Here is a 60,948-nt window from a genome sequence, read left to right as displayed (position 1 = left end):
AATAGAGTTATTTGTAGCTAAAATGTGAGTTATTTATCTAATTATTATTAACTACTGTGCTAATGTTGATGTGTGGATTTAAGAGTTATTTTTGCTAATAAAAATAATTTAATTTATGTTGCTATTTTTTTATTTTATGATAAGGAGCAATTTTGTATATATAATAAAAGTCCTAAGTTGAATGATTTTATTGATGTAAAACAATGTTGAATAACTTTTTTCTAGAAATTCTTATAATTGTGTGAACTTTTGAGATATTAACTTCAGGTTATAATGATCACAATTATTTACCCTTAAATAATTTAAATGAGAAAATAGTGAACATGGTAACAAACTTTTCCTTCTCCTAACTTGTTGAAAGGCTATAAAAAAAAATATTTGTGGTCAATTATCTAAATTGATTCAATTATATGAAATAAAAAATCTCATAATAAGTCAAGAGTATAATTGAAATTTTTTTTTCTTGCAGAGCTTAAACCCCTTACAAAATTAGCCTGAAGTAATGAACCAAACACTTGATAAAAATAATTTCTTTGTTATTAATTTCTGTATTAATAATCCCTGCACTATTGATCTTTATATCAAACATTTCCTTCCGAGTGAATTTAAATTCACTCAAAATGAAATAAAAAAGTAAATAATTATATATAAAGTTAAAATGCTAAAGTAAATTTTATTGGTAAGTTCAGAGGATTTTAATGTATTATCTCTAAATTTTTTTTTCAATTTTTCTATATTTGGCCAAAATGAAGTGGTATGTATGGGTGTTTGTCATGGGTACATGTGATGATGATTCATGATGGTGTTGAATTACATGACACATGGCCATTAAGTGCCTAAGAAAAATATCTCAATGCCACGTCTGCAAATCTGAAGGAAGAGGGAGAGCTCAGCTAAAGATCTCTTCTCTTCTTCTCTCTCTTCACATTCATTTCTTTTCTCTCTCTACTTTTTTCCTCCAACCAAAACAATCTTCTTCAAATTTCATCTTCAAATTTCAGGTATTATATTTTTCTGCTATAACAATGAATTTTTTTCTATATTTTTGAAGCTCCGTTTCTCTATGTGATTTGTAGTTAATATCTCTGATGTTGTTGATTTGTCTAGCTTTTGCATCAGTTCATAATGAAATTGGTTAGGAAGTATGGAGATTCGGTTTTTGTTGATCAAGAGAAAATATATGTTGTTAATAAGTTTATTTACAAATATTTATTGGAACTAAAATAATGTTATTCCAGTAATTTGTAATTTATAAAATTGTTGAGCTTTACCAAATTTTTTTTTTTTTGAATTTTCACTTGATGTCTGATACTCACATTGGAGATGGACTAAATTCATAGGTTCGATTTTTAGGGGAGACTCTGCCAAAGGGATTTTTTCTATTTCTAAGGGTTCGAATGCAAAACTCTTATTAAGGGTGGAGGGATCTCAACCATCCCACACAATTCATGTTGCTAGTTTATAGTTGAATAGATTCCGTCCATTGTATTCCTTATGCTTATTTATGCATATGTTTTTTTTACTTGCTAATGTTTCCCTAGATTGATTTTCATACTGTCCAAGTTTACTTTGAATATAGGCATAATACATTAATATGCCCTTTAACTTGGCTTCGAATCACATTTATGCCCTTCAATTTTGGGTGTGCACAAGTAGATACTTGAACTTGTGTAAAGTTGAACAAATAAACACACATGTCCTATATGTCATCTACATGTCATTTTTTGTCCTACGTATATTTTGCCATTTAGGACTCATGTGTTTATTTATTTAAAAGTTGGATAGTTAAAGTGTCTGTTTATGCATTATAAAAGTTGGAGGTCAAAGTTAAAATTTAAAGCTAAGTTTAGGGTCTAATATATGTGTTATGCCATGAATATAACTCGTTACAGACGGGTGCTTACTTGAAAACTCTTTGTACATTAATTAAAGATATAACCATTAGAGTATTATTAGAGCAAAGGCGGAGTCGAGGATTTTTAGTTTATGGATTTTGAATTGCAATCCATTCTTAGTTTTGGATATATTCTTTTTTATCAGATAAATGATTTTATACCGTAAGTAGAGAACCCACAACAAGATATGTTTCTTTATGACTGAAACCAATCATCTGTAGTAACATCAAACATAAACTACAAACAAAAGGTTTGTAGCTTTACATATCAATTATACATATGAAATACAAGGTTTAAGCTAAAGCCTGTAGCTACAATGGTGGCTCCACATCTGTATTAGGAACCCCTAGTGTTAGATAATCCATAATTATGGAGTATTGAAATGATATGGACCCAAGCAAAACATACTTATGATATTGAGGATTCATACATTCTAACCCAACTAGTTTGAATCTGAGGCGTAGTTGTTGTATAATTCTTTGTTGAGCTTGAAAATCAATTTTCCTTGTAATTCTTGGACAGGTCATATGATTTTTGTTTGTGCCAACTGCCAATTTAATGGGCTGTTAAGTGAATTACCATATTCCCCTATTTCGCCAGTTTCATTTTCATTTCTCTCTGATGTTCTACTTTTCGTTGAGTTTTGGATTTATATTTCGTTGTGTCAGCAAGGATGCCGTCATTGAATGAAAAACTTGATATATGAAACAGTACGTTTTCCCTCTAGATTTCTTATGGAAATCCTCTAATAGTTCTTTCACATACAACTTTTGGTGCTTGATTTGATCAAACTAACTAACCTTCTTTTTTTTATCTCTTGAAAGATGCTTTCCTTTATGCATCTGTCTAACAGTTTTGACTATCATTGTGTTTTTCTGTTTTGCAGGACAAATAGTCATATGTTGTAGTTAGTATCTGCTTACTATTTAATTACGGAATTTACATTTCCGTAACCTGCATATTATTTCAGAGATATCTTGAAGCTCTGAGGTGGTTTTGCTCGTTAGAAGTTCTGGACCATCCTTTGCTAGGATCCTAGATGTTGAAATTACAATCTGTGGATCCTAGATTGGTAGTGGTCATAGTGGTACTTGATGGCCTAATCTGTGAGCATCCTCTCATATCGATAAAATTCTTGGATTGACAGCAGTTATATGGCCGCTACATGCGAGAGGTGGATTGATGGCCTTCAATACTCTTCAATATTTTGGCCTCCCCCTCAAGATGCACAACAACGGAAGGTGCTATTATTTTCTTAAAATTACAAATACCTTATTTATTTTTCATTGCTTAGGTTGGGGTAAGTACATTTTATCATATTTTTGGAGATCAGTTCTTTGATTGTTTCTATTTTTTATTCATGTGGATGGATGTAGCTGCACTATGGGTTTGCCATGCATTATTGATGTCATTACTCTCAACTGTAATGCATGTAGATTCACAATTCTCTAATTTGAACAAACAATTACAAGATTAAATTCATGGGAGGGGAGGAGTGAACTCATACATGAATAATCTTACCAAAAGATATTTAATGTAGAGGTTAAGAGATGAGCCTACACAACTCACCAAGAGTATTCACCTAATAAGATTGTCTATTTAATATTCTCTATTCAATTTTATTTTTACTACTAGGGTTAGCTAAGATAAGAAAAGCCATGAATGCCTTAATTTCATGTACACCATAACTTGATCAAAAGGACCCTAAAACATAATGTTAATCTTTTCTTGTATTGGTTCTTGATTTTGCACTTCCCAAAGTTGCATCACATGGGGTTTGGGGATAAGTGGATTGGTTGGACCGAAAGCTGCATTTATTTGTTAGATTTTCAATCATCATCAATGGGTCAGTAGAAGGCTTCTTCTCGACTTTTGAGGGTTTAAGACAAGGGGTTCCCTATCTCCGTTTCTCTTTATCTACAAGTATAAGCTGTTAGAGAGAGTACACTTTATTAGTTAATTATATTCTTAACACGCCCCCTCATGTGCGGGCATGATTCTCTTTCATGGGACAAGCACATGGTAATTCTTTTTGATATGGGTGGCAGTTAGATTTGATCCTAGGACCTCTGCCTATTCTGATACCATTTCTGATACCATGTGAAATTAGAGGAAGAAAAAATATTGTGAATTAAATTGATTGATCATTCCCTTAAGTTGATGGGATTTAAAGTTGTTAAAGACGATGCAAATATAGAATTGACTCCTCCAGTTTGCGGTGAGTGTTAATTATGGTATATTTAGATAGTATAAATATGAGAATATTTAAATAAGGTATAATTGAATAGCTTAGAAATGAGAATATTCTCTGATCTTGTGAAAACATCCGCCAGTGGATCTTTTAAGTTGACAAAACTTGTGGTGATGTATATTAACTCAATCCTCTCTTGAATTAAGTGACAATCTATCTCAATGTGCTTCGTTCTTTCATGGAATATTGCATTAGAAGCGACATGCAGTGCAACTTGGTTATCGCAAATTAGTCTCATCAGTTCAACTCCTCCCATCTTTAATTCGTGGAGAAATTGTCTCAACCATATAAACTTACACGAATCTAGTGCCATAGCTCGATATTCAGCCTCTGCCTTGATCTAGCTGTGACTACTTGCTTTTTACTTTTCCAAGATATTAGATTGCCTCCAATTTGAGCACTATAACCTGAAGTGGACCACTGGTTAGAAGAACCTGCCGATCTGCATCAAAATATCCAACAATGTTGGTGTGTCTCTTTTCTTCATACAATAAACCTTGTCCTGGAGAGCTTTTGATATATTGCAATACCAGTGACTAACCCAAGGTGATTGCATAAACTAACTACACTAACAACAAATGAGATGTCTGGTCGTATGATCATATGATAGTTGAGTTTGCAACAAGTCTTCGATATCTGCTAGGATCTTCTAGAGGCTCCCCCTATCCTGAAATAAGCTTAGTATTTGGATTCATTGGAAAGTCCACATGTTTGGCATCCAACATTACTACATCTTCCAAAATGTCCAAGGCATATTTCCTTTGAGTAATAACAATACCATGACCAAATTGTGCCACTTCAATGCCTACAAAGTTACTTTTAGCTTGCTTAAATTTTTAGTCTTGAAAGTGATTTGAGAGGTGTTGATTGAGTTTAGTAATACCTTCATGATTATCTATAGTAATAACAATATCATCAACATAAACAACTAAAAAAATATGTATGCCATGAGATGAATGCCTAGAACACAGAGTCATTAGCTTCTATAGGGATCGTTCCTCCAAACTGTTGAACAACAACTCTAAAACGGCCAAACCATGCTCTAGAAGACTGTTGAGACCATAGAGAGATTGACGAAGTTAATAAACTAGTCTAGACTCTCTCTGAGTTGCTCCATATATACCTCTTCAACAAGTTCTCCATGTAGGAATGCATTTTTGATTGGAAGTTGAAAAAGGGGCCAGTGATTCATTACTCTCGTAGAGATTAGAATATAGACAAAAACCATCTTGGCATCTATTGAGAATTATCTCCATAATCGATGCCATAAATTAGAGTATATCCCTTCGCAACAATCTCGTTTCAGACGATCAATAGCTCAATCAAAACCTACCTTAACAGTGAATACCCTATGGCAACCCACTATGGTTTTGCCTTCAGGTAAAGGAACAAACTCTCTAGTACCATTATCATGCAAAACACTAATTTCCTCAATCATAGTTTGATGCCAACCTGGATGAACCAATGCTTCTACCATAATCTTAGGAACTTCTAGTGATGATAAACTAGTAAGAAAGGCATGATATGAAGGAAACATGTGATGATAACTTAAATGAGCATAACGGGAGTTTGATTGGTAGTAATTCTAGTACTTTTGGGAAGAGCAATAGAAAGATTATCTGATAAGTGATCGATTGAAGCAGAAGACATTGTTGGAGCAATCACCAAGATTGCTTTGTGCACCTCTATTAGATTTAGAAACATCAACTAGATTAGCAAGTTTAGAAGGAGGTTGAAGTTGTCGGGAATAAGCATTAAGGGTTGGAGGTGGAGCTGGGGTTGGAATAGTTGGAATGGGAAGGACTGCTATGGCCTTTTGATTTTCCATATTAGGAGAAAAATATGGAGAAGTTTTGGAAAAAGTACCATTTCCAGAAATGAAGTTTGTGTTGGTAGAGAAATCAAAACACCTATAATCTTTTTGTAGATGAGAATACTCGAGAAAGACACATTTAAAAATCTTATGCTGAAGTTTATCTTTTCCATTGGTAAGGCTATGAATAAAACAAGGGCAACCAAACACACGTAAATGAAGGGGAAATAAATTTTTGTCCTGATAGAGGACTGAGTGAGGACTCTGGTTGAAGGCATGCGATTGATTAAATAACAAGCATTAATAGCGACATCACCCCAAAAACGTAAATGGACATGATTATGGATGAGCAATGTTCGAGGTATTTCAATAAGATGTCTATTCTTTCACTCACTACTCCATTTTGGTGAGGAGTACGCGCACATGAAAAGAAGTGCAATACGCGCTGGGATGTCATAAAGAAGAGAGGGAAGTATTCTCGGGCATTATCAGTGATTAACTTCTTAACGGAAATACCAAATTGATTGCGAATTTCAGCATGAAATTTTTGAAAGATAGAGGGTAGCTTAAATCTATTCTTCATTATAAATAACCACTTGCATAGAGTATAGTAATCTATTAAAGTAACAAAATAATAAAAGCTTAAGGAAGAGTTGATACGACTTGAACCCCATATATCCAAATGAATGATATGAAACATAGAGGTGGCATACTATTGATGCACTTTGGGAAAGAGGCATGTGTGTTTACCAAGCCGACACGACTCACATTCAAACAAAGATAAAATAGATATACTGGGACCATCTTTTGCGATTCGAAGAGACTTGGATGACCACTCACCTAGTCTCTAGTATTGATTAGATAATTCCAGCGAGGCAATTCAAGGAATATTGGAGTTGAAGTTTCTCTTTTTTTCGAAAATGACACTTTTTGTTTTGTGGAGTTGAAGAATCAGAAATAAGATACTCAAGTGTTGTCTTAGTAGTGTTTGAAGTAGCGTTGGGACTCTGGATAAATCTGGGAAAAAGTTTTAGGTATGTTGTCAATGGTGTTCAAGATATTGAATGGTTAGGGGAGGTTCTGGGATGTTAAATTGGAGAATTCCCTATTATTTGGGTATGCCTTTTAGCAACGAGATACAAACAAAACAAGTGTGGAAAAAAAATAGAGGAGAGGTGCCACATGAGTCTTGCTACTTGGGACAAGACTATCTAGTAGACCAATTCTCTTTAATAGTGTCCTTAACTCGCTACTCACTGATCTCATATCTCTATTTCCTATATCTATAAGTGGGACAAAAAAAGCTAGATATAACCAGGAGAAACTTTTAACGGGATAAGCACAAAGTTAGGGGGTGTATTAATTTTGTAAAGTGGGATAAGGTAGTTATGGAGAAAAAAAAATTGGCATTAGAAATCTGTGGATGCACAATAATCGTTTTCTTATAAAGTAGCTATGGAGGTACCGAAAGGAAGACAATTGGTTATGAGGGTAATTTCCTACAATTATTGGAATCAAAGTCCTCGGTTCATAGGTTATGTACTCTCCCCTCATGGACAAGGAGTTTGGAAACATATCTGTAGCTTATGGCCCACCTTTGAAGCCAATGCAAATATCAAGTTAGGAAATGACATGAAAATAAGGTCTTGTCTAGATACTTAGATTGGGGCGGGGTGGGTGGATAGGGGAGGCTTTTCTATGGCTAGAAGCGTGAAGCCCCTTACGAAGTTAATTGTTTTATGTGGTTGTTGGTCCATGACACATGTCTCATACCAGGCCAAGGGGAGCCTCTTAGTATTCCTAGAGTAGAAGATATAGGATGTTAGTAGGAAAGTTGAATTATCTCATCGTGACTCGACTTAAAATTACCTTTTGCAGTTAGTGTTGTAAGTCAGTTGTTGGATTTTCTGTCATTGGAATGTATTTATTCACATCTTTGGATATATAAAAGTTGTTTAAGGGAAAAGACTACCTCAGAAAGATTGATGACATGAGAAATTGTTGGATATTCAGATGTAGACAAGGTGGGGTTACTCTGTGATAGACGATCCACTTTGGGATATTGTGTTCTAGTTGGGAAAGATTTGGTGTCTTGAAAAAGTAGGAAACAAAATATGATTCCTAGGTCATGTACAAAAGCAGAATTTCGGGCTATGAGAGTGTGATGAGATCAAAAAATGGAACTCATGTGGGATGAAGCCGTACTACTCATTGCACCTAATCCAATAATTCACGAGAGGACCAAACACATATAGATTGATTATCATTCTGTCAGAGTAGCTACTCTTAGGCGACACTGCCACAAGGTTCTTCTGCGGTCAAATGATCAACATATTCACCAAGTTCCTAGTTGGTGCCAGAACAAGTTATATGTATATGTAACAAGCCTTGTACTTATACTTTGTATGCACCAACTTGAGGGGGAGTGTTATAGCTTGTTTGGCCTAGCTTCTAAAATCAACTTATTTTGGAAAGTGTTGTTCTCAAAAGTGCAATTTTAAAAAGTATTTTTGGCAAGAAGCAGTTTATTTTTGACCAATAAATTTAAAAAGCATTTTTGAGCCACAATTAGTGTTTGGCTGAACTTTTTGAATGTGCTTCTAAAGTGTATTTTTTCTCAGAAGTGCTTTAAAAAAATGCTTTTAGAGAAGATCTTCTTTTTAGCTTTTGAAAGACATGTTCTGCTACTCCTCAAAGACACTTATTTTCTCTCAAAAGTTTTAGCCAAACACCTCACCTTTTATTTAAAAAATAAGTACTTTTTGGAATAAGAAGCACTTTTGGCCTCCCAAATGCTTGGCCAAACAGGCTATTTAGAATATCTGGTGAATATTCTAGAATGTATATAATGTAGTAGGTAGCTTAGTTTACTCCTATTTTAATTAAGTATTGATTTCCTCTTTTTAGGACATGTAAACATAGTAATGTATACCATATATGCTTGAGGGAATAATCAAGACGAGTTCCTCTCATTTCTCTTCTGTTTCACTGAAATAACTACAAGATTTGGAAGTTGAGATGGTTACCTAGTTCTTTGACCAGATTTATTATTTAAAGGAATTGGATGTTCTATGATCTGATTGTCGGGAAAGGAAAGCAAAGTTTTATGTGAACTTGTGCTAAAATTTTCTAGAGCAAGATGTTGAAACCTTGAAAATAATCTGGAGAATCAAAATGCCTCTAAAGTTGATTGCTTTACTTGGAGGTACTTCTTACAAGGCATTTCATACACAAGTTAACCTACTTAAACAAGGGTTTTAACATTTGCACCAGATATTCGAAGTGCAAAAGCCATAAAGAAGCCTTTAAAGGCTTAAACACCTGCTTTTGTGCTCATTTAGCTGTCAATTGTACTGCTCGTTCTGTAGAGCCAATGTGCAATTGATTACACCAAATTACTACATAAATCTGGATGGAGGATAAAGAAGTCAATCTGGTAGACAGTTCCTTTCTGCATCCTTGCACTTTTTTGGGGGAAATGAACTATACATCATTTTTTTGAGAAGGTAACATATTTTATATATTTATCAAAACAGCACTTAGGCTGTGCTTAGTGCTTATCATATTTACAAGTGAAAAAAGAAGAAAAACTGCTCCAGAAATCTAACAAAAACTAGGGTGTCTATGATAGAAGCAACATCTTCTATGTATCTCAGGCTAGACCAAAAAAAAGAAAAGTCTTGAGAAATTCAACTTAATCATTTGAACTGAACTGCTAATGTCTTCAAAACATCTGGAATTTCTCACTGTCCAGATTGTCCACCAAATGCAAGATGGGACAATACTCCATCTATTTCCAATCCTGCATCTGCATCTTCGCAAAATGAATTATACATCTTTTGAAGGAAAATTTGATGTTGTACACGGTGTAAAGCATTAAGTCGACAGCTCCTTTTTTCACAATGTGCATACATTTGGTACTTTGTAGGGCTTCATTGACCCTGTACGTATTTAAAAGTAGGAGCAATCCATTGGAACTTCAGTAGAAAACCATGTCCTTTTGTAAGGTTTTCTGTTTTTTTTTGGTATACTTGTAGTAGGCATGTTTCGGCTCTTCTTTTAATGAAATTTATTACCTTATCCATAAAAAAATCTTTGATATATGTCGATGCTTACTGCTGATTATATGAATGATAAAGTTATTACTATTAGAAAAGCGCTGCAGCTGCTTAAATAATTCCTACTACAGCCTGAGATGTTTGGCAAGTGGAGTATTTGGACTAATAGATCTTAACCTTTTCTGTTCTATGAAGGCCTCCAATCTTATGTTTGTGGTTTTGGGATTTTATTGCACTCTGAATATGTGTCCATTCAAATATATCTCTCTGTCTATTTTCTTGTTCATTTTTTTGAGGGTGCTGCCCTTGCTGCGTAATATCTGCCAGGAATAACATGGAAGAAAAACAAAACATTCTGTAAATATGCACTGCTTGACCAATAAAGGTGAGTCCAAAAGAGGAATGTACACACTCACTGATGCAGATGGAATAAAGGCCATCACCTGAGAAGTCCTTCCTCCTGAAGGGCGTAAAGCCAGGGGATTAAACCACTGTTAAATTTAATGATAAATCCCTCAGAGAATTCTATCTCTCCTTCTTATTGCATTATGACTTTGCCTTTTTTTTGTTTGGATTTGAATAGGTCATAGATTTGGTTATTGCATTATCTTCTTGAACATTTAAATGTCTAAAGAAGGACATTTGTTTTTCCTTTTGTTCTCTATCTTTTGATATCTGTATCTTCAGTCATATCAACCTTCTTCATTCTCTTTGTAGGCTCAAATTACTGCCTATGTTGAGTACTTTGTTCAGTTCACATCAGAACAATTTCCTGAAGATATAGCTGAGGTATGTACTGACATCAGAAACTATCCTCCCAACAACTCTCTCTTTCTTCATAATTTCTCTATCTAGTTGAATCTTTTTTAACATTCTGGAAAAGTAATATAATGTGTATTTTGTCGGCAGCTGATACGGAACCGGTATCCATCCAAGGAAAACCGTCTTTTTGATGATGTTTTAGGTATCATAAGCCTTAATCCAGATGATAACCATGATTTAAGTTCAGCATTAAGATTATTCCTACCATCTATTTGTGAGGTTGATTGATTTTATCTGTCTTTTGATTGATTGCTTTTGATTTCCAGCGACTTTTGTTCTTCACCACCCAGAGCATGGGCATACTGTAATTCTTCCAATTATTTCATGCATCATCGATGGCACACTGGACTATGATAAAAGTTGTCCACCTTTCGCTTCTTTTATATCATTGGTTTGCCCAAGCAGTGAGGTATTCAAAATCTCGAACTATCAATTTGAATAATTGAGCCATGTGAATATAATGATCTTTCTAGCAAACATTCTAGTTCTTGCAAAAGAAAGGCTTTCATACTAATTCTTTGCTCTTAAATGCAGAAGGAATATTCAGAACAGTGGGCTCTTGCATGTGGAGAGATTCTACGAATTTTGACACATTACAACCGTCCGATCTACAAAGTTGTGCAACAGGGTGGCGAAGCAGACAGAAGTAGCCAAGGAATCGATGCTTCAACAAGTAAATCTGCTGATAGTGGACCTAGTATGCCTTCAGTGCATCATGAGAGGAAAACGCTGAGGCCGTTGTCTCCATGGATTACTGATATACTGCTCACTGCACCTCTAGGTATTAGAAGTGATTACTTCCGTTGGTAAGTGTTCAGTGTGTCTACATACGCATTAACTTTTTCATCATATTTCAATTTCATCAAGATGAAGGACTAATCATTACAATAGTTAAAACCATATATAACTTTCCTATTCTAATTTTTTCTAGTGTTGCATGCTTCCTGACACTTGCTCTAGAAGTTTTTTGTGAAGACATTGAGCCGGTACTTAGTTACCCAAGTTATGGATGAGCTAACTAACATTATATAGGATGATGTCTCATGGCCTATACTTTTGCATATGATATTACCCAAATCGCGAAACTAGCAATGTTCTCAATCAAAAGCAAGACTATGGGGAAGCATCTAGAGTAAGAGTTCTAGGATAAGTAGAATTGTAGAAGAAGACTGAATATACACACTGGAAGTTTAGCTAGCATATAGCACCAAGGTTGTGGCCTAATGATCAATGAAGTGGAATTAGAATCATGAGGTCTTGGGTCCAAATCCCAACGGAGAAGAAACTCTAGATGATTTTCTTCCCATTTGTGCAAGTCTTGATGGATGAATCATTCAATATCTGGTGCTGGTGAGAGGTTGCAGCACCCTGTAGAATTAATCGAAATTCGCGCAAGCTGACCCTAACACCACGATTATAATAAATAATTTAGCTAGCATAACAAAAGTGAAGTTGAAGTGAGATTTGATGGGATTATGATGCCTAAATGCAAACAATTCAGAAATATAGGCACAATGTCTAGGAGAATGGCATGTAGGCCAAGATCCATGAAGGAGTTGATGTTCAGATGTAAGAGGGGAGGTAGGAAAAGAAGACACAAGGCTTGGAATGTATTCCTTTTTCTTTGATGTGGGTCCTTTGGAAGGATTGAAATAGGAGAGCTTTTGAAGGGGTGGGGATGAGCTTTGCTCATTTGAGGAGTAGTCTCTGATCCGTAATTTTGTTTTGGTGCACCCATGTAGTTCCTGTTTATATGGAAGATTGGGTGTCTTTTGAAGAGAACCATATTTTGTCGGTTTCTCCTTTTCTTGGTATACCTCTTGTATACAGCCAAGATGATTTTGTTATTTTACTGAAATACTTTACCTGATAAAAAATAATGTCTAGGAGAATGTATGATAAATGAAGATGCCTCATGGAATCACAACAGCATGGTTGAAGTGGAACTACTGCTGGAGCGTTAAGTGATAGAATGACACTCACCAAAGGGGAAGGCAAGGTTTCTAGACCGGTTGTAAGACCACTGATGTTTTATGGGAATGAATATTGCTCCTCCAAAGTCTGGCATTGCCCCAAGATGAGTGCTGCAAAAAAGCAGATGTTAGGAGAGATATGCACTCATATAAGAACAAATAAGACCAGAAAATGACCACATTCAATGCATAATCTAAACAAGACAGTATTTTATACAAAGAAATGACTACATTCAACAGAAAGTGATATTGTAAGATTAGTGATGTTTTATGACGAGTGATAATTTTATGGAAATGAATATTGGCCCTCCAAAGTCCAGCCTAGCCTCAAGACAAGTGCCTCAAAAATGCAGATGTTAGGATAGATGTTCTCTCATATAACTTATAAGATTAGACAAGGTTATTAATGACCCATTCAATGCGTAAGCTAACCCGGACACTACTGTCAGACAAATAGTTGTCTAATTCAACAAAAAGTACAAAATTGTACACATAGATGATTAAAATAAGGGAAGGTTGGTTGAGATGGTTTTTCTCACTCTTTCATGTTCTACTGTCAAACTCCAGATTTACCAGTTCTTAGATGTGTATTTATGAATCTTCTCCTCTCAACATCTTTTCATGAAAGTCAGAATATTTTGTAATTGTGTTTCATGAAAAAAGAATAAAGGGCCAAAATTATGTTTACATTATCGAAAATATAGCACTTTTACCCTCCATTATCTTTTGGCGTAAAAAGTGTCTTCACCTTCTAAAACGAGGGCCAGATTTTCCTCAAATATATCAGTTCTCCAACTGAGCATTTGACATGGATAAAAAACCATTAAATTGTCCCACTTTCCCATTAATCCATTTTATAACCATGACCACATCTAAAATAAAGGGGTGAATTAGAATTATCCCTCATCCACCTGAGAAAAATATCAGAAACCCAATCAAAACTGCCCACCCTTTATGTGACACAACAAACTAAGGCCCTATATTTACCGAAATAGCGAATGTTAAAAAAATTACATAATCTAGCGATAATTTGGGAATTTATAGCAAATAAACCTGTATACACTTATTATCCGTGCTGATACAGTTAGGCAGATATGTTGTCACAGATACACTTATTAAGTGTGCAGATACAATATATTTTAATATTGATACACGCACAGATAGTGTATTCCGCTACAGAGATATTGTTCACATACAGATACACTTATTATGTGCCCGGATACAATATATTTCACTTTTATTATGTGCACAAAAACAATGTATTCTGCTATGTTTTGATACCAAATTGCTGAAACGTTTCATAATTAAGCAAAATCTCTCTATCTTTCGTAACTCTGGCACAAATAACGCCAGTTTATGAAATTTTCTAAAAAAAACCATAGGGGAAACATTCCAAGTTCATTAATAAAAACTCATATGCTTCTTTTTTTTTACACTCCAAATTGAAGTCCATAATCATCATCAAAATTTCATGGCTGAGATAAAGCTCACCATTTAGTAAAATTCGTTTAGCCGGCAGAGAAAGTGACGAGGGAACAGATATTAAGATCACCAAGCGTAGTGGTGGCTGTTGAGGTTTCTTGGCCGTGAAAGGCAGAGAGGAAGGAGTGGTTTTGATGGAGCAAGTTCGTCGACTTTGTCGGGTTCTGCCGCAGGTGGGTATTTTGATGGTGTTTGTTGATTAAGAGACCCACATCAAAAATAGCCTATTTGTGACAAAAATCAATATCACGGTTCTAGAAACCCTCTCCATTGCAACGCAAATGAGCTTAACACCATTAATTGACCAAGACCCACCATAAAAAGAGCCTTATTTTGAAAATCAACAACCCAGTTGCAAAAGATTTCTACTTTGCGATGTAAACAAGCCAAACACCATTAACTGACCACAACCCATTTGAACAATAACTGGCAAGCCACCATTACTGACTCCTCTATTGGAACATGATCTTTGCACTTCCTATTTTGCTGTTGGTTGGTTGAATGAATGGATATATATATATATAGATAGATTTTGCTTCTGAAGAGATGGAAGCCATTTCTAGCTTGGACTCTTTTACAGAGAAGAGCAGTAGGAAAGTAGGAAAAATGGATAAGAAGAAAGAATGAATAAGAAGAGAGAGAAAAAGGAGAAAGAAAATTAAATTTTGAGAAATCTTGCCAAGCTTAATATTTTTGTTGACCTAAAGAGAGAGAAATGAAGTCTGTTTGTTCACCAAAGAGAAAGAATTTGACATAAAGTTCTTTGACTTGAGAAAGGAGAAAAAAAACTAATTTTTAAAGTAGTTTGTTTTCCAAGCTGGAAGTCTGTTAGTGAGGAGGGCAATTGTGAGCCAATAAAACAATGTCAAGGACATTTTTGATTCCAAACGATAACGGAAGCTTAAGGTTCTCTATTTGCAATAGTTTAACAGTAATTTTGGCCCTTTTACAAATAATTATAATGTAATTACCTGATTTCATGTGGCAGCAGCCTCGTTCAAGAGTTAGATCTGGATTTAATCGATCGTGTTGCTAAAGCCTTAAGTAAAATAATTCTACGAAAATCAACATGCTATAGTAATTATATTCAGTTTGGCTCTACATTAGTATAACAGTAACTCAGGTTATATAACACACTCACAGGTTCTGTAGTTAGGCTGCTGTAATATCCTCCTTAATCTTAAACCGCTGGTCCCAAATCTCTTTGCACTGTCCTATCCAAAGCTGGTATTCTTGTTCAGCAGAATTTTCTGTCTTTAGTTCTTGAAAATATTTTCAATTTTCCGATCTACAATTGTAGTTTTAGACCAGTATTTATTTGAAAAACATCCATAATAACTCTTCCTCAAAGAAGGTAGAGCTTCTCTTTCTTCCCTTTAATCAAAGGGACTTTTTCAAGGTTGGTCTATTAATTTGTCTATACTAGTGCATGAGGATCATCTCCAAAGTCCCTCATGACATGCCTTCTGAAGCTTTTTTTTTAATGACTTTCACTAATACTTCCATTTATTTCTGGGGTTGTCATACTGAAATACAAGTGTATTTTATGCTTGTGACCATACTGAAAAAGCTTTCATGGATAGTACATATATATATAGCACAACATACACAACACTCACTTCTTTGGTCCATCTATTTCTTTTATTCTCGTCCCGATGCTAACTTTGTTTAATCTGTTTTTGGTGCTTCTCAAGTAAAAGAACTTTATGTCATTTTATTGACCTGAATTTTTTCTCATTAAATGATGTTCTTACTCTAAGGAGTTGTTTGGTACAAAGATTGATAATGCAGGGTGGCCCAGTAGTTTGAGCTTGGGACTTTCATGTTGGAGGTTTCAAGTTCGAAACCCCTTGCCAGCGAAAGCAAGGGGCTTGCCTTCTGGGTCGAGCCTGGTGCAGATTACCTCCCCTATGTGGTTTGCGAGATATTGCATAGAGCGGGGGTTTTACCCTGTGCGCACCCAAAGGGTAGCAGCTGCGGGTTTCCTTTGTCATCAAAAAGAAAAAAAAGTAATGCAGGGAATAGTAGAGCATGAATTATTTCTTGTCAAGTGTTTGATTCATTGCTTTCACTTGATCTTGTGTTTAATTTAAAACTCTATAAAATATTTCTTTACTATTATATCCTTGTGTTATTATGAGATTGTTTATTTCATGTAATTGAGTCAAGCTAGATAACCGCCGTACAATATATATTTTTTGTATGATTATCTATTTCATTTTACTAGTTTAGGTGATATTGTGTATAATTGTTACTAATTTTTAGGTATGATGTACCACTATGGAGATCCTTGATGACATGATCTATTTCTAATTTTTTGTTGGTCAAATATATCTTAAACTTGACATGACTACTTATATTGTTCAATAGGTAAAGCTTATTAGAAAAAAGTTCAATTGGTTAATCGACGAACTAGATTGAATAAGAAAAGGAGAAAAAAAGAAAAAAAATATTAGTGAAATCATTAAATTACACTAAACGTATTTAGGAATTAAAAATAACATGTATAATTATTTCAACATAAACAAACAAAAAAATCAAATTATAACAAACTTGGGAAAATGAATAAAGGGATACTTTTGTCATTTAGGGGTCTTATTAGTTATCCCTCCATTTTCTAGGGACTAAATAAGACCACATGTGGTGTATGAACAATCCATTTATTAAATAAAATAAAGTGACCAAACAATGTATTAGATGGACTAAATTTTAATTCATGGACTATTCTATTTAATACCGCCTACCAAACGGGTCCTAATTCATAGACAGTTAGAGGTCGTTGTGTAATAGGAAGTTAGAACTACATTATCATGCTATTGATGTAGCAAAGTGATTCATGTATGTAGGTGTGGTGGTGTTATGGGGAAGTATGCTGCTGGAGAACTAAAGCCACCATCAACTGGTATGTGAACTTTCATTGGTTGAATATGTGTCTGTTTTATGGCTCAAGAACTGCACATTCAGTTTTCAAAACTAAATCGCTCCCGTGAAAAATTCTTGCTATTAAGTTTGTTTGAATGTATCTGTTGTATGCTAAAAGTCTTCTCAGACCTTGCTAATAGAACTTGAGGATAGCTTGTTGACATCCTTTTAGTTACCACATCTATTGTCATAGCCTAGTATATACTAGTATTTATTTTTTTGAAAACTGGTAACATGTATTCATCAGCATTAAGGGTATGCTGGCCACCTCCAAAAGTGTGATTACATATATAGCTAATTTCAGAAAGCCTAGGAAATCTACTATGTATTTCCTGTTACAAAGCATGAAACCCCAATACGAAGCATTTGTCACCTTTTTGTCCTGTAAAATAGGTTTCACACGAGACAAAATTGTCATTTAATTAATATTCTAACATATAGGACCTTGAAATTAACTAAAAGCCTTTTAGTTATTGAATTTTTACTTGGTTGAACTATATAGGAACTAATATTTAGGAATTTAAAATCGAGTAAGATTACTTATACGAATCTTTACTTATTTGCCTTGTGTAAAGTAACTATAACTTTTCCTGTGAGTGTTTTTGAATTATGTATAAGGGGTAGGGTTTTTAAGAGTAGCTCACTCCAATTCCCTCAATTGTTTACAATATTGGGTTCAGAGACGACAGATCATCTTCCGACTCATTTGGGGCTTATGCATTAGAATCTTCTGAAAACTTTATTGTTGTTTTGGAGAAGGGGCAAAACTACCCCAAACCTATTATCTTTCTCTTAAAATTACCCTCCTCCCACCTATTGATCCTAAAATGCCCATCATTCTTTTCTAGCTTAAAACTACCCTTATGACGTAATGGTTGACTTGTTTGGACTTCATAAAAATACACATCGCACTTCTCCAAACACGGAACCAAAATAATATATGCTTCCGTTTGACCAAAGAGTTTGAAGTTGAAACTTTAAATTTGAAAATTTGAGTTTTTGTTGTGATTTTTGGAATTTAAAGTTGTGTTTGGACATGCATTTTACTTGGAAAAAGTTTGAAGTTTTTGAGTGGAAGCCCAAAATAGTGATCAGAGTTTGAAGATCAAATTTTAAAATCTACTTCCACAATCTATGGCCAAACGCGAGCTATAGTTTTTCAAATTTATAAGTTCTAATAATATCCAATCATTTTGGGTTCAGTATTTGTTGATACAACACATTTTATAAGAGTTCACAAGTTGTAATAGTCATGTAATGATATTCTGCTTCTATATTAGATCTTGCAAGCATATTTTAGTTATTATTCTAGGAACAGCAAATTGCCTCTAACTAGAAAAAACATTCCAGAAGCAAAGCATCTATTAGAATGTCACCCTACCCAATTTGTATCCTTGAGCTTCATAGATTATTCCTTTTCTTAGAGCCAACTCCGATCGCTCCCCAATTTCTTTGGAGTGTGGAAATTGGAATCATAAGAAGTCTTAATTTTAATTCAAAACTGGTGGCTAGGGGTGGATGGTGTCAAAGAATTGATACAGAAGTGGTGGAATGAGTTTGAGGTGCAAGTCTGCCCTGATTTTCAGTTAGGCAGTAAACTTAAAATGTTAAAGAGCAAAAGTAAAGAATGGAGTGGAACAACTTTTCGGGAACTGCAAAATAAGAAGAACAACCTTCTGAATGAGTTAGCTGAGTTAGATCTGACCCAGGAGAACAAAGAACTTAATGTAGATGAGCGGATGATCGGGGAGGCAACGCTTATGGTCAAACCAGAGGATTTGGGCAAAATGAGGAGGCAAGCTGGAGACAGAAATCTAGAGTTTTATGGCTTCAACAGGGGGATAAAAATGCTAAATTTTTACGAATAATGGCCACTGCTCAGAAGAGGTACAATACCATAGACAAATTGAAAGTCGAGGATGGAGTTGTGGTATAAATGCCTGAGATTGAAAGAACTTTGGTGGATTTATATATGAAACTATACTCAGAAACAGAAACTTGGAGGCCCTCTTTTGAATTCCCAAATTCTCCCAAAGTCAATGATGAAGAAAGTGAATGGCTGCAAGACCTTTATCAGAGGCAAAGGTCCTCAAAATTATTAATATGTGTGCGGTGGACAAGGCAACTGGCTGGGATGGCTTCACAATGGGTTTCCTTAAAGTGTGCTGGGGATTTCTCAAAGAAGATATAATGTCAATTGTTCAAAATTTCCATCAGAATAAGATTTTTGATAAGTTCTTCAATGCTACTTCCATTGCTTTGATTCCTAAGAGGAATGGTGTGGAAGTTAAAAGATTTTAGACCGATAAGTCTTATAGGTGGGGTATACAAGATCTTATCCAAGCTTATTACAGAAATATTGAAATCAGCGATGGGGAAGCTAGTTGATGTGCAACAATGGGAGCCTCGAAGTTTTTTTTTCAATCTCAGAGAGGTCTTAGACAAGGAGATCCAATGTTACCTTTTCTATCTTATTTAGTCATGGAAGGACTTAATCATATGATTAAGGTTTTGGTTCTCAATCTATGGAAATATCCCATCTATTGTATGCCGATGATTCTTTTGTTTTTTGTGAAGCTGAAGTGGACCAGATCAGACATCTCAGAGCCATTCTTACCATCTTTGAAGCTGTGTCTGGGTTACATGTTAACTGGTCCAAGATTTTCCTACAACTTGTTAATGATGTACTAAGTTTGTTGTCTTTGGCAGCCAATATTGGATGTCAGGTGGTTGCTTTGCCGACAATCTATTGGGGGCGCCTTTGGGGGCAATAGTCTCTCTATGGATATCTGGAGTAGAGTAGTAGAAAGATGTTATAGAAAACTATCAAGGTGGAAATCTTAGTACCTATCTTTAGATGGTAGAATGACTCTCATTAATTCTGTATTGGATGCTTTACCTACATATATGATGTCTGTTTTCCCTTTACCAAGGGAGATTGAATAAAATTTGATAGATTGAGAAGAGATTTTCACTGGTAAGGTAATAAGGAGAATAAAAGCATTAATCTAGTCGATTGGGGATTCTCTAAAGCAAGAAACATGACGTTTTGGGTATAAAGAAAATGGGACTTCACAACAGAAGTTTGTTACAAAAATAGCTATGAGGGTTCAATAATAAGGACAGGACATTTCGAAGGTTTCTCATTTCCCAGAATTATCGGATGTTAAATCAATGGACTAATGTTGTGGGTGCGAGGACGTCAATTAATTTAAGTATTTAATTATATTTTTAAGTAGATTTATTTTATTATTTATTTATAATTTTAGTAACTTATATTAGTTTAGAATAAGATTTACGTCTCATACTTACATAAGAATTAGACTTCCTATTGATGTAATAAGACTGCTATGTAAACGGGCTTTTGATGAATAAACATTAAGTCATATTTTGGCAAAAAGCAAGAGATTAGAGTTCTCTCTTCCATTGAACTCTAAGGTTTCAGTCTCCCTTTGCAGAGCCGAAGAGATTGGAGTTCTCTCTTTCAATGAAATCTAAGCTTTGGTGAAAGAATTTTCCAAGTCGTCCAAGGACAATTGTCTAGATTGGGAGTTGGCTCCACAAAATCAGCAACGACATATCAACAAATTCTGCTACTAAAGGCAATACACCACCTATTCAATTAGCCGATAAGAATCATCCAACAAGTGGTAATTCACATTTGATAATACCAAGTTATGTAGAGATGAATTTTCCTACTTTTAACAGTATCAACAACCCATAAACTTGGGCATATCGTTGTGAACAATTTCTTGAGCGTTTTGGATGATTGACCTGGAATTTGAGCTTGAGGACAAGCTCTTTCAACGTGAAGGTAGTTATTTTGTGGATGCGAGGAGGTCAATCAATTTAAGAATTTAATTATAGTTTTAAGTAGAGACATCACATAAGTGGGCAGAGAATCAAGAACAGAGTTTACTAGGATCAATCGTCCTCCAAGTGAAAGATATTGAGCCTTCCATCCAGAGAACTTTTTTCAGTTTTCTCCAAAATACCATCCCATATTTCCAAGGCTTTGTGATTGCTACCCAATGGCATGCCTAGATAGGTGGTAGGAAGCTTCCACACTACACCCTAGTATGCCTGCAATCTCTCTTATATGAGGTACCTCATTCACAGGGAAGAGAGTACTTTCCCCCCAGTTCTCTTTCAAACCTGAGACTGCTTCAAAAAGTACCAATATCACTTTAATGTAGCTTATCTGTTCTTCTACAGGATCACAAAGGATGATGGTATCATCTGCGTAGAGCATATGGCCAATTTCTTTTTCTTCCCCCCCTCTGCCTCCCACTTTGAAGCCTTTGATCCATCTATTTTGTGTAGCAATCCTCATCATAGCATTAAATCCCTCCATTGCTAGAATGAACAGGAAAGGGGAGATAGGGTCACCCTGTCTCAGTCCCCTTTCTGATCCAAAAAAACCCACAGGTTCTCCATTCACAAGCACGGAGAACTTGACATTTTTGATGCATGTCTCAATCCATTTCAGCCGTTTGTCCCCAAAGCCCATCTGGCTAAGGATATCTAAGAGAAAAGACCAATTTACATGGTCAAAAGCCTTTTGGATATCCAATTTGCACATTAAACCAGGGCTTCCTTCCTTTATTCTGGAGTCAATGCATTCACTGACTATGAGTGCAGCATCCAGGATTTGTCTCCCCTATCTCCCATATCCTTTTACAATTTCATGACTTAGTATCACATTGTCATTCAAAGCCCTTCCCGGTAGCTGATTGATTAGGATCCACAAGATTCTCCATGACTAGTTTCAACCTAGCAGGTGATTACTTTAGATATAACTTTGTATATTGTTGAGCAACATGAAATTGGCCTGTATTCACTTATTCTAGCTGGGTTTTCCACCTTAGATATAAGAGTTACAGTAGTACAATTAATAGGTTGGAACATTTTACCAGTGTCAAAGAAGTTTAGGACTGCTTGTGTAATCTCCTTCCCCGCTATTGGCCATGCTCTCATGAAAAACAGAGCATTTAATCTATCTTGTCCTGGAGCTTTAGGTCACTGATACCCTTCAGAGCTGTTTCCGCTTACTTGTTACTGGAGCTGCTTTGCTGAGCTCTACTTAGCATTCCTCCCTTCCTCATTACAGTGTATCAACATTTGACAAATAATTTGCCGCTTTTCCAAGTAATCCTTGATAGAAGTTCGAAGCGTCTTCCCCAATATCTTCTTGAGATGCACAATTATACCCGCAGAAGTAGTCAGGCTTGTGATAGTATTCTGGGCCACTTCATATGAGCAAAGAAGTATCCTGTATTAACATCACCTAGGTTCAACCATTGTACCCTCGACTTTTGTCTCATAGCACTTTCCTCAACCAAATTCTAATCTCCAGTTGTTTCCTCAGTTCCTTTTTTTGCTCCCTATTAGCATGCACCATATTATGGTCTAGCATATCATTCTGTACTTGGTGAAGCTGCTCTCTGATTTGCTGGATTTTGTCCTTCATCCCTCTGAACTCAGAATTGTTAATCTCTTTCAGGATATTTTTCATCTTTTTGAGCTTCCACCAGACTGTCATCATGTCTCCTTTTCTATGTCCTTGCGAAGCTTGTTTAACTATTTGAAGAAACCTAGGATGGTCTCAATACAGTTAATTAATCTGAAAGCTTTATGAGTTCTCTTGCAATGTGTCCAGTGCCAGACTCGAAGGAGAGTGATCAGACATTCCTTGTCTTAATATCTTTACCTCCTTTATTGGCATGTAAAGCATCCAGTCAGCATTTTCTGTAGCCCTATCAATCCTGCTACAACTGTGTCCATTTGTTTAAGTGTATCAGCCACCGACTGTTGTCATCTCATTCATCCCAGCATCCAGCAAAAAATCATTAAAATCCTTGACTTCTGCATCCTGCACTTGACTTCCTTGAGGTCTATCTTCTGTTTTTAGTATTGCATCAATTTTCCCATACATAGCAGTGGCCCCTGTGTATTAGCAACCAAATCCCTCAGGTCCTCTCAGAATTCAGTCGATCATGCATTTTATGTATTCCATAAACTGCAACGAACATAAACTCTATCCCACTACCTTTAACTTTCACTCTAGTTTGTATATAATGGTCAAACTTGTTTCTCACATCACACTCTATAAATTAAGGATCCCATAGTACCCAAATCCTACCCTTAGTACTGAATGTATAATTCTCCTCATACTTCCATCCTGGAGCAATTTTTTTTATCACTTTATTTACTGCATCTTTTTTTACTTATTATTCTAAAATATCTGTAAAAATATTAACATTATTCACCTTCATAAACAGCTTAAGTTCCTTCTTCTTATGTAGTTTATTTATCCCTCTAGTGTTCCAAGTGACTGGCATCATATGGATTATTAGTTAGTCCATCTCCCTCTCCCTTCTTGTGCATAAATCGACCATCTCCCACACTTGTACTCCCATGTTCATATATATTTAGCGTATCAAATCCATTTCTTATCAGAACTGTTTCACCTGGTTGCTCCTTAGGAGTTGCTTTCGTTGCTATTTTTGGTGACACCACCTTCCATGCCTCTTCTTGGGGTATTACTGCTGTTTCTTGACCCCCTTGTATCTCCGCCTCCCCTTTCTTGCTTGTATCATTCTTATGTATCCATTTACTTACCCTTCTGGTTGGTATTGGAGGTCTCGCCCCTTCCTTCACATGGCATTTGTGGCTTACCTGCATACATTTATCACAATACTCAGGTTCCATTCATATTGCACTACTTGCTCAAACACCCTACCATTAGGATCTTCCACCTTCAGCTTCCTTGGTAGCTCTCTAACCACATCCATTTCAATAAGCACTGGCGCAAAGGAAATACAATCCACTTTAGTAGTACATTCATCCGCATACAAAGGGATCCCAAGTCCACTACTAATCCAACTTGAAGAGTCCATACTCCAGCAATTAAGAGGGAGATTGGGGTATTTCACCCAAATTGGCACCGTTTGCAATACTTCCTTATTGAAATCAAATTCAGGACTCCAGATCTTCACAATAATAGTTCGATTGTTCATTAAATAAGAACCCGAATACAGTACCTCATTTCTATCATCTACATTTGCAAATCGTACTAAGAAGTATCCATCATTATGGTAGTATACCTTTGGTTTACTTACTGTATACACTCAATGTATCGTTCCTCAGCTGCAATGGTAGGAGAATCCCCAACTACATACAGAATAAGAGCCTCTTTCCATTCCTCCGTAGCCTTCTCCACCTCCTCTCTGTTCAGTTCAACTACCTTCTCTCCATTCTTCATAACCGGAGCCACATAGCTGAGCCACATAGATTGAAGAAAAATGTTTTAGTAGGTTGAGTTTCAAATAAGGTGAAATCAGCTAACTTAATGTATTGACGAAGATCGGAGGAATAACAACCATATCCCTTTTGAATGTAAGAGTAATCAAGAAACACACACTTGAAAGCTCTAGGGATTATTTTGTATCATCCATGGGTAGGGTGATGAAAAAAGCAAGTAACATGAGATAGAAGAAAATAGAGGTGGAACCTGATTCAGGATTTTTTCTGATACCATGTGAGAATTATGAGAAAACTGAAAAAATCATGGAAGAAGTGTCTTACGCATGAATCTTCAATAGTCACATTTTTCATTTTGTATATTTACATTTGTTTGATGTGGGAAATTTACACACTACTCTGTATAACACTTGAGTGCAACTGTTCACATTTTAGCTATTTAAAACAGCTCACTTGGATAATGGGGCATGTACTCCTTCCAATTTACGGGAAACCATGCTGGCTTCCTTTCTCCTTGTGACAAAATTTTAGGTGTCTCATAGAGAGAAGAGGGCTACCAGTTTCTTGGTGGAAAATCTAAGCTCTTCACATATATGAAAGTTTGCAGTGGAGACTGTACAGAGCTGTTTCATATCTTTGATAATACTTCTGTGTACTTTCTTTTCATTTTCTTCTTTTGTTTTGTGGTCTTCCTATTACACCTCTAAATTTTCTTTTGTGTGGAACTATGAGATAGTATTTTGAGAGAATGTGCATACTTTTAGAATTGTGATATACTTTATTGACTCAGCATTTTATCTTAGCTTCTTCTCGTGGCTCTGGAAAGCATCCTCAGTTAATCCCTTCAACTCCGAGGTGGGCAGTTGCCAATGGTGCTGGTGTTATTTTAAGTGTTTGTGATGAAGAAGTTGCTCGTTATGAGACTGCTACCTTGACTGCAGCTGCCGTTCCTGCTCTTCTGCTTCCACCTCCTACAACACCAATGGATGAGCATCTTGTTGCAGGGCTACCGGCACTTGAGCCGTATGCACGATTGTTTCATCGGTAAGAGCACCATTTAGGTTATTTTTAGAGCTTTTAAGAAAGGAAAGGGATTTTTGACATCTGCTTCTGGATTAGATACTATGCCATTGCTACTCCAAGTGCCACCCAGAGGCTTCTTCTTGGACTTCTAGAAGCTCCACCATCCTGGGCTCCAGATGCACTTGATGCTGCTGTTCAGCTAGTGGAACTTCTTCGAGCAGCTGAAGATTATGCTACTAACTTACGGGTAACTTATAAAAGTTTCAATTGAAATAATTTGGACAAGTTCTTGTAGAGGCCAACAACTTATATTTGAATGTCTCATGTTGTCATTTTCCCAGCTTTTCTTTTGGGGTTTCTATATACAAAATGCTGATACTTTTGAACTGTCACAATCAGTTGAGGGCACAATTGAATTGTTTACATTGTGATTTTCATAAAAGCTTGTCCACAACTAGTATGCTATGATTCTTATAATTTGGACAGAGACCCATGGCTGCAGCATCAGTATAAGTCCAATGCTAGTTTTCAACACCTTTTGGTCTCATCTACCTAGGCATTAAATGATCCATTCTCGGCCAACTTCCTTTATCTTTTATATCTTTTTCTTTTGGGGCAGAGGGACTGGGAGTGAAGAAGGTAGCTTGGTTGGTTTTTTTGGCCTTCATGTGGAGGAAAACACAGATAAATTACGAGCTGAAGCAGGATATCTGAAAGATAGAAAAGGAGGACTTGATGTTTACATGATTATACGTCACTTGGGTAATCCCAAGATCCATGGAGTTGATGTTCAGCTGAAAGAGTGGAACTAGGAGAGGAAGGCACTAGACGCGGAATGTTACTTCTCTAGCTCTAATGTGGGTCATTTGGAAAGAGAGATATAGGAGAGCTTTTGAAGGAGTGGAGATGAGCTTTTTGCTCAATTGAGGGGTACTCTCTTATCCCTTATTTCCTTTTGGTGCACCCGTGTAGTTCCTGTTTGAAGAGAGGGCTGGGTTTTTTTCGGAGAGAACCACTTTTTGTAGGTCTCTCCTTTTTGGTAAATCTCTTGTACAGACAAGTTGTCCTTGCTATTATCAATGAAACCCTTACTTGATCCAACTAAAAAACAGATAGAGAAGGAAGAGTTAAGTTGAGTATGAACAAGAGGGGAGTAAACTTTTCTATTATGTCTCTTCTTCTTTCCTTTAAGCTAGTTTTTAGGAAAGGGATTAGTCCTTCACCATGTGGTCTTACCTCATGAGTTCTAGCTGATGTTTCTACCAACATCATTAATTTTATATGCATGTTACCCATTTTAGTGGAGGTTTATACACTTGAAGCAAATGTAGAGTTTTCTTAGCTTCACTAACTCCAATAACAGCGGAGACAATTTCAGTTTTGAATTGATTCTGCAAAGGACTCTCGACTTTCTAGGTTTGCAAGAAGTACATAAATACCATCCTAGTTGATCTTTATTCTATTTCCCAATAGCGTGAACACTTTAGGCTCACCTAACTTGTGTGTGTTTTAACTTTTACATGGAGATTCCTAAGCTTATTAATGATGGTATGAGCTGGTCTTGAGAAGAACCTAGAATTGATGAGATAAAGGCAAGGGTCAAAAAGGAACTGCAGGTTTGGATACTCAGCGAGAGAAAGTTATTACAGCATTCTCATTTATTCTCTCCGTAAAAATGCACGACCTGGTGGTGTAGGGAGTAGGGACTGAAAAACAAAAAAAGCGGGGTGAACTAGGTTCCTATCTATCCTTTATTATGCTCCATCTTTCTTTCATAACCTCTCAGAATATCGTTTTATCTCATTGCATCACTGAAATGCTTCCTCTGTTCCTTACCTCCTTGGCTCCCCATATAAGTTTTTAGATGAAGTAAGAAATGTACACCAGAAAGTAGAAAATCTTACAAAAATATATGATTTTCTATGAATGCCACCCAATCATCTATACAAAAAGTAAGTTTGTCACGACCCATGGGAACATTCTAGGAGTAACATGGCATATAGGACCCCGGGAGGGCCCACACAAGCCACCTAACATACATAACATAGATTATAGAAGTCTACCAAGTGTCAAAACTGTCTATTACATCAAGAGTGACTGCGATGTAACCATGGCATCATGTAAAATGTCCGAAAATAAAACTGAAAGCAATAAAGGCTTGGTCCTCAAAACATGAGCACTCATTACTACTAAGTAAAAGCTGAAGGAGGCTCCTAGCCACGAGAATGAGAACCTGTAATGTCGGGCCCTACATTGGAGAAAACATTATAGGCAAGAGTATGCGTTTGTACAGAAAATGTACAAGGTAAGATGGCAATGCATAGAGTAGTAAAATCGTGCTAAAACAGACCTTTTCATGTTCATGCAAAGACCAAGTTAAAACCATAAGAATGTTGGAGAACATCATACTATCATGGTCAACATAGAAGTTCTTCTTTGAACACTTGGGAAAATACTTCTTTAAGTAACTTTAGTTCATCTTTAGTCATGTTTGTGGGAAATTAGCCTTAATCGACATAGAGACCATGTGAGCCGAAACATGGAGTCCGGTGTTCTCCCCAAACTTGGCAACACCTATAATTTGGTCCAGTGTTCTCCCCAAACATGACTTTAGAGTAATGAAAGAAGTGAAATTTCCTAATCATCATATAGCTTCTTATTTATAAATGTGGCGCGCTATACACTCATGAACAAGACTCTACTCGACGTGGCTTAGAGACTTTCTAGGACCTTTCTAAGCTTGTGCTCTAATTACCAAGTTTGTCATGACCGTACACTTTATGAGTAACATGGTGTATGGGACCCCGGGAAGCCCTACACAAGCCACCTATCATACATAACATAGATTATACAATACGAGTAGATTAAAATCAACATTTCATATCATGAGTTTATAAATCGAAGCAGAAGTCTACTATGTCTCGAAACAGTCTATTACATCAAAAGTAACCCTGGCATCACGTACAACGTCTGAAAATAAAATTGAAAGCAATAAAAGGCTTGGTTCTTGAAACACGAGGACTCACCACTACTAAGTAAAAGCTGAAGGTGACTCCTTGCCACGAGAATGAGAACCCGTAACGTGGGATCCTACATTGGGGAAAACAATGTAGGCAAGAGTATGCATTCGCACAAAAAATTTCTCAAGTATGATAGCAATGCATAAAATAGTGAAATCATGCTAAAAAGGACATTTTTCATGTTCATGCAATGGCCAAGTTAAGACCATAAGAAAGTTCGAGAACATCATACTATCATGGTCAAATGCACATAAAAGTTCTCCTTTGAACACTTAGAAAAATACTTTTTAAGTAACTTTAGTTCATCATTAATCATATCGGTAGGAAATTAGCCTTGACCGACTAAGCTAAGACATGAAATCTGGTGTTCTCACTTGCCAAGGCGAGAACCATGAACTTCTAGCTTACGTGAATCCACTAGTTAATGTCTATCTAGACAACTTGTGTTGGCACATAGTTTATGGACACAGGTACACACCACTTGTCCACTCGGTATTTAAGCTCAATTCCCACGGAATAGTCATCAATCATATTCAAGTTATCTTTTAAGGACATGGATAATCACCTCTTGCCTCATACTCATTAGAGGTCATGGGTAATTGCCGCTTGCATCATTATTAGAATAGCTCTCTAATTTAGATTCATTTTAGGTGAGAAGACCTTTCAAAACAATCAACATATATGCTTTACTCTCAAAGCAACTTACATCATGCATCGGAATTAAGAAGATATAATCAAAAGCATTGAGAAAGTCTCTATGCATCGGAAGTCAAAGAAAGCAACAGCTGACTGACTGTTCAATCTCTATGCGTCGGAAGTCAACATGGTTCTAGAGAAAACATAGAATCCACAACTAAATAGAGAAAATGGCAGAAATGGTCTCTTATGGTTGCGAGTAGGTTTAAAGAGTCCTAAAGTATGCTTTGAACAGTTTTTGTTCTTTAAGTTTGCCAAAAGTGTCTCCCTGAAATATTTAACGAACTCTGTCTATTAGATTTGATGGGACTGTGAAAAGAAGAAGCTATAATCAAAAGCATTGAGAAGGTCTCATTATATGCTAGAAACTATAACACAAAACATATATTAGACACCAAAAGATGGACCAAAAATAGCAAAAATTACATTGAAAAAAATGCACCAAACTCTAGAAAGAGATAAAATATAGCAAGCACTGCAAACATTATACCTCCAAATGTTAGTTACCACTAAAAAAAAGTTTGTTCTCTAACTGACCAAGTTCGTTAAAAATTTGTTTGAGGCTAATGTCAAGAAAGATTTTAAACCTACTCCCAAACATAAGGTCCATTTTTGTCATTTTCTCAAATTCAATAGTGCCATGAACAATTGAATGTTGAACCTGGAGGATCAGAAATATTTTATTGTTTTATTTACTGGTCGAATATTAAGTCTGTTTTCAAGGTGCATAGCCTTATCTCCATCATATGACAGACTTTTCTTCTACCAAATTTCTTAAGGTCCTTGCCATGTAGGATGGTCTTAGCCTCGTAATTATACCAAAGTACCAAACAGACTCCACTTTCGTTGCAAAATTTTGTCACATCCTTCTACATCTATAATGTTGGCTGTACGATGAAGTGTAGACATTACATGATACTGTTTCTATGCTTTCATTTCCCCGAATCGTTGCATAATATGCCCATCTCTTTAGATGCATCATATAAACCAGAAATAACTTGCTCATATGATGAGAACTAGGTAAATTACCCGTGCTTCACACGGGATTGAACTATGTTATCATGCTCACATTGATCATTTGGTAATATTCGGATTTTCGATATATACACTTCATTGTCAAGATCATTTTATCTTAAGGAATCCAAAATCTTAAAAGTACTACATTTTTTTTATCTTTGATTTTTTATTTATAAATTATGAGTCATAGAGTTATTTTAAGTATAAGAAAGAGGTCTAAGAAATATCAATGAAAATAGTTGGTCAGAAGTAATGAAATTTTCTAAATTCCAAGATCTTATAATGAACAACATCAGACGTTAAAAAAGATACCAAAAAGCCCCGAACAACAACACTCCCAAGTAAAGTGGAACATCACGTCCATACAAGAACATAATTAATTAATTCAAATGGAGGACCTTCGGCTCCTTTCTTATGACCCTAAAATTATTAGTATCATAAATGTTTTTCCTCATCATCTCAAAATGTCATTACTATTGCTTAGGTTTCATATCACCAGCCCAACTTATTTGGAATTGAACCATAGTTATTGTTATGGTTATAATGTAATTATCAACCAAGCAGTAGGCGACATCATTCATAATTGGACATTCTAAACAAATTTTTTTTACACATAACATATTAAAATCTCAAAGCATAATTTTCTGAGTGCTTGAATTCACAAATAATAATATTGATATCCTTTCTTTCCTAACACTCAAGAAGAAAAACACATGTTGCTTAACATATTTTTTTAAAAAAGATAGTCTATCGGACTGTATCCAAGTTTACAATTCACAAATTTAATTAAAAGAAGCCAAAAGAAAGAGTTATTACTTCTTTATCAAAAAGCAAAAAAAAAAGCATTATCAAAAGAAAGAGTAATCACTACGCAAAAATGATCTTTACAAACAATTATAAATGTCCCTAGAAAAAGTCTATAGCAACATTTAATGTAATGATAATTAATTAATGTAGGTAAAGGCTCTAGCACTCTTCGTTACTGTGCATATTCATTGCCGATAAAAAATATTTTTGTTTGTGTATTTTGGACATTTATTTGTTTCAAGAAATCTTGATCTCTTATTATGCCTAAAAAGAAGAGACAAAAAAATATGACAAATTAATTTACTTGCGATAAAAGAAGTGAATTAATTGTCTGTATACTAATAGGAAGGGTGCAATCGCATATAGAATGTTTGTACCTAAGAATGAGCAAGCAATACTAATTTTGACAAAGAAGAGAGCAATCTGTTTGGTTCTTTTAACAAACTTCAACATTGGTTGTGTATTAGTTATCACATATTTATTGTTTTGTGCTATCAAATATAGCACAACCACAAGAAATTTTTCCAAAAAGTATACGAATAAAACTATAGAAAGAGACAAAAAAGAAGATAAATTTTCAATCATCCTCACTGGAATTTTTAACTGAGTTGAAAAAAAAGACGCCAAAATAGTTTGCAATAGATACATGAATCAATATGACTTACAGAAAAAGATTAAGCTTTATTAGATAGGAGGAAGAGTATTTTGAGGAGTGAAACACACTTCATAAGAAACTTAATTAATGTATTTAAATTCAACTCCCCAATAGCGAAAAAGACCTACCAATAATAGTGGCAGAATTAAATGTTTTGTTATTAAAGAACCAAATATAATGAATTGAACCACTTCAACAATTTTGTGAGTTGTGGATGGAGAGGTGCAAGAGTAGTAATGCCACATTACGATTAAAACCATTTTCTTTGTTTACATGAAGAAACCTGTTGGAAGGAAAGAAAGAGATAATCATCCTTGCTGATATTTTTTATAAAGTTCAAAAAAGGTCACTAAAATAGTAAAAGAAATTGTAATAGTTACATGAATAATTATGACTTATTGGAAAGATTAATCTCCATGAAGTAGGAGAAAGAAAATTGTAAGGAATGAAATAAACTTCATAAGAAACATAATTAATATATTTAAATTCGACTGCCCTATAACGAAAAAAGACCTACAAAAAATAATGGCAGAAAATCCCTCTATTTATATTAAACAAATTGTAGATCACAATTCTTTGAAAAAGTTACAACCCTTCGGAAAGCTCACAACCTTACATAAAAGTTACAACTTTTTATAAAAGTCACAACTCTTCATAAAAGTCGTAACTCTTCCTAAAGGTCGCAACTTTTTATAAAGTCACAATTTTTCATAAAGGTCGTAACTTTTCATAAAGTCACAACTTTCCATAAAAGTCATAACTCTACATGAAAGGTGAAGGCTAGTTTTGGTAATAGATAAATTTAAAGGGGAATCCTTGATTATGGTGGCGCCACATAAGCGGGCCTAGGGTTCTCTTTTATACATATATATATGATATATGATAATATATGATATATGATTGATCTGTATTTTGCTTTCAGTTCAATTTTAGAAACTGAATTAATGTTGCCCACCTTCAATAAAGCCATACTGTAATAGGTGGTCTTCTTGCCCATTGCTGGATTCTCAATTTCGTTCTCAGCTTTCTATGAATCCTTTGCAGAAATTATGAACTCTTGTATGTTCGCTACCAAAAAGTATTTCATTAAGTATGGTAATGCTACCATATCAAATTGTTGTGTACTTGTTTTGATACTCCACTAATTGTATTTGTCTTGTCTTAATTCTATTTGTTTTCATTTTACATGTAGCATTTCTAACCTTTCATTTATTGCTGAAGCTTCCTAGGAATTGGATGCATTTGCATTTTTTGCGTGCAATTGGAATTGCCATGTCCATGAGAGCAGGCATTGCTGCGGATGCTGCAGCTGCTTTACTTTTCCGAGTACTTTCACAGCCTGCTCTGCTCTTTCCTCCATTAAGGCAAGTTGAAGGAATTGAAGTTCAACACGAACCACTGGGTGGCTATATTTCATGCAATAAAAAGCAGGTATATTCATTGGTTTGAAAATTGAATGCTATGTTTGTGGTATATCTGGACTTTCTGCAGAATCCTTCCAAATTTGTCAAGTAGTTGGTTTTGATAGTGACTATCAATCATGAAATTTTTTTCAGAGACAAGTGCCTTTAGCAGAAGCCACAGTTGAAGCCACTGCGCAAGGGATTGCATCAATGCTTTGTGCACATGGCCCTGAGGTTGAATGGAGAATATGTACCATATGGGAAGCTGCTTATGGCTTGATTCCTTTGACTTCATCAGCTGTTGATCTACCTGAAATTATAGTTGCCACCCCTCTGCTACCACCTATTTTATCATGGAACCTGTATATGCCACTACTAAAGGTTCTTGAGTATCTTCCTCGTGGGAGCCCATCTGAAACTTGCCTCATGAAAATATTTGTGGCCACAGTAGAAGCAATTCTTCAGAGAACATTCCCATCTGAGTCCTCTAGAGAGGAAATCAGAAGAAACAGATACAACATGTTTGGACCTGCCTCCAAAAACCTTGCTGTGGCAGAATTGCGAACAATGGTTCATTCATTGTTCTTGGAGTCGTGTGCTTCTGTAGAGCTTGCTTCTCGGCTTCTTTTTGTTGTATTAACTGTATGTGTCACCCATGAAGCAAAAACAAATGGGAGCAGAAGGCCTGTAGGTAAAGATCCTCACCATGTTAGTGCAATGGGTTCAGAATCGCTGGAAGTTGGTGGAAAGCAGAAAGAAAAAATTCCCAAGAAATTGAAAAAACAAGGACCTGTTTCAGCATTTGATTCTTATGTTCTTGCTGCTGTCTGTGCTCTTTCATGTGAACTTCAACTCTTTCCTTTGCTTTCAAGAGGGAGTAATTATTCGGATCCAAAATCCATCCTGGTTGCTGCAAAGCATGCAAATGATTCGTCTATGGAGTTAAAAAATGGGATTCATTCTGCTGTCTGTCACACTCGGAGGATATTGACAATTCTGGAGGCTCTTTTCTCTTTGAAACCATCATCTATTGGAACTTCATGGAGCTACAGCTCAAATGAGATAGTTGCTGCAGCTATGGTAGCTGCTCATATTTCTGATCTGTTTAGACACTCCAAGGCTTGCATGCATGCTCTTTCGGTCTTAATACGGTGTAAGTGGGATAATGAAATTCTCTCCAGAGCATCTTCACTGTATAACCTCATTGATATCCATAGTAAAGTTGTTGCATCAATTGTCGACAAGGCCGAACCATTGGAAGCACACCTAATACCTGTTCCTGTTCTTAAGAAAAGAAGCTCGGGCTTGAATGGGAAAAAACATAATAAATATAGCAATTGCACCTGCTTAACTGCAGAACAGTCATCATTGCTCGAGTGCAAACACTCAACTGATTGTAAAACTTTAACTATGAGTGAGAAAGTTTTACACTCAAGCGAGGCTGCACAGTGCACCAGTGGTAAAGGGATCGCAAGTTTCCCTTTAGATGCTTCAGATTTGGCGAACTTTCTGACAATGGACAGGCTTATAGGATTCAATTGCAATGCTGAAGATCTTATAAAGTCCGTACTCACGGAGAATGAGGAATTATGTTTTTCTGTTGTCTCATTGCTGTGGCACAAGTTAATTGCATCTCCTGAAATACAACCAAGTGCAGAAAGCACTTCCGCTCAGCAGGGATGGAGACAGGTATCCACCACATTACTTCATGATATTAATTGTAGAGTGTCTATTTTTAAATAAAATAATGTATATCTTAATTCTGAAAGCATATATATGGTTACTGCAATGCTAGGTGTTATAATATGATGTTTTTAACTTGACAATCCCATGATCATTCTCACTTGAAGTTTCAAATATTTGGTTGGTCCATAGTTTTGGCATCAAAGATTTGAATACTGTGTGACATCTAGATTATAGGCAACCACCAGTTCTAAAATTTAAGGAAATCACTACCTTTAAAGTTCGGAAAATATGTTTCCTTCTTCATGCACTTCAATGCTGCATCTTTCCCCTCCTGACCCCCTTTCCGCATAGAGGTTTCTTGATATGAAGAGATTGTATTTGATAACACCCGATTCTATTGGCTGAAAAATTGAACAATTTTGACAGGCAATTGCAACTTTACCTCCCTTAGAACTTGTTAAAGCTTTGAGGAGTTCTTTCTTTTGATGTTAAGGTAATTTTATTAAATCAAGTACCAAGAACTTAAGTAAGTATAAAAAGGTATTACAGAGAATCCATGACATCAGATCTTCATAGAGTCCAATACCATCAAAAAGATGGTTCAAATCTTCCATTCTGTGTTCCTTACACCAGATACATAACTTTGTGCATGCTCTTGTACTTTACAATAGAAGTGTGTTGTTTCTTCTCTTCAAAGCATCCTTGTTTCTTTCTCGCCAAATAGTCTACTTGTTGCACAATTGGGTGGTCTTCCAGTCCTTTGTCCCTGCTGGTATGAGACTATGCTCAAATATCCTTTGGCATCACCCATTGGACCCCAAAACACAGACAAAATGAGCTCCAAATCTGCCAGGTCCAATCACACTGTAGTATTAATTGTAGGTTGTTTTCACAACATTTTCACAATGCAACACCTACTGCGCATTGAAATTCCTCTCTTCTATATGGTGTCGTATGTTCTTCAAGCCTATTTGCAGCTTTCCATCCAAAAATGCAACCTCGGGAGAGGCTTTTGTTTTCAATATCACTTCCCATGGCTAATCAGTCTCCTAGTTTCCTGCCTGCTTCTGCATCTTGTTATGGCAGTTTTTCACATTATAACTCCCACTTTCATATGCCAACCAGATCTGCTTACCCTTTTTGCTATCATCCAGAGAAATTGCCTTCAATAGATTCATCAGTTCACATATTTTATCAACCTCCCAATCATTAAAAGTATTACCTTTCCAGTATCTACAAAACAGTCAGCAATCAAGCATTCCTTGTTTATTACTAGGGTTTATAAACGGGACAAATATTTTAGTTTGAGCTCTTCCCACTCTTATGGTTTGACATAAGGAAGAAGAATGTGTAGAGAGATAACTTACTTGGCCACCAATTTTTTATCCCTGTTCGCAACTATTTTACTCTTGTAGTTTTCCTTCCTTTTCCCTAGTTTTCAATCATAGGAAATATCATGTCAAGGAAGATGGAGAATAGTAGAGCCTGAACTCCACCTCTAGTGTAGGGCAAAGTAGCAAGGACAAAAATATGGAGTTCCGAAATACTCAAGGAATGAACAATGGTTTCAAGACATCTAATGTTCTCTCTATCCTTAAGGCTGAACTTCCCCTTCCTAACAATCTTTGATTTGCAGAGAAAATTATGTGAATATACCTCGAGCATCAAATGGAGCCAGTAGAGCTTGGTTCTGTTTGTTTTGAGGTGCAGCATACATATTCTATATATTAGTCTGTAGGCCTTCTTGTCCTCATTTGTTTTTTAAAATTAAGACATTTGAATCTGAACATTAAGATCAAATGCATTTGAATCTGACCACAGATCTAAATATTAATTTGTTGTATTAAGATTTGGATAATAAATAGTTAAGACGGTTTATTTCATATCTAAATATATAAAAGAGTGAATGGTCAAAAACACACTTATTATGTTACTTTTTTGTGAGTTTCATACCTCAACTATCCGTTGTTCCCTTTACTTACCTAAACTATACACCCTTTGTATTAAAATACACCTTGATGATAAGTTGGCCAAATATTATTCTCACTCGACAACAGACCTTTGTAGGCCAACCCACATCAATGTGTGTTTAAATACAAAGGGAGTGATAGTTTAGGTATGTATGGAATAGTGAGGTGTGAAACTCGCAAAAATATGATAGTTTAGGTGTGTTTTTGACCATTCAGTCTACATAAAACTGGTCTTTGCTTAGAAACTTATATAAAATACTAATTATTCTTATATTATATTAACAAAGTATGCAAGGAAGTTTTAGGAAGAAGAGGTATTGAGATGTCTAAAGATGTACGCTACAGACAAGGCACCAGAGCCTGATGGTTTTACCATGGGATTTTTTATCAAATGCTGGGAAGTGGTGAAATATGATATAATGAATGTTTTTCATAATTTTCATGAGGAGGACATGTTTGAAAGGAGCTTCAATGCTACCTTTATAACACTCATTCCAAAGAAGAAAAGTGCCAAAGAGCTAAAGGATTTCAGGCTAATCAGTTTGATAGGTAGTATATACAAAATCTTCTCTAAAGTACTCACAGAGAGGTTAAAAGGAGTGATGGAAAAATTGGAGGACTCACAACAAATGGCCTTTATTGAAGGAAGGCAAATCATGGATGCGGTTTTTGCTAGCTAATAACAGAAGCAAGGAAAACCAGGGATTCTTTGCAAACTTGACATAGAGAAAGCCTATGACCATGTCAATTGGGTCTATCTATTGGGAGTGCTAAATAGGATGGGGTTTGGACAAAAGTGGATAAACTGGGTAAAATTTTGCATATACACTTTGATTTTTTCAATTATTATCAATGGCTCACCAACAGTGTTCTTCAGGGCACAAAAGGGTCCAAGGCAAGGTGACCCTTTTTCACCATTCTTATTTTTATTAGCAATGGAAGGTCTCAACAGCGTGGTCAAAACAACAAATGGGTGGTTGAGAGGTGTCAATGTGGCTAGAAAAGGAAGGGATAATCTGGAGGTGACTCATTTGCAGTATGCAGATGATACCCTCATTCTCTGTGATGCAGATGAAGAACAAATCAAAATTTTGAGGATGATATTGGTTCTCTTTGAAGGGATGTCTGGACTGCACATCAACTGGGGAAAGAGTTCACTTTATCCAATCAATAAGGTCACAACCATGCAATCCCTAAGTGCAAATCTAGGAGGAGAGATTGATAGTCAGCCTACAGTGTACTTGGGTATGCCTTTAGGAGCAAAATCGAAGTGTAATGAAATCTGGAACAATGTGGTTGAAAAATGTGAGAAGAAATTGGCAAGGTGGAAAAGACGGTACTTATCACTAGGGGGTAGATTAACCCTTGTCAACTCTCGGTTAGATTCCTTTCCAACTTATATCATGTCTCTTTTCCCTATATCAGCAATAATCATTAGTAGGCTGGTCATAATCTGGAAGAAGTTTTTGTGGCAAGGAAATAAAGATAGGAAAAGCTACCACTCGGTCCAATGTGAATCTCTGATAATTTACAAGTCGTTTGGCGGTTTGGGGATAAGGAATCTGGATACTCATAGTAAGGACTCAGAATGAAGTGACTATGGAAGAATGCCAATGACAAAGAGACATTGTGGGGAAGAGTCATAGAAGCTAAGTATGAGGAAGAAGACGGATGGATGACTAAGGAAATTACAACTCCTCTTGAAGTTAACTAATGGAGATCCATCTGAGAGATCTGTGGAATGAATTGAAGTGCGTCTTCAAGATCTAGGTGAACAATAAGCCAGGTTCTGGACAGATGAATGGTATGAAGAAGGCAACTTAGAAAGGCTATTTCCAGATATCTACTCAATCTATTACACCAACGGAGTACCATAGCAGAATTATGGACAGCAGAGGGATGGAGATTCAATTTCAGAAGGCAATTCAATGATTAGGAAAAACCAAAAATGGCAAATTTCGTCAACAAGATTAAGCAATTCAATGGGTTGGGAACAGATGAAGATGAAGTATGGTGGAAGGGAGATGAGAAAGATACATACAAAGTGAGCAAAGCATATCGGAAAATGAACCACAACCAGCAGCCAAGCAGTTGGCCATTGAAGAACATTTGGAAATCCAAAATACCATATAAAGTGGCATGCTTTGTGTGGCTTCTGGCAAACGAGGCAGTGCTTACCCAAGAGAACCTAATGAAAAGAGGGATAATTTTAAGCCCCAGGTGCTTCTTGTGTGGCCGAGCACGTGGAGACTGTGAACCATCTATTCCTATATTGTAGAATCACAGGACAACTATGGAGACTGTTGTTGAACTTCAGAGGAAAAGCATGGAGTATGCCTGGGAAAATTACAGGGGCCTTAATTAGCTGGGAACAAGCTGAGTTGTTGGACAAGAAAAGAGGCAGGTGGAGGATAGTCCCAGCAAGCATTTGGTCGACAATATGGAAGGAGAGGAATTTTAGGTGTTTTGAGAGCATAGAGAACAATATGCAACAGATTAAGCTTAAATGATCTTGTCTCTATTATTGATGTTCTAGACTCATTATAGACAAAGGATCATAAAATCATAGATGTAGTAGTACTTTGTAAATGTGGGGCTACTACAACTCTTGTAAGATTTGGATTCTAACATATATAGACAAAGTTACTATTACTTGGTATATGTATTGGTGGGTGATAGCAAGTATCCCGTGGAACTAGTCGAGGTGTACGCCCCCCAGAACGGTTGTCAAAAAAATATATATAAAAATAAAGAATACGCTTAATGATTAAGATTCAAACATAAAAAAATAAACTCTTAAAGGTTGAGATCTGAATAATTTAGAATCAGATTTTTATTCAGTGAAAATAAATGAGATTTTGTATGATGTAATTGACAATGGAAGTCTATCTTTATGGTGGCATGAAATATTGAATTAACCCTGGTGGGGTGAGGGTGAGGGTATGAGGAAGTTGAATAATATATTTATGTGTAACAATTGTATAGCATCAAACTTTTATCAATATATGTACACTTCTCCCTTACAAAAGAAATAGAGAAAACTTGTGAACTAGTTATAATTTTGGTTAGAAACATCAACTTCCATAAAATTAGATTGCACCTTACCTTTTTTTCTGTTTGGGTGATCCTTTAGATATAGCATATAGTGAAGTATATATTTTTTTTTTGAACATTGGTTGAGTCGTATTCTTAAGCACTAAGTCTAAGGACATGCTAGCCAGCTTCAAAATTTACAGCCCTAACCAAAATTACAAGCTCCCTATTAATTTGATAATTTGATCTACATCTTCTATACAGAGTTGTTTACACCAAAAAAGAAGAGATACCAAACAGTTCCAATTTACTTTGTGAACGGAATTAGATCTATCTTCAAAAGATCTCCTATATATTTCCTTCCACACTAACCACCAAATGCATGATGGCATTAGCTTCCACCACTTCTTTTGAGTCTTGATACCCCCTTCTGAAAAGATCTGAAGTGTGTTCTGGCATAGTCCAGCTGAACCCTGTAATGTCGAGAAACAGCTCCCTGATCTGTGTAGTGAATTGGCAATGTAGAAATAGGTGTTTGTTTGTTTCCCCTCTCAAATATAAATTTCAATCTTCATCATTATTTTAGATAATGTAGTTGCAGTTTAGATAATGCCAAACTGCAACTTGTAAATAATGACTTCAATAAAAAAAATGAAATTGAAAAATGACTTCAATATCTGCAAGTGAGTTATGGCCCAACATTAGTATATTTACATGGCACAAACAGCATAACAAGGGAATCAGTAAAATACAACTTCATGCTATAATATGAAATGGTTAAAATAGATGCAATCAATGGTTTGATTACCATCAGTTGTATTACGATTACTAGAAAATATGACTAACAGCTACTTGGCAATAGTACCTTAAAAAGCATAAAATACTTAATTAGCTTTTACTAACATGAAGCTTTTGCAGGATTACCGTAGAAAACATGAGATACCTATTAGCTTTCACCAGTGTTCAGATTGGTGAGGAAATGAATTGTAGTCTCGTTGTATGGTCTTGGGAAATCCTCTCCTCATGAGTTGTCTTTTGGGTTTGAGTTAGGCCCTAGGTTTATTTCTTCACATGGTTTTAGAACCAAACTGTTTATCCCTATTGTTGTGTTTCTCAAATGTTGGGCCTCCGCGTTATATTATCCATGGTCTAGTTGTACCTTCATGTGCGTAGGAGAGGTGTTAAGTCCTGTTCAGGAAATAGGTTGTGATTTCTTTATAGTCTTTGAGCAATCCTCACCATATGAACTAACTTTTGGATTGAGTTTGGCTCTAAATCCATTTCTTCATAGCACAACAAGCAGATTTTTGCACCAATACCTTTTAAAAATATTGGATGCTTATTAGCTTTTACTTGTTTTACAGGTCATTGACGCACTATGCAACGTCGTATCAGCATTGCCTGCAAAAGCTGCAACAGCCATTGTTCTTCAGGTCCTGATTTCGCTTTTTGGAATTTGAATGATGATATGAATATGGACCCTCTTTTTTCATGAAAGATAACATGTATTCTTCACCATTTCTCTAGAAAAAAAAGAGAATTATAATTTTTTTTCAAGCAGCTGATTTTAAGCTCAATTTCTGTTGGTGGATCCATTAAGCTTTCACAGATTTACATGCTTTCAAATATTGCAATTTCGTCCATAATAATATGTGGCCGCATATCTATAAAAGATTACATTTTAGATGTTTTGTGGTATGCGGTACTTGTCTGCCTCATGAAGCTTTTTTGACTTCCATCTTTGATCATTTTGTAACTTTGCGCCTAGTCATTTGGGTCTTCATCACCATATCTGTTTAGTCACTTTCCTTGCTTTGTTTACTTGTCAGGCGGACAAGGAATTGCAACCATGGATTGCCAAAGATGATGATCTTGGTCAGAAGATGTGGAGGATAAACCAACGTATTGTAAAATTGATTGCAGAAGTAATGAGGAATCATGATACACCAGAGTCTTTGGTTATTCTTGCAAGCGCACCAGACCTCCTCTTACGGGCAACAGATGGGATGCTTGTAGATGGAGAAGCATGCACCTTACCACAGCTGGAGGTAATAACAACTTCAGTTAAACCAATTCTCATTGAAGTATATCTTTGATTTAGCAAGCTAGGACTTTCTATATGCTCTGGAGTTCTGAGTAATATGATGTGTCTGAATGGCAATTGATTGATCATACTCTATTTCTTTTTCGATTTTAATAAAATTGTTTGTTTGTAATTGTCCATGAACAGCTCCTGGAAGTGACAGCTAGAGCTGTACAACCAGTGCTTGAGTGGGGAGAATCTGGATCAGTAATCGTTGATGGTCTGTCAAACTTGTTGAAGGTAATATCTCTTTAACTAAGTAAAAGGATTTGTTGCCAGTGAAAATTTTTCTTTGTCACTTTAAGATGATATGTACTTCTTGTTAATACATTGCAGTGCCGCTTACCGGCCACAGTTCGTTGTATTTCTCATCCAAGTGCTCTGGTACGTGCTCTCAGCATATCACTTCTCCGTGCCATTATGCAGACTGGTTCAATAAAAACTAGAGCTAATCGAGCTGATGTAAATGGTATCCATGGTCCTGCTTATAAGTACTTAAACATTGGCACTATTAACTGGCAAAGGGATATTGAGAAGTGTTTGACTTGGGAAGCTAACAGCCGAATTGAAAATGGAATGTGTACACAGTTTCTTGATATGGCTGCTAAGGAATTAGGGTGTACTATATCCATTTGATCTAACTTAATATAATGGGGGCAGTATATTAGTTTTCTTCCCATGATTTTGCCACATGAAATTCACAAGATTAGAAAGTGACCATCTATTGGCATGAGGATGGAGAAAGGAGAAAGAGCTTTTAGTTACAGTCAGGAAATGAGATTAGTGTCCTTTTGACACATCCATGATCATGGAAATATAGGTAGTCCTTCTCTGGTTGTATTTTCTTTACCTTCTTTTTTTTTTGGTTCAGTTTATGTTTGATGTACACCTGAATATGAACATGATTGTGAAAATATGATGTATTAAATATTCAGTGTGACCAACAAAAAGGGTGGCTCTATGTTACCTCCTTGTAATAACCATGTCTGATTTCTTTGCCAGTTTCTTCAGAAAGTTGATGCTCTTTTTTTCATTCCAACCTTCTCCCTGTCGATTTCTATAACAAAAATCTAAACCAATGACACTTGATACGAAGCCCCCAAGTCGATGGTTGATCTAACCATACGCTGTCTCCTTCCCTCACTCGGCCTCTCTGAGGACGTGTGTTACGTTAATGGTGTTTCAACTACTCAATGTGTGCCCCAGATTAAGTTTGAGTAGATCAAGTCTTAATCAACTCTTTGCTGTAGTGAATCTGCCAGTACAGATGAACTGGCTGAGGTTAGATTAGTACAAGACATTTGATGAATTTTTGTATAAGAAGTGATTTTGTGATGTATTACAAATGTGGTACGAATAAGTTCATCTAAAAATTGGTCCGTATGCTATTTATCTTCGAGGAATTGTGATGCGTATATTTAATCATAGCAATAAATTGACAACAAATTAGCCAACTAGGCTCGTGACCCAACACAAAAGTATTACTCCGTTTAAAAGTGGACAAGTAATTAGGGATTGAGGGAGTGCTATTTTTGTTCATTTTTACTCGTTTTTACTTGGAACCTTTGACTTGTCTCACCCATTAGAAAATAATTACTCCATTTGATTCTGATTATTTCTCCACTTTTTCTATTTTTAGTTGTTCATAATTACTTTTTCTTTTTGACAAATCAAGAAAGAATAATTTTATTTACCTATTATATCCTTAATTATTTACTTTGAAAAAGAACTTTTTAAAAATCTTTAGTTTTTAATCTATTCACTTCATAATTAATAGGGATAATGCCCAAGTACCCCTCAACCTATGCCCGAAATCTCAGAGACACACTTATACTATACTAAGGTCCTATTATCCCCCTTGAACTTATTTTATTAATAATTTTTTATCCCTTTTTAGCCTACGTGGCACTATCTTGTGGGCCCAACGATGGTTGACTTTTTTTTTTAAACTAGTGTCACGTAAGCTAAAAAGAGGTAGAAAATTACTTATAAAATAAGTTCAGGGGTAATAGGACCTTAGTATAGTATAAGTGTCTCTGGGATTTCGGGCATAGGTTGAGGGGGTACTTAGGCATTTTCCCTAATTAATAAGAATAAAATGGTAAATCACTATGTCAAGTATTGTTTTCTTAATAAGTGTGTCCATTTAAAAGTGGACAAGTAATTAGAAACAGAGGAAGTCGTGATTTGAAAAATAAATATTTAATGTTGAGCTAAACATGAAAAAAAAGCAATATGTCAAAAATGACAAGTAAAAATAAATTTTTTTTTTTAAGAATAAGTGACAAGTAATAATGAAATCTATTTTTAAATAAGTGACAAGTGAAAGTAAATAGAGAAAGTATTTTCTAAAAATTATCAAAAAGGGGGCACCAAGGTTTCAAAAAATGGAAAACCCAAAGTTCGAAACTAATCAACTATCATGGAAAATGCCACTCTTTTTATATCACATGTATATCGAATATGTGTGATATACATGATACAGGGTTAAAAGATCACCTGACTAGTTTGGAGTGTATATTTGACTTATTCAAACAATATTAAAATGTAGAGTCCGATGTCAAAAGGATAATTTTTTTCTTTTAAAATATCAAAACGGCACATCATAAAAAAAATTAACCAAAAGGGCAAAATCGTTTCGTGGGGAGCGATTTTCTTTTGACAAAAATCCATCGTTACAAAAAATATAAATTGCTGTCTTTGAAGCGATTTTCTAAAAAAAACATTTTTTCTTCAAAAATCACTGCAATGTTAAGAATTAATTTGTTTTTTCAAACCGCTATATTGGATAAAATCAGGATTTTTCTTTTTTGATAGGTTTAATCGAAGTTTTGACCAAACTAAGCCATTATACAAAGCAATTTACTAAAATAATATATTTTTCTAAGTTTTTACGAAACTAGTATAACTGTATTTCACAGTAACGTTTTAGGGTATATTTCGTTTTTTAAAAACTAACAGTGTTAGGTTGATATATGTTACCGTGAGAAAAGTTGTACTCTTAAAACGTTATTTCGAGTACTAAAACTTTAGTTTGAGTAACGTTTTACTCCTAAAACATTACTGTGAGTAACGTGTTAGGAGTAAATCGTTATTGTGAGTAATGTATATCAATCTAACGCCGTCAGCTTTTAAAAAGTAAAATAACCCTAAAATGTTACAGTGAAATACGTTTATACTAGTTTTGTAAAATTTTAAAAAAAAGTATTATTTTGGTGAATTGATTTATATAATGGTTTAGTTTGGTCACAACCTCGATTTAATCTTGTCCCTTTTGAACTTTTATTTAGATTCAATATTCTTTTATGGGAAAATGCACAAGTACCCCCTCAACCTATGCCCGAAATTTCAGAGACACACTTATACTATACTAAGGTCCTATTACCCCCCTAAACTTATTTTATAAGTAATTTTCTACCCTTTTTTAGCTTACGTGGCACTAGTTTGAAAAAAAAAGTCAACCATCGTTGGGCCCACAAGATAGTGCCACGTAGGCTAAAAAGGGGTAAAAAATTATTAATAAAATAAGTTCAGGGGGATAATAGGACCTTAGTATAGTATAAGTGTGTCTCTGAGATTTTGGGCATAGGCTGAGGGGGTACTTGGGCATTATCCCTTCTATTATTATTATTTATGATATAAATTTCAATTTACTTGATGCTTCTACAATTTTATTGAGTATAATGTTCTTCTTGTTAATATTTTTATATTAGTAATAATTAACAATTGGAATGAAAATTAATAGCACATTAAGAATAGGCATGAAAACACTACTGATTTAAAATCGCTGCCACAACAACGATCTTTAATTTGAAAAAAAAAGTTTTCTGGACAAAATCGCTTTTAGGGCAGCAATTTTAGTTATTGTGTCAGAGAAAAATCACTTCATCAGTAGCGATTTGCCCTTTCAGTTTTAGAATTTTTTTGGTGTACACCTATTGAAATTTTTGATAATTTCTTTTTGCCTTTTTGATTCCGACTGTATAAGGTTTTATGAATATTAGAAATGATCTAATATTTTTTTTAATCAAATTAAGAAACACGCATTTAAATTTGAAAAAATTACGCGGATAAGCAAATTTATACTATTTAATTACTCATCATAGCTATAGTTTGCTATAATTATCACTCGCGACTAACATTATACATTAATTACGTGCACTGACTTCGAGTTTGTATATGTATAATTCGCCAAGATATACAAATAAATATGTATAATACAAACACCATAAAAACTAGTTTCCTCAAGCAACATTATACGGGAAAAATTATAATTCTTCAATATTCTTTTTTATTTAACGCGGGAATTTCATATTTTGAACAATAAAAAAGAATACGATTAATTTGTATAATATATATATTTTTAAATACAAAAATAGAAAAATTTTATATCTTCAAATTGTTGTATAATATATATATTTTTTAATACAAAAATAGAAAAATTGTATATCTTCAAACTGTTGGTCAGAAAAATCGAATGACACAATTTGCACAATTATATGCTTTACGAATATAAACTATTTGTGTTTGCATATATCTACAAATTCTCTCTCTCTCTCTCTCTCTCTCTCTCTATATATATATATATATATATATATATATATATATAAACCTCAAACAATTATGTATATAACTATCAAAATATACAAATCGTTATATACAAACTTTTTGTATATATCGCTATATACAAACTTATTTTTACACAATTATCTGATACTTATCAGATTTGTGAATGTATGTATATTAATATTGTACTTAAGTATACAAAAATATTCATATGCCTTAAGAAATTTTGTATATGACTATCATAATATACAAATTGTTACATACAAAACTATTTTATACAATTGCTTGATGTTCTTGAAATTTGCCCTCATTAAGGCTAGCAAACTGACAGGACCGGGTCAACAAGATCGGTTTTACCGGAAATCGAATCGGTACCGGATTTTTCTTATCGGAACCAGATTTATCGGAAAAATCAACCTGTTCCGCCCGATCCGTTAGTAACCGGTTTGGAACCGGGTCTTCCCGGTTCATCCTGTACCTTTTTTTTTAATTTTAATTATTTTAATTATTATATAATATTATATATTTATATTAAAAACTTCAATTGAAAACTTTGAAGTTTATATAAGTTTGAAATTGAATTTATACTTTGAAGTTTATATTGAATTTAAAGTTTTATATTGAACTTAAGTTTGAAATTGAATTTAAAGTTTTTTAAACTTTATATTGAATTTAAAGTTTGAAATTGAATTTAAACTTTAAAGTTTATATTGAATTTAAAGTTTTAATTTAAACTTTTATTAAAATAATTAAAAATTAAATTTATAAAATGACATGAATTAAATAGAAGAGACTATCATAAAAGAAAATCAAGGCGAATAGCCGTATATCTATTCAAATAAATAAATTATACAATACAAATATTAGAAAGAGAATAAGAGTACATAATTTAGGAGGAATTGAATAATTAATAATTAATATTACAATATAATAATTAATAATTTATGAGAGATTTAAAATTGAGACGTTGAGAGATTGTATAAGATTGTATAAGTAGTGAATTTGTGATTTAAAATGGAAAAAAGGGTATATTTATAGTGTATATGGGTTAGAAAGGGGTGGGGGTGATAGTTGACCGTTTTGGACCCCAGCCCAAATGGCTAGAGGGTCCAACGGTCATAAAACGGCCACCTTAATTAAAAAAAATTGAAAAACTAACTAAACCGGTTCTTATCGTATCGGACCGATCCGTAATCGGTTCTTACCGAACCGATTCAACCGGATAAAAAACCGAGAATCGATCCGGTATACCAAAAGATCGGTTCCTTACCGGTTCAACCGGTACCGGACGGACCGGTACGGAACCAGACTGGAACCGGACCGGACCGGCCAAAAACCGGTCCTTTTGCCACCCTTAGCCCTCATTTGATCCTTAACCACTAGATTCGATCTGAATCGACGACAAGAGACCGATTAGTACATTCATCACCGGCGGCGACACATGAGTAATAAACCCCAACACATAATTCGCTTTCGAAAGAATCTATGGACAAGAACAACAACAGTGACAACAGTAGAAACAGCAACGACAACAGTAGAAATAAAAATTCTTATAATATCGCATCGTCCAAATAATGAAAGTCCAAATAGTATACAAAAGGAAAAAACTAAAAAATTGATAAAAGATTTAGGCGGTTACATGTAAGATTGAAAAATCGATTATGAGGGAAGATGGCAAATTTCAGATTTCAAAAAAGAAGTGTAAGAGTGATTTTAGAAGTAAAAAGGGGAATGTGAGGAGAGATGAAATTCAGTTCATATACAAATGCAAATAAAGATTTTTTTTTATTGTGTATTCAATGAAATGTGAGTCCCATAATCTATGACAAAAAAAATCATAACCAGTCATAGTAATTAAATTAAATTATACCCTTTTTAACTAATAAAATAGTGATGTTTGCCAATTCATGTAATTTTTCCCTTAATAGTTTCACATTAAATTTCTATTCAGATACACCATCAATCAGATTTCAAGTCAAATAAATATATATACATGCATTCTAAGAGAATCTATTTATCCCAAACACATGTGGATCATGCTTGAATACAATGTAGCAGAAACATATTACATCAAATTTGATCCACATGTACGTGAATACATTAAATATATGTATATGATGAAGTTGAGAAAATCAACACACTGTGATGCTAAACAATTGAACTCTTTCATTAGTGAACCTTGGTTCATATGAGAAAGGAATTAGAAGAAGATTCTGGAAAAGCTACTTGAAGATCTGTTTCATTGAATATAAATTGAGAAAGTAACTATTACATCTTATTTTATATATAGATATACAAAATGAAAGCTAACTAATAAAATGAACAGATTCTAACTTAAAACTAACTATAATTGTACTGTAACAAACTTATATCTAACTGACTTTGTGAATAGTGAACAGTAATAACTAACCTGAACAGAAATAATGAACGTTTATTCTCATCAAAAGTAAATATAGTAGGGAAGATAATTTCGAAAATTAAAGTGAATACACCTTTAAGTTGAATTGCTAGACAATGAATTGATATTAAATTAAACTTGAAACTAGGAACAAAAAGCACTTTCCGCAAAATTAAACTAGACTCAAACAAACATCACCAATCTCAGTCGTCACTTTGACTTTGTAATCATTTGGTATAGTGATAAGGGAAGGATATGGCAATAATTTAATGTTTGTAAGAGTACTTTTATTGTAGGTCATATGATGTGATGCTCCTAAGTCAGCAGTTCATTTTACATATCTATAAAAGAAAGATCACTTATCTCAATAATAGAAGAGTAACAGGCAAGTTTACCTGCTAGGTTCACAGCTCCACTTATCATGTTGTCTGAGTTAGTAGTTCCATGTACAACTTGCAGGGATCCCAAAAGATTGAGCACTTGTTCATACTGATCTTTGAACAGGTTCAATGGCATTTGTTTCCTCAACTCAGAGTATTGTTCACAGTAGTTCCCATCATTTTCAGAGATGCACGTATTTGTTACAGGAACAACACTCTTCCCCTTTAAAATTTTTGAGTTGGATGAATATCCATGAAGCTTGTAGCAACTTTCTCTTGTGTGACATGTTCTCCTGCAGAAGTCACAAGACAAAGAGATTCTGTTGGTACTAGAGTTACCTCTAAACACATATGTGTTATTCAAATTCACAGACATTCATGCGTTGCCTTTAGAAGACCTGTAGTTTAAAGTAGTACCTCCCTTAGATCATGTACTATTGTCAAAAGCATTTAGAGAGGTTGAATATAAGGTTTTACTTCCTTTTGTTTTTCCTTTTAAGACAGTATGGCAAAAGCATGTGTCAAACTAGGCAGAGTATTCATCATGAGAATATTTTCCCTGATGACAGTGTGCATCTCATTCAGTCCCACCAAAAAATATATGAGTCTTCGATCCTGTTCAGCCTTGACAAACTTTGTTTTACCACCACAAGTGTATATGCAGCTGAATTGAGAGCTTACATCGACAATGCTCATTTCTTTCCAAAGTTTCTTTTGTATAGTATCCAGTAGTCCCTTGGACAAGATCATTTATCTCCTTTTAAAGTTAATACAACTTACAACCATTAGTCTGATCATACATTTGCTCCTATTCAACCCACAATTCCTTTGCATTATTAACATATTGCAAACTATCTCTTAAATCTTGTAACTAGGAATTCAGATTTCAAGAGGTTACCATATCATCACATCTCTCCCACAATTGGAAACTTGAATCATCTGGGTTGGATTTTGCAAGTTTCCCATTGATAAACCCTGTTTTGCTCTTAGCAGATAGAGCCCTAAGAACAACTCTACTCTAAGATCTATAACCAGTATCATAAAAAATTACTGATAATAGAGATGAACCTGCATTCTTGGAAGGGTGTAGATAGAAAGGACTAGGGATATTCATCCTAGCAAATTGAATTAACTTGTTGATCAACCATGGTGAGATAAAATCGTGGAGAGATTTTAAAAAAAGGCCAAAGTCATCTGCGGCCCCTTAAAGTTGTTTTCATTCTTCATTTAGACACCTCAACCAGACTTAATACCTATTAGACACTTTAATATTAATAAATTTGTGTCTATTGAACACAAAATGATAATCAACATAAAAAACATTATGCGTGTAACTCACACGCTCTACTTTGATAAAGTTATCAATAACATTGTGACACGTGGTCAATAACTCAATCTAACCTTAAGAAATGAATTTTTAATTTTGAAAGATAAAAATAATTTCCAGCCCTAATTATTCTAATCCCACCTACTGAAACTCTTGTCGTTCTTCTTCTTGCCACTCACCGCTCTCGATTCTTCCGGCGGACCATTTTTTTTTCTTCTTCTTATTACTCCTACAATTTGTGTGCATAGCAAAGTAATTTTTGAAATGCTTGTGAAAAATAAATCGACATGAATCTTTTTGAAATTATCGGCGAAGAGAAATCGAAAATATTCAAATTAATTCTATGGAATTTATGATATCATTTTTTCACAATAAACTTATTAGTTTACATTTTAATTTGACTGATAATGTCTGTTTAGAGTGCAAAAATAAAGATGGACGGAGGCTAACAAACTTTTTTTTATCAATTAGTATATATATAAAGGAAAAGAAATGAAATAACAAAGGAAAAGAAATGCAGAAAGTTTGGGCGAAGAAGACTATGACCGGAAGTGGAGTCAATTTCTTTAAAAAAATGGAGAAAGTTTAGGCGAAGAAGAGTATGGCTGGAAGTCGAGTCAATTTCTTTTATTTATCAAAAAAATTAATTTTAAACAATTTTTTTAGTAACCTTAATGTCAGGTGTTTGATAAAACAAAAAAAAGTACAATTTTTTAAAAATAAATAAAACTAAAATGTTATTTGAATCTATTCACGCGCCTAATAATAAGTGAGGTACACTTATTTTGCCAAATCAGCGTTTTGTGTTTAATAGGCACATGTCTTGAACAATTTAGGCGTTCAATAGGTATAAGTCCTAGTTCAGATGTCTAAGTGAATTATGTGGATAACTTTAAGGGGCCGCAAATGACTTAAGCCTTAAAAAAACAAGTGAGAACCAAAAATAAGAAACAAATCTAATTCAATTGAGAACCAGGAACTAAAACTCAAACAAAAAATTGAAAACGAAACAATGTAACTTTTCGAGAATTAAAGCTCAGACACTATTATGAATGCGGAAGGAAGCAGGATCTGGTTTCTGTGCTCCAATATCATGAGAAAATCAACACATAGTGATGCTAAACAATTGAACTCTTCCATTCACAAACCTTGAGTTCTTATGAGAAACAAAGAAGAAGAAGATTCCGGAAAAGATACATGAAGATTTGTTTCATCGTATGTGAATTGAGAAAGTAATCGTTACATCTGATTCTGTATATAGATATACAAATTGAAAGGTAACTAATAAAATGAACAGATTCTGACTTCCTGTAACTAACTCTAACGGTACTGTAACGAACTTGTATCTAACTGACTTTGTGAATAGCGAACAGTAATAACTAACTTAAACGGTAATAACGAACTTAAACGGTAATAACGAACTTATATTCTCATCAGAAGTAAATATAGTAGGGAAGATAATTTTGAAAACACATAATTAAACCTTAAACAATTAGTTGGATTTTGCCAAATCCATATTACCGACAAGCCCAATTAGCACGAAAATGCATTTTTTAATCAATAGAAGCAGCATCCACGTGGAAAATGAGAAAGTAGGTGCTAGAACAACATAACTTAGCATGCACCCTCTCTCGTTAACAAGTGGAATCAAAACAAAACATATTTTGCAGCTGTTATAAGAAAGCTATACACATTAGCTTCCAATTACAGTTTTCACGCCTCCTCTCTTCATTGGCCCATCGCCGCCGTCGCCGTCCGATCGACGGAGATTTATCCAACCTTAAGTTATCCAAACGTAGAGTCAGTTGTTTTTTTTTGGTTGGGGTTTAGATGGCGAAGAAGAGGAAGTCTTTGGCATCAAGTATCGATGAGGTGGATCGAACCATGTACTCAACGTTTAGTAGCGCAGCGAATTCGCTTTCACAGCTTTATAGTCAGGCTTTGAATCAACAGAAGCTTTCATTTCAGGCCGGTGAACGACATGGATTGGTATTTTGTTTAATTAAGTAATTAATTTTTAATATATGTTCAATTTTTTTTTTGTTTGTTTTTGTAGCCCTTTATGTTTACATTTGATTGATTAAGCAAAAGAGTTGTTTTGTTAATGCTGATATTATGGAATTGTTGTTTCTGTGTATTTTTGGGACTTGAGGGTTTAGTATGAAGAATTTTATGATATATGTATATTGTTTTGATATGGTAAACCTCAGTACCGAACCCATCCCTATCCAGAGTGTAACAGTGGGGTTTTCAGCTTGTCGAACCCTTAACCTCATGGTTGAAGGCGGAGGTCCATATCACATGATTCACTATGCTATTCCCAGTTGTCATGATTGTATTTTTATGGATAATAAATCTGAGTGAACTGGCCTAATCCCAATCCACCCACAGGTTTAGAATTCAAGGAAGTATGAGTCTGCCTCTTTACCTGCCTACTTAAATACTAGTTTCCTTGCATCAACCCTGAACGGAGCCCCTAGGACACCTCACTTGTCGAGAAATGTACATTTTAATTACTTTAATTCTGTTGTTTGAATGTGCGGCTAATAAGTGAATAATAGCCTAAGAGAGACTCAATCTCTCTTCATTCTGGGGTTTAAGAGAAGGAACTGGTTTGTATCTGAATTATTCAGCTCTAAATGTTTTGGACGCTTGCTATTATGGGAGAGCTTATGTATGGTATGAACGATGGGGCTAAGTTCTTTGTTTAGTTGTTTTCGGTGCGTCTTTTCTTCTCTATAGGAATTCCATTGATGTCTGCAATTGTCGTATGGATAATCACAATTAGAAAACTGTCATGTAAAAATCTTGCACTAATAGCCTCATTTCCTTTTTTGAGGAAGTGACTAATAGCCTCATTTCTTGATGATAGCTAATGCCCCTTGGTCGCATTTAGATATTTATTGTTTTTTGGACAATAATATCATCTGGTCCAGTCCAAGGTTTCCTTTAAAAGTATGGGGTAATTTTAGGTTAGACAAATGTTTGTTCTTAGCTTGAGTTGTATGTGTAAGTCTATGCCAACTCATACTTCTTCATTCTCTGGCTTTAAAAGAGATACTCTCAGTCTTTGTTGTGGGGCTTTATTAGGTACATTTGATCTAATTTTGCAGTTTCTACTGGCAACCAAAAGTTATCTGCTTTCTGGAGTATCTATAGAACACTGAATAGAAAATGACAAGAAATTGGTTGCTTCCGTTGGTTTAAAAGTTTTCAAATTGATTTGTTGTTCTCCTTGCAAAATTTTCTTCTTCCAACAACAAATTCTCAAGCTTTTGATGTTTGTCACTTCAGTGATTACAGTGTGTGTCCAAATATTAGAATGATTGAGCCTAACATTGAGAAAACTATGTTTAGTGATTTGATCTCTTTCGGAACCCATATAGCAGGCTTGTATGGCCTCACTTTTTCCAGTTGCATGAAGTTAGAGTTAATGCATGACATTATTCCTAGATTAACAAAAAGGATAAACTAAAAGAGAAGGAAGAAAGGAGTGTCTTGCTAATATATAAGTGAAGACACGTGGGGAGGAGTATGGAAGGGAAAAGCATGCACCTGATGCACTCAGTTGGAATGTTTGCAAGAAAGGGATTAAAAAGAACAAAACAAAAGTACCTTGAAGAAGAAAAGGCAGAAATTATAGGTAGCAGGGAAAAGAAGAAGGTGAACATTTTTTACATGCTTAGGATAGCTTTTTGCCGACTCTTAAGTTATGGATGACTGGAGGTGAACAATTTCTACATGCTAAGGATAGATTTTTGTTGAAGACACTAAGTAATGGGTGACTGGAGATGGAAGAGGATGTTGGAAAATCCCTAAATACTAAATTTGTACATCTGATTGCCTTGGCCATAGCATAAAATAAGAGTTCATTGATTAGTTTTGATGTGAAGAATGAAAATAATAAGCAGACATCAATAGAATTTTACCTATCGAAAATGAAACATCAATAGAATTTGGATAGGCAGTTCCTAATACAAACCAACAAGAGAAGGATAAAAGGTAGAAGGTAATAACTCTGATGTATTTGTTCCTTTTCCTTATTAACAAAAAGGTAGAAGGTAATAGCAGGTTTGATAGCAAAGAGTAGAAGGTAATTGGTAGACAGATTATAGAAGGAAAGAAACAGTGGTTGATTGATATTACATGAAGAGGTATGTTTCTGCAGAAACAGGCAGAGGCTTTAGAGAAGTTGGGGGAGGAGTAGAAGTGGAAAGCATGCACATGATGCGCTCAAGTGGAATAATTCCCTTGAAAGAAAGGACCAGAGATGAACTAAAACGCAAGTCCTCACCCCCCTACCCCCACCCAAAAAAAAGAGAGAGAAGAGAAGAGCCAAATAGAAGCATCTAAGAAGCAAAGACAAAGGATAAGGATAGATAACAGGAAAAAGAGGAATGATGAAAAAGCACTAAATACTCAGGACTAGTTACTGAATGCACTGACAAGTTTGGGTGACAGGAGATTGGAAGCGTGTATGTTGGGAAAAGCTCTAAATGCTAAGGTTATATGTCATTGTCCTTGTCGGTAGCATGACATAAGTGAGTATTCATCAACTTTAATAGCTTTTAGATAAACAAGTGATAATCCATTCGGTGATATATGTGAAAGGTATGTGTTGTGCTGAAAGAAGCTGAGGCTTAGGGAAGTTGTAGGAGGATGGTAGGGAAAAACATGCTTGGGATGCCCTTAGCTGGGATAGTCCCTCAAATTAAACTCAGATTATTTTATCCAAATTTGTGTTGAGATTATTTTCTTAAGACTTTCAACCAAAAGACCTGAAAATGCTAAAGGAATCTTTAGCTCCCAGGAAAGGGTAGTCTGGAAAGAAATATGGTACAGCGTAAAGAGTGTTAGAAGAAGAAACAAGAAAGGGGGAAAACTTTAAATGTTAAACGATGCTTGTGTAGGTCCTTGGATGCTAATCGCTGTGCTAGCCAGTACATTTTTCTTCAACCCATCATCTGGAACTGAGGTTTAGCTCAATTAAGTGATAGAACTTGATTGTAGCGAAATACATATAATGATAACAAATTCAGCTTGAAAATCTGTTTGGGTCGGATTCCATCTTAAGATGCATTAACAAAATTAGGATTCGAAGCATTAATACCTTGGTTTTATTTTTGTTTTTGATAGGACTTGGCGATAACTAATAATTATTTCCCAAATTTACAATGTAGTTATGCCTTCAATCTAGCTACGAATGTGCAAGTACATATTGTTTCTAAGCTTTCATTATGTGCTTATTAAGGTTTTATGATGTTTTTGCTGTTAGACATTTTGCTTTGTTATGTTTTAAAGTGAGTGATCTAGTTAGGTTTTGGAGGTTTAGTTTCCAGTGAATTGTGAGATTTATTTTTGACCTTATACAACATGTCTTTATAGGAGAAAATGTATCAATGGATCTTGAGGCAACAAGAGGGAGGATCCAGAGTAACAACTGCTGACATGATGAACTACCTGCAGGTCTATTGGCTAACTTTTTTGTTGGTTTTCTTTGATTTATTTTTCATGTTATCTGCTATGGAGTTCTTTTATCTGCTAACAAAATAGCTCGTGAGATTTGTTCTTTGGTTAGGAGAGCAGTATGATCCATGATAGCGAGATTTTTGAGGTGTTCTAGTCCATCAATCTCTATTTATGCTCAGTTTCCTTCCATGGAGAACACTCATAATTCAAACTAAAATGACTGATTATTATTAGAATAAGAAAGGGAAGCCTGATGCATGAAGCATCCCACATTTAATCTGTATGTTGTTTGTCGGAATGTGCATTTACTGATCTTATCTGAAAGTGCATTTATCTTGTCAGTCGGAACTGGACTACAGTGGAGAGGACCATTCAATGTCGCCTAGACCACCGCAGAACCAACATTCTCAACCAATGCTTTTTCCAAATTCAGGCTTCCCTGTCTCTTCAGGCTCAATTGGTGTTGCAGCTCCAGGACATGATGTACGATTACATCATGATCCACAATCAAAGAATTATGTTTTCTCAAATGCTCTTTCAAGCCCTGTTCGGCAAAGCCTGCAGAATTATCAAGTTGCTCAAGGAGGTTACTTTTCAAACAATGTTCAGCTATCAATTGGAGCAAGAAACAACGAAACCAACCTCCACCACCAAAATGGGGATTCCAATAGCTATAACTCAGCTGATGCTGCCATGGATATGCATTCTGATAGCCCTGGTCATGATTTTACTTGCTGAAGTAATTTGTATATAGAATGTTTTGGGAGCTGCTTCTTGTCATGCCGTGGTATTCAAGCAGCAAGTTCAGGTTGATTGATTGTCGTGTGTAGCAGCTGTTGTCAGGGAGAAAATGCCGTTATTGAATTGGGTGTATGATTCAGAGATTGAAAGGTGCGTTCGTGTTGGCTAGTAAATCATCATTCTGTTGACATGCTCTTAACGTAAAATGCAACGTGATGGGCACAATACTTGCTGAATATACTGTTGTTTCTGTTGAACTAGTTAGTTCTTTTCGGTCTTCTATGATGTTTATGGAGTATTATTTTAGTAAGGTATAAATATATATAGATATATGAATGTGCTCATCTGTTGCGACTTGTGACGTTCGATTGCATATGATCCTTTTTTTCAAATTAACATACTCTGCATCTTTGACTCAGCTCAGAACCTTGCACGCTTGAAGGTTCATTTAGGATGTGTTTGCCTGTTTGGTATGATGTGTGAAGGTTCATTTAGGATGTGTTTGCCTGTTTGGTATGATGTGTTACTATTTTCTCAATCTTTGGTTGGTCGATATGTTTTAGAAAAAAAATCTTTCAAGAATGAGGAAAATGACTTTCCTTATCGAAGTAGGGGAATTAAGTTTCATGAGTAACCTTCCAAGTTCATTGTATCCTTTCCACCCACTCAACGTCCCTCCAACCCCTCACCCCTCGATCATCTCACCTCCACCACCACCCCACCCTACCCACCTCCATAGTGTTCTGTTAGATGATATATAAATGTCTACAAGTTTTCCTCCATTCCTTCCCCAGTGTCATTTACCAAGCAAATGAATGCAACACACCTTATTAATAGTCGTTTGGGACTTGATTCTCCGCCTTGTATTTTTCTCCTCATTTATCTTCCCCGTACAATTTTTTAAAAAATGTATGAAGTAATATTTAGTTCCATCAAGTGTTCTATTCACATATCAAATGGTATGACATAAAGAAGAAAAAGGAACTAGCATGATTTATACCAAAAATGTCTACTTAACTGAACTTTTTAAAATTAATAATCCAGTTCTTGAAAGAGGAGAATTTCAACACACCTTATTCAAAGCAAAATCTTCCAGTTCCTCTCATCACAATTCAAAATCATTTTTATTAAGTCGGCAGCAACGTGTGAGTAGCAATTACTATCTGTTAGACGTTTTGTCTTTGATTTTCTTATCATATCTGCAATTATTAGCTTACGTATAAATCCTGTTATTTCAATCCACACTATCAATATGCCAGTCTATCACAATGGTTGGTCGATGAACAAGGCTTGACATGGACATGTCGGCACAAATCACGATTATACAAAGCTAAAGCAAGAAATGAAGATAAAAAAAAGGGAAATAAAAGTGTGGGGGTCCAAATTCCAAATTTCTATATAGGTGCTATTTGCAAAACCTAGTAGGGTCTAAGAGTAAACCACATAATCAAGTTGGTGCACCACTAAAGGAGGCAAACCAGTGTGTTCTTTTCTTAATTAGAGGTTTCGTGCTCGAATTCTAGATATAGGAAAAAAATTTTCTTAATTAGAGGTTTCACGCTCAAATTCTGAATATGAAAAAAATATTTGACAGAGAGCATTATGTCGACGTGAATTCAAATTAGTTGGACTTTAGTGTGAATACGAAACACCGAGCAAAAGACATGAAAACATAAATTTTAAGTAGGTGCCACATACAAGGCGGAATCCCATGCAACTTGTTTGCACTTTAATGAGTCTATATATGAAAAAATGATTGATGTATGCCAATTTGGTATTCTTGATGTTGAATTTTCTAGGACCCTTTTTACTTGATAACATTTGTCACATGCTGTATTGCCCCACTGCTACTATTTAGCTTAGAAAGATCAAAATTATCAATCTTGAAAAAGTGTAAATGGAGACAAACTGAAAGAGATGTGGCTTTTTAATTACTAATTAACTGCTAAACCTTTTTTATTTTTTTTTACAAACTTTTTACACTTTAAACAAATAAATTTGCTTCCATTCCTTGCCTGTCCTTTCTCTAACATCCATGAACTTTAAAGTGGAGTTGGTGTTCTAATGATAATCTTAAGATACTTGTAGTGGAAAGTGATATATGCCCATGAATAATGTTAAGTTAATTCATAATTATGCTTATGTTAACATTTTATAATATGTATTATAAACTATATGCTACGTAACATTAAAAGATATATATATTAATGAAGATCAACCGTATAAATTTTGTATTTTTCTCTTCTTAGTTCTATTATTCATATACTTTAAAATTGTTAGATTATAAACCTATTGTAAACTCACATTATTGCTACGAAAGAAACGGATCTTGAGTCTAATTCAACTTCAAAAGGCAAACGTTAACTCATGTGTCAGGTAAATAATGGATTAGAGTGGTTCTAATGCTATACCATATGTTTAGAAAAAATAAATTTTGGTTTAATTCAACCAAAAAAAACTAGCTCATTAGGTAAAGAGACGAAGATGCACCCACACTCCACCATATTCTATTATTTCATAGTTGAAGTTTCTATATTACTTTTTTCTTTCTTTTACGTTATAAGTAACTCTTAACTATTTTTGCATGCCGACCTCTTTGATAATTTGTCCATTTATCTCTCGTCTAACTCAATTATTTGATTATACGATAGCGGATCTTAAGAGACAGAAGAAAAGGTAGGACTGATCAATCAACTATTTATATTTAAACAAACGTGATATTTCAAATAATGTTGATGATTCTGTGAAAATGAATTTTTGAGTAACATGTGTACTACTAGATTTTTGGTTAGTAATTAAACAGATCAGTCTCCTCTATGGCAAATTACAACTTTTTTCCTTCTAACTTTCGTTTTAGGGTTTGATATTCGCTTTGAAGCTCGATTAACTTAGATTTGTTACGGAAAAGTTCCACTTTAGGGTGTTAACGTTTCCTAATAAAATCAATTTCATATTCATAAATCAAACTCAGTACGAAGGATTGCACCACAACATTTAATGATATTAAATTACAACATATACTTCTTATCTCATTAATTACTCGTTCATATTTCCTTTTTTTTTTAGTTGTCATTAATTATTTTTTCATTTTTACAAATCAAGAAAAGACAAAAAAAATTTACCTATTATACTATTAATTAATTATTTGTTAAAAAAGTAGAACTTCTTAGAAATATTAAGTTTTTTATTCATCCACTTCATAATTAATAAGAGTAAAATGATAAACTCACAATTCAATTATTGATTTCTTAATAAGTGTGTCAATTTAAAAGTAGACAGGTAATTACAGAGTATGTTTTTTTGTGTTTTTGACAAAATTTATTTTACAACTTTATTATATGGAATTTTTATATGTCCCAATTTAGCTGTCAATTAAACAAAGAGTGGGGCTTTATCTAGCTTTTGACCTATTGATATACAACATTTGTCTCTTAAAAGTTAACAGTATTATGTACTTAATGTTATTCATTAATTAATAAACATTGTACTACTAATTGTCAAATTAGTCAATAAGAAGAAAAAAAATAAATATCTAGAAGTACTAGGTTATTGATTAAAAAAAATGTAAATTACTAATTAGATGGTCAATATTATTAATGATTTGATTGATCCAAAATTGTTTTCAACTTTTTCCTAGGACTTCCACCATCCTTACCAACTACTCTTAAGATAATAATAATAATAAAAAAATGCTTCCTCCGGTCTTTTTTAAATGATTTTTTGGTCTGTTAAAAATAGTTCAAGATAATACTTGAACTATGTCATTTTTTAAAATTAAAATGTTTCTTTTCTCGTTTTGAACTTTGCTATAATAAATTGTGTTGAGCAACTTCATGAAAAAAGCCTTTCAACTATACTTCGAAAACAAAGACAAAAGGATGATATATATATATATATATATATACACTCAAAATGGCCACTTTAATTAATGAAATTGATCAAATTTTTAAATGATGTGTGACACACCTTAGAAAGGCATTTAAAATAGATTGGACGGAGTATAATTTTTCATGTGGTTGTTGCATGATTATTCAGAAGTGTGCAAAATTGATAGTGAACAATTACGTAATATCTAGTAACTAGAAACGACTAGAAAATAGTTGAAAAATCGAAAATACTTATTTTTGGAAAGAATAAGAAAATTTGTAAAATTGTATAGTTAGGAAAGTGAGTTTTGGTCACTTTCAAACGACCA

General features: G+C 34.8%; 2 protein-coding genes across 2 annotated transcripts; both read left to right on the top strand.

Moving 5' to 3' along the window:
* Positions 1-849: 849 nt before the first annotated feature.
* On the top strand, positions 850-42,905 carry LOC101255788 (protein GIGANTEA). The gene is made up of 15 exons (XM_004237784.5): positions 850-1,001; positions 2,782-3,136; positions 10,735-10,806; positions 10,927-10,981; positions 11,106-11,248; positions 11,374-11,645; positions 17,141-17,196; positions 25,283-25,523; positions 25,599-25,749; positions 32,919-33,128; positions 33,254-34,789; positions 41,154-41,222; positions 41,619-41,837; positions 42,020-42,112; positions 42,209-42,905. The coding sequence occupies exons 2-15, from the start codon at positions 3,050-3,052 to the stop codon at positions 42,506-42,508; spliced, it is 3,504 nt and encodes a 1,167-aa protein (XP_004237832.1). The 5' UTR covers positions 850-1,001; positions 2,782-3,049; the 3' UTR covers positions 42,509-42,905.
* Positions 42,906-52,057: 9,152 nt separating this feature from the next.
* On the top strand, positions 52,058-57,097 carry LOC101255194 (uncharacterized). The gene is made up of 3 exons (XM_004237783.5): positions 52,058-52,532; positions 55,929-56,009; positions 56,355-57,097. Exons 1-3 carry the CDS (start codon positions 52,374-52,376, stop codon positions 56,748-56,750), a joined length of 636 nt encoding a protein of 211 aa, XP_004237831.1. The 5' UTR covers positions 52,058-52,373; the 3' UTR covers positions 56,751-57,097.
* The last annotated feature ends 3,851 nt before the right edge of the window (positions 57,098-60,948 follow it).

Source organism: Solanum lycopersicum, chromosome 4, assembly GCF_036512215.1.
Source record: "Solanum lycopersicum chromosome 4, SLM_r2.1".
NCBI lineage: Eukaryota > Viridiplantae > Streptophyta > Magnoliopsida > Solanales > Solanaceae > Solanum > Solanum lycopersicum.
This window is presented reverse-complemented; position numbering and strand designations above follow the sequence as displayed.

Excerpts from the sequence above, each read along its gene's own strand:
- LOC101255788 (XM_004237784.5), top strand. The coding sequence starts at position 3,050 with ATGGCCGCTACATGCGAGAGGTGGATTGATGGCCTTCAATACTCTTCA. Across the intron at positions 17,197-25,282 it reads ACTAAAGCCACCATCAACTG|CTTCTTCTCGTGGCTCTGGA; the intron begins GTATGTGAACTT and ends ATTTTATCTTAG. Across the intron at positions 25,750-32,918 it reads ATTATGCTACTAACTTACGG|CTTCCTAGGAATTGGATGCA; the intron begins GTAACTTATAAA and ends TTATTGCTGAAG.
- LOC101255194 (XM_004237783.5), top strand. The coding sequence starts at position 52,374 with ATGGCGAAGAAGAGGAAGTCTTTGGCATCAAGTATCGATGAGGTGGAT. Across the intron at positions 52,533-55,928 it reads CCGGTGAACGACATGGATTG|GAGAAAATGTATCAATGGAT; the intron begins GTATTTTGTTTA and ends ATGTCTTTATAG. Across the intron at positions 56,010-56,354 it reads ACATGATGAACTACCTGCAG|TCGGAACTGGACTACAGTGG; the intron begins GTCTATTGGCTA and ends TTATCTTGTCAG.